The sequence below is a fragment of the Carya illinoinensis genome, chromosome 6, assembly GCF_018687715.1.
Source record: "Carya illinoinensis cultivar Pawnee chromosome 6, C.illinoinensisPawnee_v1, whole genome shotgun sequence".
NCBI classification, from domain to species: Eukaryota; Viridiplantae; Streptophyta; class Magnoliopsida; order Fagales; family Juglandaceae; genus Carya; species Carya illinoinensis.
The window spans coordinates 3,499,783-3,571,871 of record NC_056757.1 but is presented as its reverse complement, the minus strand read 5'-3'; the positions used below and the strand labels follow the sequence as shown (position 1 = coordinate 3,571,871).

Sequence of the window (72,089 nt, the reverse complement as noted above, 5' to 3'; positions counted from 1 at the left end):
TAATATATATGCTCGTGTGTTTCAAGAAGGGACACATGACTCGTGATAGAATACCTCGGAATCCTAAGGGAGATAACAATCAAGAGGATCAGAATTTCCCGATGGATGAAGAATTAGTTGAGGTAAACATAGTTAACGTTGATCTGATTGCAATTGATGGTAGTATTGCATTATTGTTATTTTGGAGTAGGTCAAGTCATTGGAGTTGGTAAATTGTACATTGTTTGAGTCAAACGAGTCATTGTTTCTATTAATTGTGGTGCTTGAGAATTCAGCTTGGAAGCTAAATTGTTACCCTAGTGGTAAGAGTAACAATTTTCATTAGAAGTATTATTGTTCATACCAATGTAGATATAGAATACCTTTTAGTAATATGAGAAAGGATATGTAGGATTGATAAATGGTATTCCACATATTTGGAGAATTGTTTTAATTCGGAGAATACGATAGAAATTGTGTTTGGAAGAGTAATTTGATTAGGAGAAACTTTAGCCTTAATAGAATTTATTTATGATAATAGTATTACCACGCCGCCAGTAAATGATTTCTGGCAAAGCATTATCTTTATGGATACATAGATCGATCTTCTTTTGAAAACTATTATATGGAGAGTAAAATCTTGGTCTTGAGGATTTATGTGAACATTAGGAACAAATCATTTAGAGTTAGAATAATTGATAACTTATGATGGATAGAAGAGTTATGACAATCATAAGAGAGAAAGTTTCAAGTTTAAGTTATTAACTGGTCAGTTATCAAAGTACCACCTAGGAAGATGACTGATTATTGCGATTATAAAGAAGTAAGTTAGTCCTAGACCAGTAGAACTCCTTAAGGTTTTTATTAACTTGAAGATTATTGAGAGTTTGGATATGCATGATTAAATGCATATTTATATGAGTCATTGGATCATGTCATATATATGAAAATCCCTAAAAGAAATAAAATGAAGTACATAAAACATATACCAGAAGATAGAAACACAAATATGAATATTTGTGAAGTATTATTTTATTATCATAAAGCAAAATTACAGAAATTTGAGGCTCTTTGCCTCAATCTTTAAACGTTCTTGCTCTTCAAAAATCTGCATGCCTCTCCTATTTAAAGGAGTAGCCACTCGAAAAGAAGAGTTAAGCAAAGATTTTAAATCTCTGTTCTCTCGCTTTACTGCTTCTATCTTCATGTTGGATTCCATAAGAAGCCTCTGAAGGATAGAAATACTCTCGTGGAGTTTGTCAACCCCACCAGTCCTGGATTGCAGTCGCTGAGAATATGCGACAATGGCTGATGAGTATCGAGTACCGAGACTCACAAGCTCGTAGATAAGTTCAGTTTCTGACTTATTAGTCAGATCATTATTTGATTGCATAATAGCACCTACGGAAGAAGCAGAAATAACTGGGGAACGAGGTGCAGAATACCTCATGTTTTGGCAATGAGAAGATTGCTGAGCCATTGCAAAGTGAGTAAGCAGAAAGAGATTGCAGAGTAAGAATGCAGACTAATTTCAGAAAAGTGAAGAAGATGAGATGAGAAAGAAGATGAACTGAGTAATCCTTTTATAGAGAAAAATTATGATGAATCATCTCTCGTGAAGCATTTCTGTACAAGAGATAAGAACAAAGTAGTGTCATAGCTATGCGGCGCCTGACAACTACAGAAAACCTATAAAAATCACGCGGATCAGAGTTGTCTGGTCTAAAACAGAGTGCCACCGATTTTTGTTTAAAAGAGAGAGAGAGGTTAACGATTTAATTTTGATGAATTCTCTACTAACTTTGGTATTTACAAGAACATTTAAAGTATATCACCTATACTTTTCTAAAGAAGAGTTTCGGAAGATTATTTACTTAAAGTTTTAAGGTTTGGAGAGTATGTCGTTACAAATTGGCCAACATTGTGCAAAAAAAGTATAATCTAATTGTTGATTTAAGTAAGAGAGTTAAGGAATGACATAATCTCAAAGGTTTTTTTTATATACGGGATAGACAATAGGTTGGTAAGCAACACCTCTTCATTAAATTGTTATTTCTTACTTACTTCGATTTCGAGGACGAAATCTTTTTTTTAGGAGGGGAGATTGTAACAACCCGCTAGAAATTTAATTTAAGGAATTTCTATTGACTTTAGGAACCCCGTGAAAACTCTATAAGTTAGTTTATTGTAATATCCGCTCCTTTCTTCTTCTTCTTTATGAGCCTCGATCTACGTATTGAAACTTATTCTACGTACTGTATCTCGTTGACGTGTTCTGAAAACTATCTTGCGGATTTCAAAATAAGATAGATATTTTAATGCTTACGAATATTTTAAATATTATGAATATATCTATAGGATATATTTTCATTATTATTAGATAAATATATTTTAATGTAGCACAATTATAATATTTTAATGAGCTCTGAAAATATTATAATTGTGGATAATATCTTATATTAAATATTTTAGTTGTTTTAAAATATTAAGAGGTTTAACTTTACGTTGAAAACTCTTATTTAAATTAAATGGTTTTATCCTCTTTGAGTGATTAATAATACATTATCAATTTAGATAATGATGAAGAAATATTATTTTATAAACTAAAAGTTTATAAAATAATATTCTATATTAATTCCTCTCAGTGTTTTGTTTAAGTGTTTTATGCACTTTGATTAATTAATGATACTTTATCATTTTATATAATGATGAAGAAAATATTATTTTATAAACCTTAGTTTATAAAATAATATTCTATCTTAATTTCTCTTAGTGTTTTATTAAAGTGTTTATTTTAAATAAAATACTTACGCATTTTCAAATCAGTGTTTTAAACTCATTGTTAGATCTTTTTGAGGATCCCGAAGTGTAAGACTGAGATTAATTACCCAGGCCCCTACCCTTTCCCTTCAGTCTTTTCTCTTTTTCTTTTCTTTTTTTTTTTCTCTCTTCTCTCTCCCTCGTGCACGTCCAGCCGTGCTCTTCACTGTGCATGGACCTCCATGTCCGATCGGTTGAAGCTCCAGCCGGCGCCACCTCCGGCCACCTTGCCTCACCTCCCACACCGGCGTGACCCCCTCTCACCGGCGACCAGAACTGCACCGGTGGTGTGTTTTTCCGGCCACCGAGTCTCTCTCTATCTCCCTTCAAAGAAATGGGTCCTCAACCTTTTTTCACCTCTTTGGACCACCATACACGGTTGAAACGGCCACCAAGCACCACCATTAGAACCACCATGTCAAGGGCTTCCTCCCCATGTCCTTCTTTTTCCCTAACTCTCACTTTTTCTCCGATGGGTCTTCACACACACACGTTCGGTTGCACCGCCGTGCACCACCGTACACGGCCACCCATGGTGTTTCACCACCACCACCTTCTTCCTCTCATCACCACGAACTTCCCCAAGAAATTTCATAGCCAACGGAGCTATGTGGAGCTCTCACTCTCCCTCACTCTCCAAGGCCGAAAATGGCTTCAAACGGCCGATCCGCCGCCGTGAGCCACCGTATGGCCACCACCTCGCCACCACAGCTCCACCACATGTTCATCTACCTTTCCCTAGCTTCCCATGAAGTTCTATGGCTTTCATCCACCTCAAGCGAACTCCTAGCTTTCGGATTTACTGTTCACGGCATGATGCCGCTGTGCTCCGCCACCTTCGACCACCACGAGGCCACCATGAGCCTTCCAAGGCCACGCCTAGCTTTTCTCAAGCTCAAACTACCACTTTACGTGGTGGACAGCCACCGTACGCGGTGTTACCGCCACGTACGTTCCTCTGACGCTTAACCGTGACGAGCAGCGAGCGACGCACGGGTTAGCCCGTCGATGTTCCTCGTGATCGCGCTTGAAGTTTTATAAGAACCGCGGAGATCGAGGTAAGTTAGCTTTTAACTTACTAGCAGTCTACTGTGTATGTGTGCTAAGTAAAGGAACTACAGTATATGTATATGTGTTATTATATATGTCATGCCATGCTAAGTTATCACGTAATTGTCTGTTATACAGAATTTATTCTGTCATCAGTTTTTATCTGTTACATAATATATTCTGTCATGTATTATTGTACGTTACAAGTACGTCATGCTAAGTATGCCATCTATTACATGTATGTCAAGTCATGTAATATTCATTGTTGCAAGTATGTCATGTTAAATATGTTGTTTATTATATGTTATGCCATGTTACGAAATGTTTCTCTCTCAAGTTGGTCATGTATTTCAAGTTATGTTCAAGTCAACTTTATGTAGAATACATGGGGCCACAACAACTGTGGAGTATGTATTTAACTGCATTGAGTTTGTGTAGAATACATGGGGCCACAACAACTGTGGAGTATGTATTTACACGTAGAATACATGGGGCCACAACAACTGTGGAGTATGTATTTTAAATGTTAAGTCAAGTTGTGTAGAATACATGGGGCCACAACAACTGTGGAGTATGTATTTAACTACCAATGTGATGCGTAAAATACATGGGGCCACAACAACTGTGGAGTATGTATTTTTCATGTTAAGTCAAGTTTATGTAGAATACATGGGGCCACAACAACTGTGGAGTATGTATTTTTAATGTTAAGTCAAGTTTGTGAAGAATACATGGGGCCACAACAACTGTGGAGTATGTATTTACACGTAGAATACATGGGGCCACAACAACTGTGGAGTATGTATTTTTCATGTTAATTCAAGTTTCAGAGCAAGTTCATGCTAAGTCAAGTTTAGTTCATGATTCAAGTTAAGCTATATCAATTATGCTATGTTGTACGCTAAGTTATGATTTAATTACTTGTGAATTTGATTATGCATTTATGCTTTTACTGTCATACATGCATCATTAGTCTGTATGGAAGTTTTTTGTTAACTTGCTGAGATTTGTAATCAAATCTCACTGTGGTAGTCCCAACTACCATTCCCCCCGAATGGTAGATCTTGTTACAGGACCTGAAGGAAGATCAGGAGCTGACCAACTAGACACAGTCGACTGAAGGACGGTGCGTCGTTAATGTTAATATAGTAGTTAAATTACTACTTGTACGATGGAGTTGCATCTCCAATACTTTGGGATATTTTCAGTTTGGTGCATAGTATTGCTAAAGAAAAAAAAAAATTATCCGCTGCGAATATTGCATAATGTTAGATGCATGTTAGGATTATTGCATCTTATATGTCATGAACGGGGGCAGGTAACCTTGTGTTGCATGTCTCGACGCTTCAAATGTCCGTCCAATCCCAAACGGAATTTGGGGGCGTCACAGGGTGGTATCAGAGCAATACGTCTCTGGGCAGTAAATCCACATGTCCTTAGGAAATGCACCAAACATTAGGCTTGAAATTTTAGTCGTCAGTAGGCTTGAATTTCTTAAGGTATGAAGGGTAGTATGTGGTTTTAATATATATGCTCGTGTGTTTCAAGAAGGGACACATGACTCGTGATAGAATACCTCGGAATCCTAAGGGAGATAACAATCAAGAGGATCAGAATTTCCCGATGGATGAAGAATTAGTTGAGGTAAACATAGTTAACGTTGATCTGATTGCAATTGATGGTAGTATTGCATTATTGTTATTTTGGAGTAGGTCAAGTCATTGGAGTTGGTAAATTGTACATTGTTTGAGTCAAACGAGTCATTGTTTCTATTAATTGTGGTGCTTGAGAATTCAGCTTGGAAGCTAAATTGTTACCCTAGTGGTAAGAGTAACAATTTTCATTAGAAGTATTATTGTTCATACCAATGTAGATATAGAATACCTTTTAGTAATATGAGAAAGGATATGTAGGATTGATAAATGGTATTCCACATATTTGGAGAATTGTTTTAATTCGGAGAATACGATAGAAATTGTGTTTGGAAGAGTAATTTGATTAGGAGAAACTTTAGCCTTAATAGAATTTATTTATGATAATAGTATTACCACGCCGCCAGTAAATGATTTCTGGCAAAGCATTATCTTTATGGATACATAGATCGATCTTCTTTTGAAAACTATTATATGGAGAGTAAAATCTTGGTCTTGAGGATTTATGTGAACATTAGGAACAAATCATTTAGAGTTAGAATAATTGATAACTTATGATGGATAGAAGAGTTATGACAATCATAAGAGAGAAAGTTTCAAGTTTAAGTTATTAACTGGTCAGTTATCAAAGTACCACCTAGGAAGATGACTGATTATTGCGATTATAAAGAAGTAAGTTAGTCCTAGACCAGTAGAACTCCTTAAGGTTTTTATTAACTTGAAGATTATTGAGAGTTTGGATATGCATGATTAAATGCATATTTATATGAGTCATTGGATCATGTCATATATATGAAAATCCCTAAAAGAAATAAAATGAAGTACATAAAACATATACCAGAAGATAGAAACACAAATATGAATATTTGTGAAGTATTATTTTATTATCATAAAGCAAAATTACAGAAATTTGAGGCTCTTTGCCTCAATCTTTAAACGTTCTTGCTCTTCAAAAATCTGCATGCCTCTCCTATTTAAAGGAGTAGCCACTCGAAAAGAAGAGTTAAGCAAAGATTTTAAATCTCTGTTCTCTCGCTTTACTGCTTCTATCTTCATGTTGGATTCCATAAGAAGCCTCTGAAGGATAGAAATACTCTCGTGGAGTTTGTCAACCCCACCAGTCCTGGATTGCAGTCGCTGAGAATATGCGACAATGGCTGATGAGTATCGAGTACCGAGACTCACAAGCTCGTAGATAAGTTCAGTTTCTGACTTATTAGTCAGATCATTATTTGATTGCATAATAGCACCTACGGAAGAAGCAGAAATAACTGGGGAACGAGGTGCAGAATACCTCATGTTTTGGCAATGAGAAGATTGCTGAGCCATTGCAAAGTGAGTAAGCAGAAAGAGATTGCAGAGTAAGAATGCAGACTAATTTCAGAAAAGTGAAGAAGATGAGATGAGAAAGAAGATGAACTGAGTAATCCTTTTATAGAGAAAAATTATGATGAATCATCTCTCGTGAAGCATTTCTGTACAAGAGATAAGAACAAAGTAGTGTCATAGCTATGCGGCGCCTGACAACTACAGAAAACCTATAAAAATCACGCGGATCAGAGTTGTCTGGTCTAAAACAGAGTGCCACCGATTTTTGTTTAAAAGAGAGAGAGAGGTTAACGATTTAATTTTGATGAATTCTCTACTAACTTTGGTATTTACAAGAACATTTAAAGTATATCACCTATACTTTTCTAAAGAAGAGTTTCGGAAGATTATTTACTTAAAGTTTTAAGGTTTGGAGAGTATGTCGTTACAAATTGGCCAACATTGTGCAAAAAAAGTATAATCTAATTGTTGATTTAAGTAAGAGAGTTAAGGAATGACATAATCTCAAAGGTTTTTTTTATATACGGGATAGACAATAGGTTGGTAAGCAACACCTCTTCATTAAATTGTTATTTCTTACTTACTTCGATTTCGAGGACGAAATCTTTTTTTTAGGAGGGGAGATTGTAACAACCCGCTAGAAATTTAATTTAAGGAATTTCTATTGACTTTAGGAACCCCGTGAAAACTCTATAAGTTAGTTTATTGTAATATCCGCTCCTTTCTTCTTCTTCTTTATGAGCCTCGATCTACGTATTGAAACTTATTCTACGTACTGTATCTCGTTGACGTGTTCTGAAAACTATCTTGCGGATTTCAAAATAAGATAGATATTTTAATGCTTACGAATATTTTAAATATTATGAATATATCTATAGGATATATTTTCATTATTATTAGATAAATATATTTTAATGTAGCACAATTATAATATTTTAATGAGCTCTGAAAATATTATAATTGTGGATAATATCTTATATTAAATATTTTAGTTGTTTTAAAATATTAAGAGGTTTAACTTTACGTTGAAAACTCTTATTTAAATTAAATGGTTTTATCCTCTTTGAGTGATTAATAATACATTATCAATTTAGATAATGATGAAGAAATATTATTTTATAAACTAAAAGTTTATAAAATAATATTCTATATTAATTCCTCTCAGTGTTTTGTTTAAGTGTTTTATGCACTTTGATTAATTAATGATACTTTATCATTTTATATAATGATGAAGAAAATATTATTTTATAAACCTTAGTTTATAAAATAATATTCTATCTTAATTTCTCTTAGTGTTTTATTAAAGTGTTTATTTTAAATAAAATACTTACGCATTTTCAAATCAGTGTTTTAAACTCATTGTTAGATCTTTTTGAGGATCCCGAAGTGTAAGACTGAGATTAATTACCCAGGCCCCTACCCTTTCCCTTCAGTCTTTTCTCTTTTTCTTTTCTTTTTTTTTTTCTCTCTTCTCTCTCCCTCGTGCACGTCCAGCCGTGCTCTTCACTGTGCATGGACCTCCATGTCCGATCGGTTGAAGCTCCAGCCGGCGCCACCTCCGGCCACCTTGCCTCACCTCCCACACCGGCGTGACCCCCTCTCACCGGCGACCAGAACTGCACCGGTGGTGTGTTTTTCCGGCCACCGAGTCTCTCTCTATCTCCCTTCAAAGAAATGGGTCCTCAACCTTTTTTCACCTCTTTGGACCACCATACACGGTTGAAACGGCCACCAAGCACCACCATTAGAACCACCATGTCAAGGGCTTCCTCCCCATGTCCTTCTTTTTCCCTAACTCTCACTTTTTCTCCGATGGGTCTTCACACACACACGTTCGGTTGCACCGCCGTGCACCACCGTACACGGCCACCCATGGTGTTTCACCACCACCACCTTGTTCCTCTCATCACCACGAACTTCCCCAAGAAATTTCATAGCCAACGGAGCTATGTGGAGCTCTCACTCTCCCTCACTCTCCAAGGCCGAAAATGGCTTCAAACGGCCGATCCGCCGCCGTGAGCCACCGTATGGCCACCACCTCGCCACCACAGCTCCACCACATGTTCATCTACCTTTCCCTAGCTTCCCATGAAGTTCTATGGCTTTCATCCACCTCAAGCGAACTCCTAGCTTTCGGATTTACTGTTCACGGCATGATGCCGCTGTGCTCCGCCACCTTCGACCACCACGAGGCCACCATGAGCCTTCCAAGGCCACGCCTAGCTTTTCTCAAGCTCAAACTACCACTTTACGTGGTGGACAGCCACCGTACGCGGTGTTACCGCCACGTACGTTCCTCTGACGCTTAACCGTGACGAGCAGCGAGCGACGCACGGGTTAGCCCGTCGATGTTCCTCGTGATCGCGCTTGAAGTTTTATAAGAACCGCGGAGATCGAGGTAAGTTAGCTTTTAACTTACTAGCAGTCTACTGTGTATGTGTGCTAAGTAAAGGAACTACAGTATATGTATATGTGTTATTATATATGTCATGCCATGCTAAGTTATCACGTAATTGTCTGTTATACAGAATTTATTCTGTCATCAGTTTTTATCTGTTACATAATATATTCTGTCATGTATTATTGTACGTTACAAGTACGTCATGCTAAGTATGCCATCTATTACATGTATGTCAAGTCATGTAATATTCATTGTTGCAAGTATGTCATGTTAAATATGTTGTTTATTATATGTTATGCCATGTTACGAAATGTTTCTCTCTCAAGTTGGTCATGTATTTCAAGTTATGTTCAAGTCAACTTTATGTAGAATACATGGGGCCACAACAACTGTGGAGTATGTATTTAACTGCATTGAGTTTGTGTAGAATACATGGGGCCACAACAACTGTGGAGTATGTATTTACACGTAGAATACATGGGGCCACAACAACTGTGGAGTATGTATTTTAAATGTTAAGTCAAGTTGTGTAGAATACATGGGGCCACAACAACTGTGGAGTATGTATTTAACTACCAATGTGATGCGTAAAATACATGGGGCCACAACAACTGTGGAGTATGTATTTTTCATGTTAAGTCAAGTTTATGTAGAATACATGGGGCCACAACAACTGTGGAGTATGTATTTTTAATGTTAAGTCAAGTTTGTGAAGAATACATGGGGCCACAACAACTGTGGAGTATGTATTTACACGTAGAATACATGGGGCCACAACAACTGTGGAGTATGTATTTTTCATGTTAATTCAAGTTTCAGAGCAAGTTCATGCTAAGTCAAGTTTAGTTCATGATTCAAGTTAAGCTATATCAATTATGCTATGTTGTACGCTAAGTTATGATTTAATTACTTGTGAATTTGATTATGCATTTATGCTTTTACTGTCATACATGCATCATTAGTCTGTATGGAAGTTTTTTGTTAACTTGCTGAGATTTGTAATCAAATCTCACTGTGGTAGTCCCAACTACCATTCCCCCCGAATGGTAGATCTTGTTACAGGACCTGAAGGAAGATCAGGAGCTGACCAACTAGACACAGTCGACTGAAGGACGGTGCGTCGTTAATGTTAATATAGTAGTTAAATTACTACTTGTACGATGGAGTTGCATCTCCAATACTTTGGGATATTTTCAGTTTGGTGCATAGTATTGCTAAAGAAAAAAAAAAATTATCCGCTGCGAATATTGCATAATGTTAGATGCATGTTAGGATTATTGCATCTTATATGTCATGAACGGGGGCAGGTAACCTTGTGTTGCATGTCTCGACGCTTCAAATGTCCGTCCAATCCCAAACGGAATTTGGGGGCGTCACAGGGTGGTATCAGAGCAATACGTCTCTGGGCAGTAAATCCACATGTCCTTAGGAAATGCACCAAACATTAGGCTTGAAATTTTAGTCGTCAGTAGGCTTGAATTTCTTAAGGTATGAAGGGTAGTATGTGGTTTTAATATATATGCTCGTGTGTTTCAAGAAGGGACACATGACTCGTGATAGAATACCTCGGAATCCTAAGGGAGATAACAATCAAGAGGATCAGAATTTCCCGATGGATGAAGAATTAGTTGAGGTAAACATAGTTAACGTTGATCTGATTGCAATTGATGGTAGTATTGCATTATTGTTATTTTGGAGTAGGTCAAGTCATTGGAGTTGGTAAATTGTACATTGTTTGAGTCAAACGAGTCATTGTTTCTATTAATTGTGGTGCTTGAGAATTCAGCTTGGAAGCTAAATTGTTACCCTAGTGGTAAGAGTAACAATTTTCATTAGAAGTATTATTGTTCATACCAATGTAGATATAGAATACCTTTTAGTAATATGAGAAAGGATATGTAGGATTGATAAATGGTATTCCACATATTTGGAGAATTGTTTTAATTCGGAGAATACGATAGAAATTGTGTTTGGAAGAGTAATTTGATTAGGAGAAACTTTAGCCTTAATAGAATTTATTTATGATAATAGTATTACCACGCCGCCAGTAAATGATTTCTGGCAAAGCATTATCTTTATGGATACATAGATCGATCTTCTTTTGAAAACTATTATATGGAGAGTAAAATCTTGGTCTTGAGGATTTATGTGAACATTAGGAACAAATCATTTAGAGTTAGAATAATTGATAACTTATGATGGATAGAAGAGTTATGACAATCATAAGAGAGAAAGTTTCAAGTTTAAGTTATTAACTGGTCAGTTATCAAAGTACCACCTAGGAAGATGACTGATTATTGCGATTATAAAGAAGTAAGTTAGTCCTAGACCAGTAGAACTCCTTAAGGTTTTTATTAACTTGAAGATTATTGAGAGTTTGGATATGCATGATTAAATGCATATTTATATGAGTCATTGGATCATGTCATATATATGAAAATCCCTAAAAGAAATAAAATGAAGTACATAAAACATATACCAGAAGATAGAAACACAAATATGAATATTTGTGAAGTATTATTTTATTATCATAAAGCAAAATTACAGAAATTTGAGGCTCTTTGCCTCAATCTTTAAACGTTCTTGCTCTTCAAAAATCTGCATGCCTCTCCTATTTAAAGGAGTAGCCACTCGAAAAGAAGAGTTAAGCAAAGATTTTAAATCTCTGTTCTCTCGCTTTACTGCTTCTATCTTCATGTTGGATTCCATAAGAAGCCTCTGAAGGATAGAAATACTCTCGTGGAGTTTGTCAACCCCACCAGTCCTGGATTGCAGTCGCTGAGAATATGCGACAATGGCTGATGAGTATCGAGTACCGAGACTCACAAGCTCGTAGATAAGTTCAGTTTCTGACTTATTAGTCAGATCATTATTTGATTGCATAATAGCACCTACGGAAGAAGCAGAAATAACTGGGGAACGAGGTGCAGAATACCTCATGTTTTGGCAATGAGAAGATTGCTGAGCCATTGCAAAGTGAGTAAGCAGAAAGAGATTGCAGAGTAAGAATGCAGACTAATTTCAGAAAAGTGAAGAAGATGAGATGAGAAAGAAGATGAACTGAGTAATCCTTTTATAGAGAAAAATTATGATGAATCATCTCTCGTGAAGCATTTCTGTACAAGAGATAAGAACAAAGTAGTGTCATAGCTATGCGGCGCCTGACAACTACAGAAAACCTATAAAAATCACGCGGATCAGAGTTGTCTGGTCTAAAACAGAGTGCCACCGATTTTTGTTTAAAAGAGAGAGAGAGGTTAACGATTTAATTTTGATGAATTCTCTACTAACTTTGGTATTTACAAGAACATTTAAAGTATATCACCTATACTTTTCTAAAGAAGAGTTTCGGAAGATTATTTACTTAAAGTTTTAAGGTTTGGAGAGTATGTCGTTACAAATTGGCCAACATTGTGCAAAAAAAGTATAATCTAATTGTTGATTTAAGTAAGAGAGTTAAGGAATGACATAATCTCAAAGGTTTTTTTTATATACGGGATAGACAATAGGTTGGTAAGCAACACCTCTTCATTAAATTGTTATTTCTTACTTACTTCGATTTCGAGGACGAAATCTTTTTTTTAGGAGGGGAGATTGTAACAACCCGCTAGAAATTTAATTTAAGGAATTTCTATTGACTTTAGGAACCCCGTGAAAACTCTATAAGTTAGTTTATTGTAATATCCGCTCCTTTCTTCTTCTTCTTTATGAGCCTCGATCTACGTATTGAAACTTATTCTACGTACTGTATCTCGTTGACGTGTTCTGAAAACTATCTTGCGGATTTCAAAATAAGATAGATATTTTAATGCTTACGAATATTTTAAATATTATGAATATATCTATAGGATATATTTTCATTATTATTAGATAAATATATTTTAATGTAGCACAATTATAATATTTTAATGAGCTCTGAAAATATTATAATTGTGGATAATATCTTATATTAAATATTTTAGTTGTTTTAAAATATTAAGAGGTTTAACTTTACGTTGAAAACTCTTATTTAAATTAAATGGTTTTATCCTCTTTGAGTGATTAATGATACATTATCAATTTAGATAATGATGAAGAAATATTATTTTATAAACTAAAAGTTTATAAAATAATATTCTATATTAATTCCTCTCAGTGTTTTGTTTAAGTGTTTTATGCACTTTGATTAATTAATGATACTTTATCATTTTATATAATGATGAAGAAAATATTATTTTATAAACCTTAGTTTATAAAATAATATTCTATCTTAATTTCTCTTAGTGTTTTATTAAAGTGTTTATTTTAAATAAAATACTTACGCATTTTCAAATCAGTGTTTTAAACTCATTGTTAGATCTTTTTGAGGATCCCGAAGTGTAAGACTGAGATTAATTACCCAGGCCCCTACCCTTTCCCTTCAGTCTTTTCTCTTTTTCTTTTCTTTTCTTTTTTCTCTCTTCTCTCTCCCTCGTGCACGTCCAGCCGTGCTCTTCACTGTGCATGGACCTCCATGTCCGATCGGTTGAAGCTCCAGCCGGCGCCACCTCCGGCCACCTTGCCTCACCTCCCACACCGGCGTGACCCCCTCTCACCGGCGACCAGAACTGCACCGGTGGTGTGTTTTTCCGGCCACCGAGTCTCTCTCTATCTCCCTTCAAAGAAATGGGTCCTCAACCTTTTTTCACCTCTTTGGACCACCATACACGGTTGAAACGGCCACCAAGCACCACCATTAGAACCACCATGTCAAGGGCTTCCTCCCCATGTCCTTCTTTTTCCCTAACTCTCACTTTTTCTCCGATGGGTCTTCACACACACACGTTCGGTTGCACCGCCGTGCACCACCGTACACGGCCACCCATGGTGTTTCACCACCACCACCTTGTTCCTCTCATCACCACGAACTTCCCCAAGAAATTTCATAGCCAACGGAGCTATGTGGAGCTCTCACTCTCCCTTACTCTCCAAGGCCGAAAATGGCTTCAAACGGCCGATCCGCCGCCGTGAGCCACCGTATGGCCACCACCTCGCCACCACAGCTCCACCACATGTTCATCTACCTTTCCCTAGCTTCCCATGAAGTTCTATGGCTTTCATCCACCTCAAGCGAACTCCTAGCTTTCGGATTTACTGTTCACGGCATGATGCCGCTGTGCTCCGCCACCTTCGACCACCACGAGGCCACCATGAGCCTTCCAAGGCCACGCCTAGCTTTTCTCAAGCTCAAACTACCACTTTACGTGGTGGACAGCCACCGTACGCGGTGTTACCGCCACGTACGTTCCTCTGACGCTTAACCGTGACGAGCAGCGAGCGACGCACGGGTTAGCCCGTCGATGTTCCTCGTGATCGCGCTTGAAGTTTTATAAGAACCGCGGAGATCGAGGTAAGTTAGCTTTTAACTTACTAGCAGTCTACTGTGTATGTGTGCTAAGTAAAGGAACTACAGTATATGTATATGTGTTATTATATATGTCATGCCATGCTAAGTTATCACGTAATTGTCTGTTATACAGAATTTATTCTGTCATCAGTTTTTATCTGTTACATAATATATTCTGTCATGTATTATTGTACGTTACAAGTACGTCATGCTAAGTATGCCATCTATTACATGTATGTCAAGTCATGTAATATTCATTGTTGCAAGTATGTCATGTTAAATATGTTGTTTATTATATGTTATGCCATGTTACGAAATGTTTCTCTCTCAAGTTGGTCATGTATTTCAAGTTATGTTCAAGTCAACTTTATGTAGAATACATGGGGCCACAACAACTGTGGAGTATGTATTTACACGTAGAATACATGGGGCCACAACAACTGTGGAGTATGTATTTTAAATGTTAAGTCAAGTTGTGTAGAATACATGGGGCCACAACAACTGTGGAGTATGTATTTAACTACCAATGTGATGCGTAAAATACATGGGGCCACAACAGCTGTGGAGTATGTATTTTTCATGTTAAGTCAAGTTTATGTAGAATACATGGGGCCACAACAACTGTGGAGTATGTATTTTTAATGTTAAGTCAAGTTTGTGAAGAATACATGGGGCCACAACAACTGTGGAGTATGTATTTACACGTAGAATACATGGGGCCACAACAACTGTGGAGTATGTATTTTTCATGTTAATTCAAGTTTCAGAGCAAGTTCATGCTAAGTCAAGTTTAGTTCATGATTCAAGTTAAGCTATATCAATTATGCTATGTTGTACGCTAAGTTATGATTTAATTACTTGTGAATTTGATTATGCATTTATGCTTTTACTGTCATACATGCATCATTAGTCTGTATGGAAGTTTTTTGTTAACTTGCTGAGATTTGTAATCAAATCTCACTGTGGTAGTCCCAACTACCATTCCCCCCGAATGGTAGATCTTGTTACAGGACCTGAAGGAAGATCAGGAGCTGACCAACTAGACACAGTCGACTGAAGGACGGTGCGTCGTTAATGTTAATATAGTAGTTAAATTACTACTTGTACGATGGAGTTGCATCTCCAATACTTTGGGATATTTTCAGTTTGGTGCATAGTATTGCTAAAGAAAAAAAAAAATTATCCGCTGCGAATATTGCATAATGTTAGATGCATGTTAGGATTATTGCATCTTATATGTCATGAACGGGGGCAGGTAACCTTGTGTTGCATGTCTCGACGCTTCAAATGTCCGTCCAATCCCAAACGGAATTTGGGGGCGTCACAGGGTGGTATCAGAGCAATACGTCTCTGGGCAGTAAATCCACATGTCCTTAGGAAATGCACCAAACATTAGGCTTGAAATTTTAGTCGTCAGTAGGCTTGAATTTCTTAAGGTATGAAGGGTAGTATGTGGTTTTAATATATATGCTCGTGTGTTTCAAGAAGGGACACATGACTCGTGATAGAATACCTCGGAATCCTAAGGGAGATAACAATCAAGAGGATCAGAATTTCCCGATGGATGAAGAATTAGTTGAGGTAAACATAGTTAACGTTGATCTGATTGCAATTGATGGTAGTATTGCATTATTGTTATTTTGGAGTAGGTCAAGTCATTGGAGTTGGTAAATTGTACATTGTTTGAGTCAAACGAGTCATTGTTTCTATTAATTGTGGTGCTTGAGAATTCAGCTTGGAAGCTAAATTGTTACCCTAGTGGTAAGAGTAACAATTTTCATTAGAAGTATTATTGTTCATACCAATGTAGATATAGAATACCTTTTAGTAATATGAGAAAGGATATGTAGGATTGATAAATGGTATTCCACATATTTGGAGAATTGTTTTAATTCGGAGAATACGATAGAAATTGTGTTTGGAAGAGTAATTTGATTAGGAGAAACTTTAGCCTTAATAGAATTTATTTATGATAATAGTATTACCACGCCGCCAGTAAATGATTTCTGGCAAAGCATTATCTTTATGGATACATAGATCGATCTTCTTTTGAAAACTATTATATGGAGAGTAAAATCTTGGTCTTGAGGATTTATGTGAACATTAGGAACAAATCATTTAGAGTTAGAATAATTGATAACTTATGATGGATAGAAGAGTTATGACAATCATAAGAGAGAAAGTTTCAAGTTTAAGTTATTAACTGGTCAGTTATCAAAGTACCACCTAGGAAGATGACTGATTATTGCGATTATAAAGAAGTAAGTTAGTCCTAGACCAGTAGAACTCCTTAAGGTTTTTATTAACTTGAAGATTATTGAGAGTTTGGATATGCATGATTAAATGCATATTTATATGAGTCATTGGATCATGTCATATATATGAAAATCCCTAAAAGAAATAAAATGAAGTACATAAAACATATACCAGAAGATAGAAACACAAATATGAATATTTGTGAAGTATTATTTTATTATCATAAAGCAAAATTACAGAAATTTGAGGCTCTTTGCCTCAATCTTTAAACGTTCTTGCTCTTCAAAAATCTGCATGCCTCTCCTATTTAAAGGAGTAGCCACTCGAAAAGAAGAGTTAAGCAAAGATTTTAAATCTCTGTTCTCTCGCTTTACTGCTTCTATCTTCATGTTGGATTCCATAAGAAGCCTCTGAAGGATAGAAATACTCTCGTGGAGTTTGTCAACCCCACCAGTCCTGGATTGCAGTCGCTGAGAATATGCGACAATGGCTGATGAGTATCGAGTACCGAGACTCACAAGCTCGTAGATAAGTTCAGTTTCTGACTTATTAGTCAGATCATTATTTGATTGCATAATAGCACCTACGGAAGAAGCAGAAATAACTGGGGAACGAGGTGCAGAATACCTCATGTTTTGGCAATGAGAAGATTGCTGAGCCATTGCAAAGTGAGTAAGCAGAAAGAGATTGCAGAGTAAGAATGCAGACTAATTTCAGAAAAGTGAAGAAGATGAGATGAGAAAGAAGATGAACTGAGTAATCCTTTTATAGAGAAAAATTATGATGAATCATCTCTCGTGAAGCATTTCTGTACAAGAGATAAGAACAAAGTAGTGTCATAGCTATGCGGCGCCTGACAACTACAGAAAACCTATAAAAATCACGCGGATCAGAGTTGTCTGGTCTAAAACAGAGTGCCACCGATTTTTGTTTAAAAGAGAGAGAGAGGTTAACGATTTAATTTTGATGAATTCTCTACTAACTTTGGTATTTACAAGAACATTTAAAGTATATCACCTATACTTTTCTAAAGAAGAGTTTCGGAAGATTATTTACTTAAAGTTTTAAGGTTTGGAGAGTATGTCGTTACAAATTGGCCAACATTGTGCAAAAAAAGTATAATCTAATTGTTGATTTAAGTAAGAGAGTTAAGGAATGACATAATCTCAAAGGTTTTTTTTATATACGGGATAGACAATAGGTTGGTAAGCAACACCTCTTCATTAAATTGTTATTTCTTACTTACTTCGATTTCGAGGACGAAATCTTTTTTTTAGGAGGGGAGATTGTAACAACCCGCTAGAAATTTAATTTAAGGAATTTCTATTGACTTTAGGAACCCCGTGAAAACTCTATAAGTTAGTTTATTGTAATATCCGCTCCTTTCTTCTTCTTCTTTATGAGCCTCGATCTACGTATTGAAACTTATTCTACGTACTGTATCTCGTTGACGTGTTCTGAAAACTATCTTGCGGATTTCAAAATAAGATAGATATTTTAATGCTTACGAATATTTTAAATATTATGAATATATCTATAGGATATATTTTCATTATTATTAGATAAATATATTTTAATGTAGCACAATTATAATATTTTAATGAGCTCTGAAAATATTATAATTGTGGATAATATCTTATATTAAATATTTTAGTTGTTTTAAAATATTAAGAGGTTTAACTTTACGTTGAAAACTCTTATTTAAATTAAATGGTTTTATCCTCTTTGAGTGATTAATGATACATTATCAATTTAGATAATGATGAAGAAATATTATTTTATAAACTAAAAGTTTATAAAATAATATTCTATATTAATTCCTCTCAGTGTTTTGTTTAAGTGTTTTATGCACTTTGATTAATTAATGATACTTTATCATTTTATATAATGATGAAGAAAATATTATTTTATAAACCTTAGTTTATAAAATAATATTCTATCTTAATTTCTCTTAGTGTTTTATTAAAGTGTTTATTTTAAATAAAATACTTACGCATTTTCAAATCAGTGTTTTAAACTCATTGTTAGATCTTTTTGAGGATCCCGAAGTGTAAGACTGAGATTAATTACCCAGGCCCCTACCCTTTCCCTTCAGTCTTTTCTCTTTTTCTTTTCTTTTTTTTTCTCTCTTCTCTCTCCCTCGTGCACGTCCAGCCGTGCTCTTCACTGTGCATGGACCTCCATGTCCGATCGGTTGAAGCTCCAGCCGGCGCCACCTCCGGCCACCTTGCCTCACCTCCCACACCGGCGTGACCCCCTCTCACCGGCGACCAGAACTGCACCGGTGGTGTGTTTTTCCGGCCACCGAGTCTCTCTCTATCTCCCTTCAAAGAAATGGGTCCTCAACCTTTTTTCACCTCTTTGGACCACCATACACGGTTGAAACGGCCACCAAGCACCACCATTAGAACCACCATGTCAAGGGCTTCCTCCCCATGTCCTTCTTTTTCCCTAACTCTCACTTTTTCTCCGATGGGTCTTCACACACACACGTTCGGTTGCACCGCCGTGCACCACCGTACACGGCCACCCATGGTGTTTCACCACCACCACCTTGTTCCTCTCATCACCACGAACTTCCCCAAGAAATTTCATAGCCAACGGAGCTATGTGGAGCTCTCACTCTCCCTCACTCTCCAAGGCCGAAAATGGCTTCAAACGGCCGATCCGCCGCCGTGAGCCACCGTATGGCCACCACCTCGCCACCACAGCTCCACCACATGTTCATCTACCTTTCCCTAGCTTCCCATGAAGTTCTATGGCTTTCATCCACCTCAAGCGAACTCCTAGCTTTCGGATTTACTGTTCACGGCATGATGCCGCTGTGCTCCGCCACCTTCGACCACCACGAGGCCACCATGAGCCTTCCAAGGCCACGCCTAGCTTTTCTCAAGCTCAAACTACCACTTTACGTGGTGGACAGCCACCGTACGCGGTGTTACCGCCACGTACGTTCCTCTGACGCTTAACCGTGACGAGCAGCGAGCGACGCACGGGTTAGCCCGTCGATGTTCCTCGTGATCGCGCTTGAAGTTTTATAAGAACCGCGGAGATCGAGGTAAGTTAGCTTTTAACTTACTAGCAGTCTACTGTGTATGTGTGCTAAGTAAAGGAACTACAGTATATGTATATGTGTTATTATATATGTCATGCCATGCTAAGTTATCACGTAATTGTCTGTTATACAGAATTTATTCTGTCATCAGTTTTTATCTGTTACATAATATATTCTGTCATGTATTATTGTACGTTACAAGTACGTCATGCTAAGTATGCCATCTATTACATGTATGTCAAGTCATGTAATATTCATTGTTGCAAGTATGTCATGTTAAATATGTTGTTTATTATATGTTATGCCATGTTACGAAATGTTTCTCTCTCAAGTTGGTCATGTATTTCAAGTTATGTTCAAGTCAACTTTATGTAGAATACATGGGGCCACAACAACTGTGGAGTATGTATTTAACTGCATTGAGTTTGTGTAGAATACATGGGGCCACAACAACTGTGGAGTATGTATTTACACGTAGAATACATGGGGCCACAACAACTGTGGAGTATGTATTTTAAATGTTAAGTCAAGTTGTGTAGAATACATGGGGCCACAACAACTGTGGAGTATGTATTTAACTACCAATGTGATGCGTAAAATACATGGGGCCACAACAACTGTGGAGTATGTATTTTTCATGTTAAGTCAAGTTTATGTAGAATACATGGGGCCACAACAACTGTGGAGTATGTATTTTTAATGTTAAGTCAAGTTTGTGAAGAATACATGGGGCCACAACAACTGTGGAGTATGTATTTACACGTAGAATACATGGGGCCACAACAACTGTGGAGTATGTATTTTTCATGTTAATTCAAGTTTCAGAGCAAGTTCATGCTAAGTCAAGTTTAGTTCATGATTCAAGTTAAGCTATATCAATTATGCTATATTGTACGCTAAGTTATGATTTAATTACTTGTGAATTTGATTATGCATTTATGCTTTTACTGTCATACATGCATCATTAGTCTGTATGGAAGTTTTTTGTTAACTTGCTGAGATTTGTAATCAAATCTCACTGTGGTAGTCCCAACTACCATTCCCCCCGAATGGTAGATCTTGTTACAGGACCTGAAGGAAGATCAGGAGCTGACCAACTAGACACAGTCGACTGAAGGACGGTGCGTCGTTAATGTTAATATAGTAGTTAAATTACTACTTGTACGATGGAGTTGCATCTCCAATACTTTGGGATATTTTCAGTTTGGTGCATAGTATTGCTAAAGAAAAAAAAAAATTATCCGCTGCGAATATTGCATAATGTTAGATGCATGTTAGGATTATTGCATCTTATATGTCATGAACGGGGGCAGGTAACCTTGTGTTGCATGTCTCGACGCTTCAAATGTCCGTCCAATCCCAAACGGAATTTGGGGGCGTCACAACAGATCTAGGAAGACGAGGAGAGAGAGAGAGAGAGAGAGAGAGAGAGAGAGAGAGAGAGAGAGAGAGAGAGAGAGAGAGAGAGAGAGTCATAATGTTAGTTGATTTCATTCAACAAAGAGTTTAGGATTGATTTCATAAATGTTGGTTGGTTTCGTTGATGTATTATTATAGCTATGACAGAAAGAAAATCATAATGTTGCGTTTGGTTCTCTAGAAGCTAAACTTAAAAAACTTGGAACTCTCGGGTTTACGGTTTGTTGGGTTTTTCTCTTAATCAATAGTTAAATTATAGTTTATTCATATTTTGGTACCTTCTTACTTTACACGTTGAATATATGAAAGATTAATCTACTATTCAAAATTTATTTTATAGGAGCATTGACCATATGTTAAAAGTTTTGTGGAGAAATTATAAAAAAAAATAAAAAAATGTAAGATTCAAGTTTATGTAGATCGAGAGCAATGGAAGGAGAAAAAATATAGGCATTTTAATGTTCTCTCTATTGAAGCAATGCAAGATGAGAAAAATGTTGGATTGTCATCGTAGAATTAAAATTATCTCAAACAGCTTTCATAAAACTATGAGCGATGTTTATTTATAAAACTATATTATAGATTCTATTAATGCTCTTCTTTTATAATATATCACAACGTGTAATTATTTATTAATTATATAAACATTACATCGCTAGTTATTTAATTAACCAAAAATATTACGTCTTTATTAATAAAAAATTAGTTCTTAACAAAAAAATTAACTATAAACTAAGCAAACGTGCATTGCACGTTGCTTTCACCTAGTATTATATATATATATATATATATATATATATTATAATAAGTGTCTATCTAATAGATTTTTTTGTTTTTTCCGTTAGTTTTCTTGTTTTTCCGTTTATTTTGTAATTAACTTCGTTACTTGTAATTAAGTCCGTTACTTACCCCTTCCAATGCACCCATTACTGAGACCAACCATGCAACGGAGATGTCCATACTCAACGAGAGTGGAGGAGTAGCACGAAGAACTGGGAGGTTGAGAAGATTACATCGGCGAGGTGGCAGCTAAATACTTAGAGACAATGATGAGAGAGAGATTACGGGAGGGAAGAAAGTACAGCGTAAGGGAGTGCATGGATTGGGGCTAAAATAGGGCAAAAGGTTGGACCAAAACAAATGAAAATGCAAGGGGATTTCACAAGCTTGAGCACGAAATAACCAAGGGAGAAATTAAGGGAGAGAAATGGCATGGAGGCTCATGACTTTGGGGGAGAAAATAGGGCACGAAAATGGGCCAAAAACAAGGCAAGGCTCACGGTTTTGAGGAAGAAATGGAGGTGGCTCATTGGAGGAGGTGGGCAGCACTGCAACTCAAAAACAGAGAGGGAGAAGTCATTGGTTGCTATAACAGGTTGCAACAGTAGCAACAGCATCACGGGTTTGAAGAAGAAGAAGACACTGAAAAGAAAAAAAAAGAAGAAGTTGCAGATCGACACAGTAGAGAAATAAAGAGGAAAATCAAAGGAAACCAGAAAAATGAAGGAGGTGGAGTGGGCGTGTGCAAGAGGAGGGAAAGAAAAAGAAAAGAGGAGAAAAGAAAAGATAGGAGCTGCGACACCAAGAATTTCAGAGGAAGAAGAAGCACAATAATGGTGAAGAAGGAGAAACATGGTCTAACATCAGAAAAATAAAGAAAAAGAACCAAAAGAGAAAAGAAAAACTTACCAAGAGAAGAAGAGATACAATAAGCACAAAAGAAGAAGAGAAGAAGAAAAGAAACAATGAAGAAGAAGAAAGAAGCAGGAGGTGTGCGGCTGGAGAAAGAAAAGGAAAGAATTCAAGCCCTAAGGGCATTGAGGCCATAACGCACCGTTCAAGTGGGAAAGAGGGCTGAAATGAAGACCAATGAGCTGGGCTTCACAAGGCACAAGGGTTGGGCTTCAATTCCAAATGGGCTAGGCCCAAAAACAAAAGAAAACCCACTAAAAACAAGACCAAACTGAAATATAAAGGTCCAATAAAATAAAAAAGGGCACAATAAAAATAGATAAAAATCAAATAAAAACACTATAACTAAATATTAATAAAATAAGATATTTAAAGCCCAACAAAAAAATAAATTAGAACAAAGAGCAATTTAAATGCAAAACAATAATCAATACTAAGAAAGCACATCAAAGTCAATTTCACAACTTAAAAATCATAAAATAAACCAACGAAAATTACGTTAAATTTAAAACAAAAGTTTGGGTAATGTACAAATTAACATCTTCTTTCATTAATTCCTACATCTATATTTTATTATTAGTATTTATATATATATATAGGAAAACGACAAGGCAAATCTCTTAATTTTAACAAATATTACACACTACAATTATTAACGAATATGCCCTGAAGGGTCCCAAATATGCCTTGCATACGAATTAACTAATTTGGACTTGCATAACAAAAATTGATGAATCATAGTACAATCATCAAGCGACACATATTTTGAACTAGCATTTTTGTTGAATTTTTATTAAACTTTTCGCGAGCATCTTTTAAAATTATGGATATTATAAACATGTAATGGATTATATGATATTTGGAACTAATGTTTTTATCTTCTCCTATATTATGCCTTAAATTATTAAGTGAAATCAATAATTTTTATAAAATATATATTATTTTTTACAAATAACTATTTCATAAAATTAGACAAACGTACTTTACACGTTACTCCCACCTAATATATATATATATATATATATAACTTTTTTCATCAAACAAGGGCTCCGAGTCACTTGAGCGTCGTTCATCAGGAACCTACGTACGTACCTTTAGTTCCATGTTACTTATAAACAAATTGAACTTAAATATATATATATATATATATATATATATATATATATATATATATATATAAAATATAGAATATAGAATTTGGGAAAACAACTCATGACAATATTAATGACCTTACTTTCTGACTTTCGGCACGAAGGATTTTTAATTGAGTGCATGGAACCGAAGATCGGTGCAAGACATACAGTTAAAGCCTAGCACAAAGCATTTTAAACGAGAAATGTCAGAAAATACTCAATTATTATTTATTATTTTATTATTATTTTACACATATTTTTTATTACTATTTATTACTTTTTACTACTATTTAATATTTTATTATTACTTTTTACATAATTTTTTATTACTATTCTCAACACTTCTCACTATCCAAACTCAACCTAAAAGAGTTTGTGGATTTACGATTGATCGTCAAAAGTGAGCGGGGGTGGAACCACCTGAGTGTGAGGCATCATGCGGAGCATCTGGCCCAGCAAGATAATTTACCAAGGTAACTTTTGCCTTCTCAAACACCTGCATTTTCCATGAAGGGCTACACAAGTACAACATAATATATTAGCTTTGCATCCACATATTTTAGTTGGTTAGTTTCCTTGTATTACGTTTCAAAGGGGTAAAGTTCTTGAGTTTCTCCCTGATCCATGCAGTTGAAGTTTTACCTCGTGTGTTAGACCTTTCTTTTTTCAAAAGGTCGGCCCCTGAAGCATGGACATTTCCTTGTATTACACAAGTGCTCTACCTTGTCTATTATTTGTCCACGTAAAAGATAGAAATGTGTATTCGATGTCAATCAATCCTTGACTTCCATTAAATTTCTCAATCCTCCTCTCCAGGTGGTTGCTAAAGGACACCCTCCAAATTTTTCTGATTGGTTAAGTAAGTCATTGAAATCACTAATGCAACACCAAGGTCCCAAAAAAGCCTTGATTATAGAATCCATGCGTTTTAAAAAATTTGCTTTAAAGTGCCATTGAGCCAAGGCATAAACAAAAGTAATTAGCCATTGATGATATGTAGGATCGAGTAGATTAAAATAGAAATAACATTCCTATTAATATTAACTGGTTCAATATCTACACCTGTCCATCCATCCGGCCCACTGCTGCCATGCGTCCCTCCTTCGATCTAACACTTGCCAATCCATCACCCTTCATTACCAAATTGTTCAACATCAAAGTGGGTTCCATCCGCCTCCACCCCGAGCAAAATCTTAGCGGTTTTGCATCTTCTTTCAAAGGGTAGTTCACTATTCTCCTCTTTGCAAAAAGCAAGAGTTGATTCTTGCTTTCTTTTCTAAAGTTACGAAGGACTAAAGTTTGGAAAGCTCCATTAAATTTATGGAACCAATAAGTTTGATGCATCATTATCTATTACAACTTTTATGAAACATGCTTTAATGAAAGTCATTTTCTCCCAAGAGAAGTGCTACTAGAATTGTCACCTGACTATAATAGTAGAAGTACGTACATTTGATGATTTTTGTTGATAAGTTGGTATTTCTTTTCAAGCTACAACCACGTACACCAAATTTTATTTTATTTCTATCGCTTCCATTGGACACTACCACAAGCATTAAACCAGTGAAGAATAGTAGGACGTCAAGCACACAATCCACTACTTATTTAGTACTTGGTAGAACACAAATTACAATAACATTACTCGATCATTCCATTCAATATGTACATTCCCCAAATTTTAAATTATCCACAGATGCCTTTTATGAAGAACAAAACAAGTAGATGTGATGATAATGAAATCTCAACGCTCATTATCTTATCATCTACTTGAAAAACTTAACAGAATGGAGAAGAAATTTAACCACTTATATTGGGTGTAGAAGATCTACTAGTCCATTTATCAGTCACATCATTTGGTGAAGGTCGCAGCTCATGTGTTTTCTTCAACAATCCAACCTCATCACAACCCGGTGAAGTTGGTGGGTGTACATTTAAAGGTCCAGCATCCTTACCACTTTGAATACCCTTTAATGCCTCCAAAACCTCTACCATGGAAGGCCTCAGTTCCTGGCCCCCTTGTGTACATTGGAAAGCCACGCTTGCGACTGAAATGGTCATCCTTTTAACTTCGTCGTCTGACTGAAAGCCAAGATGTGGGTCGATCAACTCATGGAATGCGCGCTGTTCAATCTTGTTTACGGCTAAGTTAGCCAAGTTTATTTCATGCCGATGCCTAGTTATATCAACAGCTGGGAGAGATGATATGAGCTCAATGAGGACAACCCCAAAGCTGTAGACATCGCTCTTTTTCGTAAGCTGGTAACACTGACGATATTCGGGGTCAACATAGCCTGGAGTCCCTTGAGGTCTTGTTGAGACATGGGTGACATCATTGGGGAAGAGTCGAGAAAGCCCAAAATCTGCAACTTTGACGCAAAAGTTGTTGTCAAGGAGAATATTATTGGTTTTCACATCACGATGTATGATCTCAGAAGCATGGAGGTAAGCCAATGCACTGGCTGTTTCTATGGCGATGCCCATACGAGTAGGCCATGGGAGTGACCCAGGTGTTGCTCGATCTCCATGAATGTGATCTGCAACAGTGCCATTGGGAATGTATTCATACACGAGAAGAAGTTCACGGCTGCGGCGTGAAGTACACCCATAAAGGGACACTAGATTTTTGTGGCGCATGCGCATGAGAATTTCAACTTCATTGATGAACTGTTGTACTTGTCTGCAGTTGTGCTCGTATAGGCGCTTGACTGCAACTTCCCGCCCATCATGGAGTTTCCCTAGTTGAGAAAAATAGCCATTGTAAGTTTACAAATTGCTAGAAGCATGTCCAGTCCTTTGGTTTTTTTATGCATTTGTTCTACACTTCTGCTTGGAAAGTTTATGCCGTGATTTAGTGATTGAAGCAACGGTTTATCTTACCATAATATACAGTCCCAAATCCACCATCTCCAAGTTCTTTTTCATCATCAAAGTTATTGGTTGCTTCTTGAAGTTCACTGTATGGGAAAATATGCACTCCAAAGTAGACACTCCCCCCTTCCAGGTCTGATCTTGAGGATTGAACAGCATAAGTATTCCTCGCCAAAGAGTTTGTGGAAGCATTTTTTTTCTTGTAAGAACGCCACAAGCAAATAATTATAATGACGATCGCTGGGCATCCAACACCTAAATGTGAGGAAAGGAAGAAGTTAAGTTTTAACCGACGGGCAGCAATGGAGGAAATTAACAGAGTCGATGGATAAATTTCTAGTGTAGGCCAGTCACAAGGGAAATTGTGCGCGACTGAAATTTGAACAGTTGACTCTATTATCTCTGGTGTATTTGAAAGGAGAGGTCATCTTCCAGGATTATGGCAGTGGCAATTTTCCTTTTAAGCAATGGGGAGGGTCCCGGGAGGTCGGATTTGGCTCCCGGACGGGCAGAATTAGGTGTATTGTTGGTGCCCCCAAAATTTCAGGAACTCATTTTTTACAAGGGTTTTTTTTGAAAAATAAAAAATAAATAAGAGGAACAAGAAGAAGAGAAATACTACAAAAATTAACTTGATCCCCTCAATTTGGTTTTTTTTATTTTTTATTTTTTATTATTTTTTTTATTTTTTATTTTATAGCCTCATCCCTCTCCCCTCAAATAAATAAATAAATAAATACAACAAACACAAAATGAGCTTTCTTTATGGTTGCGCCTCTGCTTCTTCGGGAGACAGGTGGGTGGGGGTCAACGCCATGTTATGATGGAATATTATGATTTCCATAAGCAATCAAATGGAACGTGTGAATATCAATTAAACAGAAAGATTAGATTGAAGAGGCAGCTTACCCAAGGCAATCGCCAACACTTTACTCTTCTTCCCTGCAACGAAGACACAACAAAATGGTGTTAGTTTGAGAAGAATTGGGCATCGATCCTTTGAAATCTTAAAAGGGTTAGTAACAAAGCACCGTCAGCCAGCTCATGTCGTTCCCATACAGATTTCTTTCATTGCGACAAAGTTGTTTCTAATATTTGATGATCTCATCATCTAAATTCAAAACTAATCCGAATATATAAAACTTAATTACTGCACATATACATAGAGGAGCACTGAACTATATATATATTTATATATATATATAATGGCATGGTACAAACTACACGAGTACTAGCACCTGTATTAGGAATAACTACAATATAAAAATTAATAAAAAATAAACTTTCTTTGTATCATGAATGGATTTGTGTATCCCATACCTTTCTTTGGACAATAAATGTTTCTGTCGATCTGGCATTGTCCTTCTTTCTCATGGCACGGGGAACAATCATCAGACACATTCACTAGAAGTTCGAACTCAACGGGATACGGTTCACTCTCACTTGGCCGCGGCTTTATTGGGAGCTGAATAGGGGAACATCCAGGAGGAAAACCATCGCTTGGATGACCATCGTAGAGATAATAACCGTCTTCGCACTTAATATCGCTCGATTGCATCCAGCCAAACTTTTTGACAGCTTTGTCGCATTTGACAAAGGTCCGATTGTGTGACTTGATTTGTAAAGAGATGAATGGAAATCGGGGGAGGATAGTTGGATTCGTTATGAATTTGCATCTACCGGAAGTCAAGTTCTCCGAAAGCTTCTGGTCCCGGATACCCAGGACATAAGCATTAGGCTGTTTAGGAATCCTTCCAATGCTTGTAAGTTCGTACTGTCTTTCACCGGTCCCCAGTTGGATCGTCTGATGAGTTTCTTCGTTACAATTTACGATGCCAACATAACATTTTGGGTCTGTGATATCGATGAATGGGAAGCCGATCTTCTCCAGATCTCCACAAAGAAGGCGACGACAGTTCTGGGTGTATGATGATTCTTCTTGTCCGGCCGACAGAAGCAACCCGAGGTATGAGACAAGAAAGAAAACAAAGAGGGAGACAGAAGCCATATCCCAATTAAACTCCCAATTCACCAGCAACAACCTAATATTCTAGGGATCGATAAAACAAACAACGTGTTCAGATAATTATTTTTGTTGCTCCTGCTGGCTTCACAATATAATATGGAGTTTCTCAGTTTAACACGGCAGTAGACTCGGGAACTGGAGAAGGGATGACTTGTAAAAGCAGGCCGAGGTCTGTGCATTTGGGAAATCCTACAGGGCCGAAGAGTCCGAGGAGGTGAGGAAGTATCCTACTCATTTTCTGCATTGACTCGGACTAGAACGACTCGACTCCTTGACTCTGTCAAAAGCTTTGAACTTTAACCATTTCTCATGGAAACCAAGGCGGCTGGCATCAAAATTTCAACGAACAAAATCAACAAAAAAAAAAAAAAAAAAAAAAAAACCCGTAAAGCAGATGTCATGAGCTACGTTCCGGCCTCTACTTTTCGTGTAAACATTGATTAATTGTGGGCCGATCTCATAAAACGACGAATGAGGAAAAACATCGTGTGGCCCACAAATGGCATCTTTGAAAAATCTTGACGTGTTGGCCAGGCCCGGGGGATAAGTTTTCTCTAAAGTTTGTAACTGGTACAAGTAAAGTTGATCAAACAATGAGCTTTTCATTTTATTAGCCGTGTTGTGAGGGAAGTAGGAGACGGGGGGGCTAACGAGAGAACGTATTGACTGGGGAAAACGATTATGGAAAAGTCATGGATGGATGAGGAGTTGCAGGTCAAGAATCAAGATTACTTCCATTAAATTCTTTTCTGGGCTCTCTCACATGCTTCGTGAGAGGGAGGAAGGGTTGCCTTTTTCTTTCCTTAAACGTATGGGTGGGGGACTGGGGAGTTTGTACATGACATTTGTACTGGAGCTGGAGTGCAGGTTGCTGTTATGAGCTGTTTCCAAACAACCAAAATTTCAACCTTCTGCCTGCGGTTATTTGCTCTAATTGATTGGGCTTTCTCAGCTAATGTTAAGTCTCTTCTAATTAAAGTTAGATAAATAATTAAAATCTTGTTATTTTTAATCATTTTAAATAATTTCACACCTCAATAAGCTTGACTGGAAGATAAGATTGTAAATGAAAAGCAGCATTCTAAAGGTAGCTATAAGAAAAAAGAATGAAATAGGAAAGTTCGCTCTATCTCTCGTATGGATAATGCAAAAAAGTTCCGCTACCATTAAGAATCTGATGCAACTCGTACCTAATATCATTGACGTGGGGAGTCCACGCTCTCAATAAAAATAAAAAATAAAAAATGTTAATGTGAACTCATCCCGGGTCAAGAGAAACACTTTCTATACGTCAAAGTTTCTCTAACCAATAATAATTTTTAGTACAAAAGGCTTTCAACCATCTCAACTTGCACTGATTCCGGATCCTTTCCAAAAAACAAAGAGAGCCCCTCTTTTCTCTCCCATTCGGTTCATTCTCTCCCATTCGGTTCATTCCTTTTTTTAATGTCACTTCTAATCAACAAAGCTGACTTTCAAAAGGATAAGATATGGACATCTTCCTTCTTCACCAAACTGCATTCTCGTATACGAATATCGATCTCTCATATGAGAAATAACTACATAGAGTAAGCAATACAAATGTTATAAACTTCATTTGTTTTTGGTTTGTCTTTTTCTTCTAAGTTGGGGTTTAAAGTTGGGATCTTCTTGATTGAAATTAGACTTTAAGGTCTCATTTATATACACAATTCAGATGATATGAAATATTTTAAATGATAGAAAAATTTTTTAGTTAGATGAAATGAGATAATTTTTTATTTTTGAGATTTAAAAAAAGTATAAATTTTGCTATTTTAATTTTTATTACTATTCACGCATTATTTACTGTCAGTTTTTACTGCTCATTAGCATTTATTTAAGTTGATGTTGTTAAAATTTAGAAATAAATTATAGGACGTTTGAATAAAGAAAATTACTGTACAGAGATGAGATGAAAAATTCCGTCCTCAATCTTTTGTACTGTGTATCTTATCTATACCGTGTATGGTACAGTCATCTTTTGTAGAGATGAGATGAAATCTATACCGTATATCCAAACCGAACCTTAGATTCCCAATGTTATGAGTCGATGAAATTTTGACGAATCCACAGAAAATACAGGGCACGTGATCAGTACAACTGCTACGTGGTGAACGGCTTGGCTAGAAAGATCAAATTATTTGATAAAATTATAGTCGCTTGTCAACGGAGTAAAGCCTCCTTGTCGTATATATTAGTCTGCAACTCCTGCAAGGATCCGTAGAAATTGCAAGCCATTTCAATAGAGACAGATAGAGATAGAGAGCAATAAATCTAGCTCTTAGAACATATATAGATGGTCAGGGAATGGAAAGAAGCAGTGCGAGGGGATGGCAGCAGCAACATTAATGGAAGCTTAAGTAGTGCAGTTTTAATGATCTTTTGGGTTCTGCTGGCCATGATGGGGAAGGCTTTTGAAGTCCTGAAATGGTTTACTTGTTCAAGCAAATATAATTTTATGAGTGCGTTTGGGATCCAACTACAACCATCACAGTTAGCGTCTTTCAATTTCAATAACGCATCCCAAACCTAGTCCAGTTGCTTCTTAAACCTTCTATTACTTTAATGCTAAAACTATCTTACAATATTTCTAGATATTACATATACATTTTATGCAAAATGTAGAAAGATTCAATCAATTGCCAGAATAAGAAAATAGAGATCTGAGTCTAAGTTCACAAGAAATTGAAATGATTAAAACATATATCCCAACCTCGTAATAGGGTGTTTCAACAAAAGTTTTATATCATAAATACTCAGAACCGGGCTGACTTTATATTTTAAATTTAACAATATGGAGTCACAGATGATTAACTAGTAGGAGAATTAACAGGGAATGTCTCACATCTAGATCCAGTATGCTATTGTAGTTGGGATTGAGGATGCAAGATCATGTAAAGCAATTTGCATCCAAAAAAGAAACGGTTCCTCTTCGGGTCGGTGTCACCTATAAACAGCAGTTATTGGAGACCAATTGGCAGCTGCCACGTAGGTGTTCTTCAGTAAACCATGTAACACGCACAGCAGGGGATCACTCTGCTTCTCCCCTTCCTACTTGAGCTCCAGACCAAAAATCCCTCTCCTTCCCTCGTCTCTCTCTCTCTCTCTCTCTCTCTCTCTCTCTCTCTCTCTCTCTCCCTCATGAACACCATAACGCAATCTCTCTATGTACTCAATTAAGAGACCCACCAACAAAGACACGTGATCAAAGACAAACCTAGTAACCAAATCATTTCAATGATCTAATCCCATGGCAAATAAATCCAATCCTTAGATTAGATAACCATTTAAAATAATATAAAATCTGATCAAAGATAGGTTGAAATTTTCTTCTTTCTGGGTCTAGAAGGAGGAGACAGAAGATAAAGTGCTAGCAAGGGAAGTGAAGGTGAAGTGAAGGTGAAGACAAGGGTTTGGTATGGCTTTGTAAGACTGATAGGCAGACCCATCTCTCTTCCCCATATTTCTAATCCCAAAACAAAACACCATCGTCATCATGTTCATAATTCCCCCAACCCATTCCCATAAAATATTTATTTTATTAGATTATGAGAGTGAGAGAGCAGAGAGAGAGGGAGGGTTTTCGCCTTTTGGGATCGACAGAGAAAGTGGGATCATGGGTGAGAGAGCAAAGAGAGAGGGAGTCTTTTGGCTTCAGAGAGGGAGGAAGGGAGAGCAGAGAGAGCGGGATTGAGAGTGAGAGAGTAGAGAGAGAGGGAATCTCAAGAGCCACAAGACTAATCATCTCTCTGATCCATGGCTGCATCATCTTCTTCTCCCTCTCCCATTCTCTCGTCCTTTTCCCATATTGTCACCACCAAACTTTCAAATGAAAATTACCTTCTATGAAAGGTACAAATCTCAACTTACTTACGCGGTCAAGACCTCTATTCCTACGTCGATGGGTCCCTTCCTTGTCCCTATACCTTTTTATCCGACTCCACAAATAGTGTTCCTAAAGCTAATCCCGCCTTTTCCTCGTGGAAACGAACTGACCAACTTGTTTTTAGCATCCTCTTCTCTTCTCTTAGTGACTCCATCCTTGGTCATGTTCTTTCGGCTACAACAACTCATCAACTTTGGGCCTCCTTGGCATCCATGTTCTCATCCCACTCTCAAGCCAAAGAGTTTCAGATTCGCTTCCAGCTCACAAATCTCTCAAAAGGTGATCAATCCATTTCTAATTATTTTGGGAAGGTAAACTCTCTCATGGACTCCTTGTCCACCATTGGTAATACTCTTCCTGATAAAGAGATAATCACCTACCTTCTAAATGGATTAGGTCCCTCTTTTGAATCTTTTACCACCTCTATTACAACTCGAGCAGAGCCGCTTTCTTCTCATGAATTATTTCAACTTTTGCTTATTCATGAGAGTCGTACGTCTCACCAAACCAGGAGTATTACCTCCTTGGTTGAGCCTTATGGCAATTTTCGCTCTGGTCGCTAGGGCCGTGGCAGGGGTTGCTACTTCAACAACAGCAGTCATGGAGGACGTAACTCCTCTAACTCCTTTTCCCAGTAGTAGTCTCCCTCAAATCGACCTACATGTCAGGTTTGCAACAAGTCCGGGCATGTTGCTCTCCAGTGCTACCATAGGTTTGATCATTCCTATCAATATGATGCACCGAAGTCATTTTCTGCTCACTATACTGCTCCTGATTATATGACTGACTATGCTTGGTATACAGACTCGACTGCTACTCACCATATTATTAATTACTTGTCTAATTTGAATGTTTCGTCTGAACAATACTCTGGTAGTGATACAATACGAGCTGGTAATGGTCCTGCTTCTCCACTAATTCTTCCACTTTTACTCTTTGTAATTTACTTCATGTTTCTGCTATAACAAAAAATCTTGTTTCAATTTTACGTTTCTGCATTGATAATTCATGTTACTTTGAGTTTCACTCTTCTCATTTCTCTATGAAGGACAACAAGACCGCAAAAGTGCTCTTCATAGGGCCAACCCATAATGGGCTTTATGTTTTTCCTTCTCATCCATTGTCTTCCTTCAGTCCATCCGTCCATCTTGGTGAACATAAAAGTCTGGCCCAATGGCACCATAGGCTCGGGCATCCTTCTTTGGAGCTGGTCTCTCATGTTTTGCACTCCAAGTGTCTTCTAGTTTCTTCAAATAATTCTGTCTTTTATTGTCCTGAATGCCCACTTGCTAAAAGTTATCAATTACCTTGTTGAAATAGTCGGAACCCTTTTACTGGGCCTTTACAATTGCTTTGTGCTGATGTTTGGGGTCCAGCTCCCTATGTTTCTAGACTTGGTTATAAATATTACCTTTCCTTTGTAGATCAATTCACATGTTATACTTGGTTTTTACCACTTAAACTCAAAGATGATGTTGCAAATATATTTACCACTTTCTTACCTTATATTGAGAGATTATTCAATACCAAATTACTTACACTTCAAACCGATGGTGGAGGAGAGTTTAAATCTCTCACTTCCATTTGTCAAAAATTTGGTATGACACACCGGTTCTCGTGTCCTCACACACATTAACAGAATGGACTTGTCGAGAGGAAACATCGACATATTGTCGAAACTGGGCTAGCCCTTTTGGCCCATTCCTCTCTACATTTCACATATTGGGCAGACGCTTTTGAAACTTTGGTCTTTTGGCCTTATCTCTCTCATAAACTCAACTACCGATTGGTTTCCTGTGTTTTCTTAGGTTATAGTCATTCTCATAAGGGCTATAAGTGCTTAGATGTGAAAAACAATCGGATTTATATTTCTCGGGATGTGATTTTTAATAAGGCTTCTTTTCCACTTTCTAAATCTAAGCCCAATACAACTACTCATTCCGAAATGGTCCCCTTACCAATTCTACCTTCATCCATACTTGGCCTAGGCCCAAGCCCAATCACTCATACTCCTTCGACCCCTATATCATCTTCAACCTCCCAATCCTCTCTACCTTATGCAATTAATTCCTCACCCATTCTAGCTCGACCAGCTTTAATACCCCCACGTTCTCCTATCATCACACATGTGCAAACCAACTCTTCCAGACCCAGAACCTTCACTGACTCATCTTGTTAATGTTTCACTACCACTGTTTCAATTCCTAATGATCCACCAAGTTATTCAGTTGCTTCAAAATTTGCTAACTGGCGAGCTGCTATGCATTAGGAATTTTCTGCACTACAACAAAACAAAACTTGGAGCCTTGTTCCTCCTTTCCCTACAGCTAATGTACTCAGATGCTGCTGGGTTTATCGTACTAAAACCAAAGCTGATGGCTCATTTGATCGAAGGAAAGCACGTTTAGTAGCTAAGGGATTTCACCAACAACATGGTCTGGATTATCACGAAACCTTCAGTCCCGTGGTCAAACCATCTACAATTGTGGATCCAGCTCATCCAAACTACATTTGTAAATTGCTCAAGGCAATCTATGGCCTCAAGTAGGCCCCAAGAGCATGGTTTGCTCAACTAAGCAGTTGGTTGCTTGATTATGGCTTCATTTCCTTCAAGGCAGATCCCTCTCTTTTTATACTCAATAACAATGGGGTTCAGATTTATTTTCTCATCTATGTCGATGACATAGTGCTCACTTCATCCCATCAGTCTGCCATCAACACTCTTATTCAAGATTTAAGTCGTGCCTTCCCAGTTAAAGATCTTGGCACTCTCTCTTATTTTCTTGGTCTTGAAGTTGACCACTTATCCACGAGTTTGCTACTGTCTCAGAGGAAGTACATTAAGTCACTTCTTGTTCAAAGCAAGATGCTTCTTGCCAAACCCATTTCTTTTCCTATGGCTGTCTCTCTAAAGCTGTCCAAGTATGATTCACTAGATTTTGATGACCCCACTTTATATCGTAGCATTGTTGTAGGGCTTTAATACTTGTCTCTCACTTGGCCAGAAATCACTTGCCATTTGGTTACAGACTGTCCTCCGTGACTTAGGTGTCTCTCTGTCCAAAGCTCCTAATCTGTGGTGCGATAACATCGGCACCACATACGTCTCGGTGAATCCAGTCTATCACGATAAGACCAAGCATATGGATATTGACTTTCACTTCATTAGAGACTGTGTTGCCTCCAAAGCCTTACAAGTTAGCTTCTGCAGTTCCAAAGATCAAATACCAGACGTGCTTACTAAACCAGTTGTTGCAAAGCAATTTAATCGTTTTCGAACGAGCCTCAATGTGGTTGACACCCCATTGGACTCGAAGGGGCATTTTAGATTAAATGAATCAGCACTTGAACCTTTCGACAAACACCAGGAGAGCATGGACTGCACATCTGCTACAACAGAGAAGTTGAGTGGTGAATTACGCCAAGTACAATAGGCACACAATAATCGTCTAGATAGTATAGTAGACAATTCTGTTATTAATTCTCTCAAGTTATTGTAACAGTAATAGTCTTTTACTCTGTCCTATTCTGTGTATAAATACCACAATTGCTTAATGAGAAATTCAAGGAAGTTTATCTGCATGTTCCTTTTTTGTTGACACGGGTAACTGCCATTTGGCTTATTATTTGGGAACTTAATAATGGAACATCCAGAAGGAATACCATTATTACCATCGCTCGGAAGAGGTTCGTAGACTCTATAATTGTCTATGCACTTAAAATCGCTTGAGCAATATTACTGACAGTGCTGTCACATCTGACAAAGGTCCGATTGGGTGAAATGATTTGAAAAGAGATTAATGGAGATTGGGGGATAGTTGAATTCATTATGAATTTGCATCTACGGGAAGACAAGTTATCCAAAAGCATCCGGTCCCGAATACTAAGGACATAAGCATTAGGACGAGGACAACTTAAGCTTAGAAGTTCGTACCATCTTTCACTGGTCACCAGTTGAATCATCGCAGGTATGATACTACAAGCTATGATGGCAACACCACAATTTGGGTGTGTGATATTGGCGAATGAGAAGCCAATCATGCTCAGATCATCTCCACAATGAAAGGGAGGACAGTTATGGCATGAGAGCTGTATGTTTTTCTTGTTCGGCCGAAAGAAGCAACACGAGGTATGAGAGAAGAAAGAAAACAACGAACTCCCAATTCACCAGCAACAACCTATTACTCTTAACACACAAATAATAAAAAAAATCTTCATATACTCTGCTTCTCATGTCTTCAAAATACAATGTGATATTTCTCAAAAAGAATGCCAAGGGTACTCATGGTTTGCATTGGGGAATTCCTTCATAATACTACTGCCCAAGTAAGAGCATCTTCATTGGCATACTACGGCCCAAGTAAAGGAATCCCTTCATAATACTTGGCCAAATGAGAATATTGGCCAAAATTTGAATTATTTGTGTAAAAATAATCCAGATTAGACTGAACAAATTTAAAATATTTTACATTTTTTCTACAGTAGTTAGCTAAATATGGAAGACTACATTCATTCACCATAGATTAAAATACTACTTTCTCATCATTATAATATAATTTATTTATTTAATTCTAATATAAAATATAATTTTTATATGATTTTGAGAATTAAATGACATTTGAAATATGATTTTTAATATTAATTTAATTATAATATAATTATTAATAATATTAAATTGATAGAATTATAATTTTTTTTAAAAAATATATTAATTTAATAATATTTTATTATTATATAGATAACGAATGATTAATCCAATTTGGAAATTGAATTTAGATGAAATTAACTAAATTTTAAAGATAAATTTGATTAAGGGTGGGTTTGGGTATTGATAAGTGTTAAAAGCATCCCCATCTGGTTCTGCATCTCTCTTTTATCCCCATAATTTAGGGAAAATATTAGGGTTTTTCAAGAAAACATCTCCCCATCCCAATCCCCATTTTGCAGTTAGGGTTTAGGATCTATACAGTGATTCCCCATTTTTGCAGATTCATTGTACGTCCCCATCGGTGCCAAACCCCATTCGGTTTCCCCTTCCCTCCCGCGTCTTCTTCTCTCTCGCTAGGAACGGTTGGCCCCTCCCTCCCTCTCATCTTCTCTATCTGGCGCTCCCTTTCGTACTATGGCCATTTCCCTGCAGGTACTTCTCTCTCTCTCTCTCTCTCTCTCTCTCTCTCTCTCTACCCTCTGACTTCAAACCCCACGGCTTTCACAATAGACCCTCTCTCTCTCTCTCTCTCCACTGCAGATTTCTTGTGGGTTTGGTGCTGCATGCATACGTGTTCGTCCTTGGAGTTCTAAAGTTGCTGAATGGTGGTAAGGCCTTCCTCCTTTTCTACTTCTCACAATCACACACACATTCCTTTTGGTTATTTTCCACTCCCATGAAGTTTCTGTGAAGTGAGTTTCAAATGTACAGTCCGGCAAATGTAAGAATTTCGCCTACATTTTATGTAATTTTTGGTCATTGCCAATATTGGGATTTGAGGCTTTCTCCTACGTTTTGTGTGATTTTGGATCACTGCCGATTTTGGGATTTGGGGATTTCTCATTCGTTTTGTGTGATTTTTGGTAACTGCCGATTTTGGAATTTGGGGATTTCTCCAACGTTTTGTGCCATTTTGTAATAGCCTGGGGGTTAGTTTAAGCTTGTGGTGCTCCTCTTGAAACTTTGCATCAGACATGTGCTGAGGTTAATTCACACCTTTTGAAGGTTGGCTGACATTGAAATACATAAGTTTCTACCTATTTGATGAAATCCTAATGCTCGAATATCGTGTTTTGCTTTTTCTGGTTCAGTTGGTTGTTTGTTATTTGGAGAGACATAAATGTTTTGATTTTTGAGGTCATGAGACATCTGTTGTGAATCTCAAATTGATTTTTTTTTTTTTTTGAGTATCTGTGCTTTGGTGTGTGCTATAGATACTTTTTTTTTTTTTTTCCAAACTTGATGGAGTTCATTGAACTTCATAATCTTAGCAAGTAATCTGAGTGTTCCAACTTGCACTATTGATAACTCCTTTTATGCCTTTTCTACCTTTGGTTGTGTTTCTCTGGTATTTTCTCTATAAGTATTTTGTGTTAACTCTAGTATCCTATTTTATGTCAACTCTAGTCCATGGTATTTCAAAATCCGGATGGGAATTTTCAATATTTATATTATTGTGATTTGTATTAATAAACCGTGTTAGAGGATACAGGGCAAGCTACAAGTTGTTTAGACCCCACCATTCCTTGTATATAAGTTGTCATATTTCATTATTCTTTGGTTTTGTTATTTACTTTACAGATGTCATTTGCTCATTTGAACTTGCAGTTAGTTAGTTAGAATATTCTGCTGTATATATACTAGCACCTTCTGTGTACGAGAGAATGCAATATAGAAAGGAATCCTTTTCTTCTTCTTCCATCCACTCATCTCTCTATTTTCCATTGTTTTTCTGCTGCACTTAGCTGCATTACAGCATTGCCTATTACCTTCTTACATGGTATCAGAGAGCCACTGAGAGATTTTTTGATGGAAACACCCACCTCCCCCAAATTCCCCAAATCCCACTCAGACCTTAACACAAACACCTTATCTCGTTACCTCAACCTTTCTAATCCAGCCAATCCTTTTCGCTTGGATCATGGAGATAACCCTGCCATTACCCTCGTATCTGAGCCTCTTACTGCAGACAACTACGCCACTTGGTCCCGTGCCATGCGCCATGCCCTTCGTGCAAAAAATAAGATTGGTTTCATTAATGGTTCCCTCTTGCAACCTACTGATTCCATGGACCCTTTACTAGACCTGTGGGAAAGGTGCAATGACATGGTTGTTTCATGGATACAAAACTCTGTAAGTCCCTCTATTAAATCCAGTGTTGTTTTTGTGGATGATGCTAAGGAAATTTGGCAAGATCTTCAGGATCGTTTCTCTCAACAAAATGGCCCATGAATTTTCCAACTCAAGAAAGCACTAGCTGGCCTTCTTCAGGAACATGATTCAGTAAGTTTATACTATGGTAAGTTGAAGACTATCTGGGATGAACTCTCCATCTATGACCCTATTCCCGTTTGTAATTGTGGCACCATGAAAACCCTTTTGGATAGATACCAGAGAGATTGTGTTCTCCAATTTCTAATGGGTTTACATGACTCCTATTCCCCTATCCGAGACCAGATCATGTTGATGGACCCCATTCCCCCTGTCACAAAAGTCTTCTCCCTCATTCAGCAACAAGAAAGGCACCACCAACTAATATCCACTGTCCCTTCCACTGAAACCATGGCATTGGCCATTAAGAAATCTTTTCCCCCTTCAAAATTTTCCAAAACAAATCCTTCTTCCAAAAAGGAAAGGCCATATTGCAACCATTGCAAGATTTCTGGCCATTTATTGGAAAACTGCTTCAAACTTGGCAATGCAGTAGCCCCCATCTGTTCACACTGCAACTTAACTAGCCATACAGTCGACAAGTGCTACAAGTTGAATGGTTACCCACCTGGTCACAAGTTTCATGCCAAGCAGTAGGCTCCTGGTTTTTTTGCTAACCAAGCCATTCATTCTAATGCTACTGACCCTGAAATTGTTAGTGATGACAGGATTGGTTTGACCAAGTTTCAATACCAGCAGCTTATGTCTTTAATTCAACCTCAGGATTCTTCAATTGCAGCCAATGTTCTTCACTCTGGCAATCAACCTCAACCCTCTCAATCTCCTGTTCCTTCTTCCAAAATGTCTGGTATATATCAATCTCTTTCTACACACACACACAGTTCCCTACACAACTCTTCTTCTAGTTGGATAATTGACACGGGTGCCACAGACCATATGGTCTGTAGCACTTCTTTTTTCACTTCCATTACCTCGGTTGTTGCTTACTCAGTCAAGCTTCCCAATGGAAGCTCAGCCTCGGTGACACATGTTGGTACCATTCATTTGACAAATACTATCATCTTGAGGGATGTTCTTTGTGTCCCTTCATTCTCATTTAATTTAATTTCAGCAACCAAGTTAACCCATTCTCTAACTTGTTGTTTACTTTTCTTCTCAAATTGTTGTTTCATTCAGGACCTGCCTTCTTGGAGAACGATTGGGAAGGGTGAGCTAAGACATGGTCTGTACCACCTGGTCTGCACAAACATCTCTCCTTCAGCCCTTGCACAATCCCTCTCAGATTATACTCATAACACTCACACAGATCTTATTTCTTCAGTTTCTGCTGTTAACTCTATTGCTCATGCTGATCTATGGCACTGTCGCCTGGGTCATTTGTCTTTTTCTAGATTAAAGTTGGTTTCTGACCCTATTGTAAGCAAGCACACAGCTTCCATTAATGAAAAACCTTGCCATATTTGTCCATTAGCAAAGTTCCATCGATTACCATTTCCTGACAGTGTTCATATTTCCTCTAGAATATTTGAACTGGTTCATTGTGATTTATGGGGACCTAGCCCCACTATTGCACATGATGGTTCTAAATATTTTTTGACAATAGTGGATGACTTTTCTCGTACCACTTGGCTTTATTTACTCTCTACCAAAGCTGAAACCAGAGCATGTATCAAATCTTTCTATACTTTGGTAGAAACCCAATTTGGACTCAAAATTATAATCCTGAGAAGTGATAATGGTGCTGAATTTTGCATGACATATTTTTTTAATGAAAAAGGCATTATTCATCACAAAAGCTGTGTGGAAACCCCTCAACAAAATGGCATTGTTGAGAGGAAACACCAGCACTTGCCTAATGTTGCTCGTGCCCTTCGTTTTCAAGCTAATTTACCTTCAGAATATTGGAGTGACTGTCTTTTGACAGCAACATATATCATCAACAGAATTCCAACCCCTCTTTTAAATGATAAGACTCCATATGAACTCTTGTTTAACAAAAAACCTGCTTATGCTCACATGAGAGTATTTGGTTCCCTATGCTTTGCAGCCACCCTTTTAAATGGTAGAAATAAATTTGATCCTAGAGGTCGAAGATGTGTTTTTCTTGGTTATCCCTTTGGAATCAAGGGATACAAACTTTTAGACCTTACCAACCATACCATTTTCATTTCAAGGGATGTAATTTTTCATGAGTCCATTTTCCCTTTCCAAAATCCCACACTTCCCTCCTCACCTTCCCCTTTAGAATCACCGTTACCAATTTTTTCATCTTCTCCACCTTCTGCCTCTAATTTTCAGTCCCTCTCCACTGCACCTCCCATCCCCTCAACCATTTCCCCTTCTGCCCCTTCTACCCCCCCTACAGTCAACATGTCACCTCCTTCACTCACCACTGAATCCCCATCTCATTCTGCTCCTGACCACCCTCTCATTCCCACTCTTCGAAGGTCCAAGAGGATTAGAACTGCTCCTCAATACTTAAAAGATTTTCACTATCATCAGACCTTGTTGGCTCCTCCTGAACAATCATTTTCCAAGGATGCTCCTGCTTCAAATGGTAAGTCATTTCCCCTAAGTAAATGTTTATCTTATCATAAATTCAGTCCATCCTTTCAAGCTTTTACCTCCTCTCTTTCTCTCCAATCCGAGCCTAATTCTTATAAACAAGCTTTGAAGGATCCTGGTTGGTGCAAAGCTATGGAAGCTGAGCTTGAGGCTTTGGAAAATAATCATACCTGGACACTCACTGACTTACCTAAAGGGAAAGAAGCCATCGACTGTAAGTATGTTTATAAGATTAAGTTTAAGTCTGATGGTACTATAGAAAGACTTAAAGCAAGGTTAGTAGCCAAAGGCTACACACAACAAGAGGGCATCGATTTTCATGAAACTTTCTCTCTAGTTGCTAAGCTGGTCACTGTGAGATGCCTCCTCACTGTTGCTGCCATTAAAGGATGGCATTTACATCAATTTGATGTAAACAATGCCTTCCTTAATGGTGATTTACAAGAGGAAATTTATATGAAGAGATCACCTGGGTACACCAAGGGTAAGCCACATCAAGTTTGCAAATTGCTCAAGAGTCTCTATGGTCTTAAACAAGCATCAAGACAATGGAATTTTAAACTTACCTCTCATCTACTTGCATTTGGTTTTATCCAATCAAAAGCTGATTATAGCTTATTCACAAAGCAAGATGGAGATTCTTACATTGCCTTGTTAGTTTATGTGGATGATATCTTAGTTGCTAGCAATTCTCAAACCTCTATTGATTCCATTCGCACTTTTCTTCATTGTAAGTTCAAAATTAAGGATCTTGGCTGTCTATGATATTTCTTGGGCCTTGAGATTGCTAGATCATCCAAAGGCATTCACATTTCCCAAAGAAAATATGCTTTAGATATATTGGCTGATTCTGGTATGCTTGGTTGCAAACCCCTTAAGCTGCCCCTTGATCAAAACCTTAAAATCAGCAAAGATGAGGGTACTTCTCTTTCTGAGCCAAGCACTTATAGAAGGCTTATTGGTAGACTTTTATACCTTACCATCTCTCGGCCAGACTTATGTTTTGCAGTACAATTGTTGAGTCAATTCATGGATAAACCATCTTCAACTCACTTGGCAGCAGCATATAAGGTTCTAAGGTATATCAAAGCAGCTCCTGGACAAGGAATTTTTCTTTCCTCTTCATCTCAGTTTCAGCGACAAGCTTATTGTGATTCGGATTGGGCCTCTTGCCCAGATTCTCGTCGATCAACTACAAGATACTGTGTATTCTTAGGCAGCTCCTTAATTTCTTGGAAATCCAAGAAACAAAATGTGGTTTCTCGGTCCTCAGCTGAAGCTGAGTATAGATCCATGGCTGCCACTTGTTCTGAATTAACTTGGCTTCGATATTTGCTTCAAGACCTTGGCATCTCTCATCCACAAGCTGCTCTCCTCTTTTGTGACAATCAAGCAGCCCTCCATATTGCTGCAAATCTGGTATTTCATGAGAGAACAAAACACATTGAGCTCGATTGCCACTTGATTCGAGATCAAATTCAAGCTGGAACTATTACAACAACTCATGTTTCTTCTCAAACCCAGTTGGCTGACATTTTCACTAAAGCATTACCCTCTTACCTTCTACAATTACACCTCTCCAAGATGGGAATAGTTAATCTCTATTCTCCATCTTGCGGGGGGATGTTAGAGGATCCAGGGCAAGCTACAAGTCGTTTAGACCCCACCATTCCTTGTATATAAGCTGTCATATTTCATTATTCTTTGGTTTTGTTATTTACTTTACAGATGTCATTTGCTCATTTGAACTTGCAGTTAGTTAGTTAGAATATTCTGCTGTATATATACTAGCACCTTCTGTGTACGAGAGAATGCAATATAGAAAGGAATCCTTTTCTTCTTCTTCCATCCACTCATCTCTCTATTTTCCATTGTTTTTCTGCTGCACTTAGCTGCATTGCAGCATTGCCTATTACCTTCTTACAAACTGAAAGGCCTTGGGTTATATATATATATATATATATATATATATATATATATACACATGTTTTCATTAGACCACTAATTTGGGAATCCCTTTAACAATCAAGGGATCTGGCGGAAATAGCCAATCCATAAATTAACTAGAGAATGTTTGCCAAAGTTGTTGTCTAAATTTACAGCCCCTGCTTTAAGTTCCTTGTTCTATTTCAATGTATAAATTGCAGTTGTAGCATACTATAACTCATCAGTCATTTGATGTATTTTTTATGGAATCTATTTTGTGGAATAACTAAAATCACAGTGTCGAAATCTTAGTGTTTATATTAAGGATAACCAAGCTAATGGACTTGATTATTAAAAAGGATATATCTCATTTCTTTTCTCCATTAAAGAGGAAAAATGAATTGAGTGAAATTATTGAGTTGACCATGATTATGTGTTACCTGCCACTTGCCATTTGGCCTTGTTGTGTACAAATTTGATAGCTTTTTCTAACTATCTATGGATGCATGAGGCCCATTGTAGTCAGCTGAGGATTGGCCAAATACGTGTGGACCCCAAAATTTATTGAAAGGAGAATATGTAGTTGGTTTCTTGCAAGCTACCATAGTCTAAAAATACCCCATCTCAAAGTGGGTTATATATTCGACTGAGCATGGTTTCCTTATTCTGGTTTTTAGTTTACAATATATTTAAATGTTTGGTTTTTAGAAGTTTACAAATTATATCCAATCATATAGCCTAAATGGTTTTATGAGCAGTAATTTATTTAACATATATGTGCCTAAATGGCTCAAGGAACAATCACTGATAATGTAACTTGAGAAATGAAATTTCATCTCAAAGAAATGATCGTTCATATATGCTTATCAAACATGGAAGTGGTTAAACTTATAAACTGGACTTGGAATGAATTGACTCGTGCATGTATTGCCCCTCTCTTGCTTATCATTAGTCAACCCCCCCCCCCCCTTTTTTTTTTAATATAAGTATCATTAGTCAGCTGCATTTTTATTTTATTTTAGCTATGTGCACTTTCATTGCTCTTTCCAAAGGGTAATTAGACATCTGTTGTTGGGTCATTTGCAGTGTTTCGTGTCTCTCGGGAGAGGGGGCTGTTATTAGGCTGTGATGATGGTGTTATTGTGCGGGTTAATTCATAAGTGTTAATGGAGCTCCATCGATATGACAGGGTAATCCTCACCCAAATGGCCATATTACAGTTTGTGGTACTTTCCACAAAAGGCAATCGAGGTTCGAGTGAGGTTTTGCAACCATTCGATGTTGGGCTCCTTTCTTACACATGCTGTCAATATTTACACAATTCTAAGCCCCATTTATATTTATATTTGATATAAATTGACCGGATGAGGATTCTCTTATTTAGCATCATTAAATTTTGCATGCTGTTTGGTTGTTGTTTTGTGTTATATTGTGATATAGAAGTAATGTGAAAACTAATGGAACTCGGCTATGATGATGACAAAGCCTGGTGGGCATACAGGAAATGTATGGTCATTTTCTCAATGGCTAGGTAACCTTGACGGCCAACAAGTACTGGTAACTGGTTGTTGCAGCCATGAGTGGGTGGCCAAATTTCCAAAATGTCACCATTCGGTTCCTGAGCCGGCGACCCCGACTAAACCCCAAACTTCAAAGTTTCTTATTCTAATATTTCATTAATATTTTAGAGATGGATTCACAAGACCCTGGACATATGTACTTCACCAACCTCTTTAGTCATGATCCTCAACTCGACCCTACTTACGGTGGGCAAAGTGAAACCTCTCCTATAACCCTTGATGACTCTCCACCCCTACCCCCTAACGAGCCTATCAGCGTTAAGAAATCAGTTAGAGGTGCAAACTTTACCCCCGAAGAAGATAAGTTACTTGTCTCCGTATGGCTAAATTATAGCCTTGATGCCTTCCAAGGAACAAATAAAAAACACTCCCAACTATGAAAAAAATTTTTTGAATACTTCCAACAATTTAAAGAAACCACAACTGACCGGACCATAAAATCTTTAATACATCGGTGGTCGGTTATTCAAAAAGTGACGAACAAATTTTGTGCGAAACTAGCCTAGGTTGAAGGATTGAATCAAAGTGGCATGACTGAGTAAGACAATGTAGAATTTACATACTCTTACTTGTTTTACAAATAATTATAGATTTTTGTATATGTTTAACATGGAATTTTTTGTTTACATGCAAGTTTTATAAGGCCAAGGTTATGTACCAATCGTTAGAGAAATGCTCATTCCAGTTCGAGCATTATTGGCACCTATTGAAGGACCAACCTAAGTGGATTTGACGTTCCACAAAAGAGGACCCAAAGCGAAGGAAGACGATGTCCCCGTTCCCGACCTCGACTCGATGTTCGGGTGCTGCAGTAGATTCAGTCTTTGATCTCGAGACGGATAATGTGATGGAGAATGAGGTGATCGAATTGAACCGATCAATGGGAAGGAAAGCTAAGAAAGGAAAATGAAAGGCCTAAGGCAGGCAAGCAGAGGAAAATTTTGAACTTAGAAAGATGAAGTATACGCTTTTGGAGGAGTCACACGCTCAACAGAAAGAGTTTTATCGTCTTAAGGCCGAGAAGATGGAGTATGATAAGGAAAAAGAGGAAAAAAAATTATGTCTCAATGATAAAAGACTGAGGTTGGAAGCCGAGAAGATGGTAATTGATTGGGAAAAAGAGCTAAATAAAATCTATTAAGAGGACGAAAGACTCAGGTTGGAGGTGCAGAAAGTAGAGCTCGTGTTGGAGGAAGCAGATCAGTGCATTATGATGATGGCGTGAGTGTCATGCTAGAAATGCAATGGTTATATTTCCAGCAATTGCAAAGGGAAATCATGGCAAGACGCAATACTGCAGCAGATTAGGATTGATTGACTATATTTTTGTAAAAAGTTGTATTTCATTAATATTATGTTTTGGACAATGATAGATGAGTAAAAAGTTGAATGGTTTTTTTTTTTTTGTATTTTTGTTGTGGTGTAAATTGATATTTTTGTGCAAGTAAATTGGCCATTATAATTTCAGAAACAATTACAAATTATCTCAAATATAGTCACTATTATACTGAAGAAAATACAAATAGAAATTTGATTACCATTAATATAGTCACTACTAACATGAAAGAAATACAAATGCAAAGCAGATTAACTCAAACATAGTAAAAAATAACATGAAGGAAATACCATACTATAATGCGACATGCCTAATGTTGGGAATATAAGAGCCATTAATGTTCAATTAGATCTTCTTGGAGCTGATGATGTACCGAGCTGTCTCTAATATGATGATGACGCTGGATGAAGTCCGTAAGTTCAGTTGTATGATTGCGCGACAGTTCCGGGAGATCATCATCAAGTTGATCATACTCAATGTTTGGACCCTTATTATCATCACGCTCGTCTTCAATGTCATATTAAGTAGAATAACACATGCTTTCATTATATTTATTAGTTCCTTCACTTTGAACATTCGGGAAAGTTCACGAATGATCGCAAATCATTATTGAAGTACCCCGAATGCATGCTCGACATCTTTTCTTGCGGATTCTTATGCTTTCATTAAATTTTTCTTCTTATTCCCTCGTGGTGATGGAATCGTCTTCACAAAAGTTCACCACTTGGGATAAATACAGTCTGCAAGGTAATACCCCATAGTGTAGTCGTTGCCATTGATTGTATAATTGACTGGAGAAGCATGCCCTTGGGCAATTCCATGAACATAAAATATTTTTCTAGCACATTAATGTCGTTATGTGAACCGGACATACAAAAAATGTATGCCATATCCAGAGATCATATGAAACAACTGCTTTTAAAATAATAGTTGATTCACGGATGTGGCCGGAGTATATACTTTTCCAGGCTGCGGGACAATTTTTCTACTTCCAATGCATGCAATCAATGCTTCCTAGCATTCTTGGGAATCCCCGTTGTTTAGCAACAGCAAGCAATTGGGCAATATCATTGGTATTTAGAGACCGCAGATATTCATTAGAAAAAAATACTTATTATTATCTCAGAGGATTTTTTGAGACTCTTCATTACAGTGCTTTCACCAATACGTATGTATTCATCCATAAAATCTCCAATAACCCCATACGCCAGCATTCTAAGTGCTGCGGTTATCTTTTGCATAGAAGATAAACCGAGTCTTCTGACATTATCTCTTCTCTGAATGAAGTACGGCTCGTAAGACTATACCTCATTTAGAATACGGAGAAATAGGGGACGTCTCATCCAAAATCTCATTCGAAATAGATTTGAGGAATATACTGGATTTTTTGCGAAATAATCGCGAAATAGGCGCTCGTGCCCCTGAATATGATCACGCCGAATAAACTTATGACGTGGGCGATTGCCACGATGCCTCAATAACTGTCCATCGACCTCATCATTAAGAACAATATCGCTATCATCTTTAGAGAATACGTATGTCAGTAATTTGCGAAAGAATGTACGAGCCATTTGATGAAGGGAGTGAGAGATCAGGGGAGACTGTTGAACTTTGGTTCTATAGATCAAATGAGACTTGAGTTTGTGAGAATATGAATGCTAGTAATATGCATATTTATAGAGAAAAAAGTTACCGTTACATATATGACAAAAAATGTTACCGTTTGAGAGAAGACAAAAAAAGTTACCGTTGGAAGAAAGACAAAAATGTTACCGCTGGAGAAATGACAAAAAATATTACCGTTACAGAAATGACAAAAATTTTTATCATCAATACGTGACTAGGTATTACCATTAGAGAAACTGATAAAGAATACTAAATAAAAAAAATTGGTCATCACGTTAGAAAATGCACATATTAAAAAAATTACTATTTTTATAATACGAATTTCAGTTAGAAAAATAATACTGTATTGGATAGTCAAAATCGTATAAATATTTAGTAGAAAATGATATTTGAAAAGAAGATAATAAGATAAAAAAGTTAGTAGTTACTATTGTAAATGGAATAGAGAGAAAAAAAAAAGTAATAAAAAAGAATAAAGAAATATTATTTAATAGAATAGAGATAGGGATGGATAATGAGATGTAGGAGGTTTTTAGAAGATAAATAAAATTTAGGGATAAATTTGAGGGAATGTGATTTTGAGTTAAATTATAAGAAATTTGATGGCGATCCAGATGAGGATGCTCTAAGAAGAATTATGAATAGTAGTAAAAGTAGGTAAAAAGTAATAATAAAATAATGAATAGTAATAAAAAGTAGATAAAAATAATAAATAATAATAAAAATAGGTGAAAAATAATAATAAAATAATAAATAATAATAAAAAGTGTTGAGAATACGAGGTACACTTAGTACCCAAACGCAGCCTAAGCGAACAAGCATACACTGTATGTTTTCTACGCATCTTCCGCATTTACCTCCACTAGGAACTAGGAAAGACTCTCGACTCTCGACTCTGACTCTTCAAAGGAAAAGTCTAAACATCCCCGGGCTGCGTCCCCGTTGCGGCCTCGGTGCCTACGTGGCATAAAAAGAAAACGACGTCGTTTTCTTTCGGCTAAAATCCCTCCCAATTCTCTCGTGAACTCATTCCTTGCATTCAATTTTTATTTCCCCCGCATCCCTCTGTTTTCTCTCATCTCTCTCTTTCTATTTTCTCTTCATCTTTTACATCCCCACGAAGCCCCATCGTCTTCTCCACGAAGTCACCACCCCACGAAGCCATAGCCCGCCACAGCCCAATCTTCGTCTTCCCCACAGTCCGTCTTCGTGGTCTCCATCAACCTGCGAAGACCCACCAACCCACGAACACCCATAGTCACTGTCGTCGTCTTCTCCACGAAGCCACAGAGTTACAGCCCACTTCGTCTTCTCCATGAACCCATTGAATGGCTAGTTTCGTCTTTTCCACGAAGCCCCTTCTTTCTTCTTCTCCACCCAGATATGAAATCTATGAACCCACAAACCCAGATCTGAAATCCCCTTCCCACAAAGCCACATAGGATTCAGAAACCATACGTGTTGAAAAGTGGAGTCGTTGAAGTTGCTCCAAATACTCGCTGGGCCACTTTGGTTCCTTCTTTTCTGGATTTTTGCTTTTCTTTCAAATGGTTTTGGTTTGTTTTATCGTTTGTCTATTTATTTATTTATTTTTATCATTGGGTTTGATTGGATTGAGTTTTGGGTATTATTGGCAGACCGGGATCTTATAAGCTGCTGTAGCTCTGTTTGGTTGCTGAGAGAATGTGGGAAAGAGGAAAACAATTAGACTTATGTCTTTTGAATATTGTCGAATGCGCTACTTTGATTTCTTCCATTCTAATGTTTGTGTTTTTATGGTTTGTTCATAGTAATTTTATTGAATATTATCTCGTTTATTTGTTCAATTTGAGATGTGTGGTTTTACTGCATATGGCTGCTGGGAAAATTTGGGGAAAATGACGTTACATTACTCAACAAAAATAAAAAGTGAACGAAATGTAGGGTAGGAATGAAATTAGAGAGGTCTGGATTACAGTTATGGACTTCGCCCCGGGGGGGGGGGGGGAAGGGGCGCTTAAGCTTTTAATTGTATATGATAATTATAATTTATCCATTTCGACTTGCATAACTTCTTATTCTGAATATTTTGACCCATAGCTTCTGAATATCCGAGGGATAGGATGGTGCCAGTCTTTAGATGAGATTATCCAACTGTCCTGCTGCTCATTTTCAGCCTATTTCTTTGATTTCTATCTAAACTCTAAGTGATAAGTAGCATAGAAGATGTTACCTTTATCTTGTGAAGGGTGTGATAGTATTGGGTTTGTCACAGGTATATGAAGAATGTACTCACTGACAACGTTTGAGACATGTTGTCGAGAAATGACCATCCATACACTATTTTTGAAGCTGAAAGAACTCAAGAAGAAACTGGACAATGTCAAGAAGAGGGAGATTGAGCTAGAAGGGAGAGCGGTTGAGATCGAAAGAGAGAAGCTGAAATAAGGCGTTCAAGCACATGACTTTAGGTTTTTGGGCTTTTGCATTTTTTGTTGCATGTTACCATGTAGTCTCGAACTTTGTTGGAGCTTGGAGTTGTAAATATGTGTAGCTCAAGTTTTGGCTTCATGACAAGTTGTAAATATGTGTAGCTCTGTTTTCTAGAACAATAGAATGCATGAATTTGCAAAGTTGTAAGTATGTGTAGCTCTGTTTTTTAGAACAATAGAATGCATGAATTTGCAAAGTTGTAAATATCGACTTTTGCATTTGTATTTGTGCGTATATGAATGGCTACCATTTGGAAGTAAGCTGAAAAATTATGCACCAAGGTTACCAGCCTTAGCTCTAGGCCTTTGGCTTTGTGGTTGCCATTTAGGCTGTATAGCTTATTAACTTGCACAGGTTGTGAATGTGTGAAGGTGTTATAACTTGAGAGCAGAAACGTTTTGCCTTCACCTAGCACCGAGAGGCTTTATTTTTATTTTTTTATAAATGTTATGGCCCTTCGTTGCATACCCTGATTGCAAATTGGTTCTTTAACAATAGAGTTCATGAAAATAAATTTACATTCAAGCCACAACCTCTGTTACTTTGTTTCAACTTTCATTCTCTTTTAAGTGTAGAATCTACAAAATAAGAGCAGTAATTGAAGTGTTTTGATGTCCCTCAAATGAGATGGTGCCAAAAGGCCAATACAATTTTTGGGGACAAAAGCAAGAAAATTGCCAAAAAGAAACAAAAGAGTATCTACCAGATCCAATTCTCAATTCCAGATTCAAGTGCCAAATACTCTAAATTCATAAAAAAATTCTCCGGATTAAATTCAAGCCACAAAAATAAATTAAATCCACATAAATACTCTAAATTTACAAAAAAAAATCCCTAAATTATATTCAATCCACAAAAATCTATTACGTCCACAAAAAAAAAAAAAAAAAAAAAAAAAAAAAAAAAAATCTCTGGATTACATTCAAGCCACAAAAATGCATTAAATCCACAAAAATACTCTAAATTCACAAAAAAATCCCTGAACTATATTCAATCTACACAAAATACATTAAAATCCACAAAAATCATTACAGCGGTTGTTATCTATTCATCCCAAAAGCTAGGATCCAGTAATTGCATCATAAAATGGTGACCAGTTTTCTACTGGAAGTCAAAGTTGTCATATATATGGTTAGCTATGCTGTAAGTATCCCATCAATAATCAGCCATCTAGGGCCACATCCAAGTTGGTGACTCAAGACTTTAATGTAATGAAATTCTTGGATGAGACTTTCAATAGAGTATCTCAGATCTTGTTTGACTGCATTCTTTCAACACAACTGCAAAGGATATTAGGTTCAATACTATTAAGTGTATGCATGAAAAGCAAAGAGATTTGACATTGTGTGCATGAAAAATTAAGAGAATTCATAGAAGGTGCAAAAGATTTTTCTTCCCATGAGATGCAGAGGAGATTTTTGAATTTTGAGTCTTGATTGCCCCAGTTTTATATCAAAACATAATGCAATTAACCTTCTCTGTTTTATATCAAAGAGTCAAAGACTTACGAGCACTTCTGCGCACCTAATGGAGTGACATATATTGTACTTAGACATTTTCTCAAATTGGAACGAGCCATTTCTACACACCTAAAAAAGACCTGACATTTGTTATCCTAAGACAAACCAGAACTCCAAACTACCCACTGTTAGCACAGGAAAATAGTCTCCCAGTATAGCTATAAGCAGTTAATGGAATTCATAATTATTAATTGTAAATAATTAACCAATATGAACAAATTCTTCTACAATAAAAAATTCTAAAATACCTCAACTCTCAATAAACACAATATCCCAAGATGAGGTGAGAATATGCTAATGGAGTTGGCAAAAACAACACTAGGACAGAAGCAACAACCTTAAAATTCACAATTTCCCCAAACTAAAAGAACTCTGTGTGCAAATCCTCATAAAATTCTTCATAACAACGTTCAATCCCTCCTGATTGACCTTACTGATAATGTAAAGCTAGGCATACATCATAAACTTTTAGCAGGATTGCCCCAAGAGTTCTGGTTTTGAAGAAAAACAAAAACGAGAGGAAAAATAGTGACCGAAATATAAATAATCAGATTCTTTTTTCTTTCCAGAATTCGGAGGTCAAGTAGTTGGTTATTAAGAGGAAAAATCTCATGGTTCAAAAGGTTCAACAGAGAAATATTGGGGGTTTAAATTTACATGTAACTGAGAGAACGCACCGTTAATGTGTGTTTCCTTTGAAAGAGTTGTGCGACGATGAAGAAGACGAACTGAGAATCGTCGGTTTTTTTTTTTTTTTTTTTTTTGTCTTTTGAGCGAAACGTACCAAAGACGTATATTAGAAACAACTCATGGGGAAGATGAAATTAGGACATGAAATTAGGGAAGATGAAAATGGCAGAATGTGATGACAAAATACAAGAAAGGAAAACAAACAAAGAACGACAAAGGCAGAGCAAAAACCCAGATCAAACCGTTCTAATGTTTACCCACAAATGCAGATGAAAGAAAATGCAGATGAAAGAATAAGCTGGCTACCCAGTTAAAGCTCGTCGGTCTCGGTCTCTGGTTCCGATTTGGGCTCTTGCGCAGGTTTCGTCGCTCGGGTTAATCAACCATTCTCTTTCCCACGCTCAAGGCAGATCAAAGCAGTGGAAAAATGTTCAGTTGAAGCTCATCGGCGAGGTGGGAGGACTGGAAGACGGGAATGGCGCTCTCTGTTTCATATGAAAATAGTTCAAATCACGTGAAATGCTTCCCCCCTGCAAATCCCACGTTACCTTTTTTTTTAATTAATTAATTACCGGCTGATGCGTCAGTGAGTTGTTCTACGGAACAACAACTGTACAGCTGCACACTTGCACACCAGACGTGGCGTCCCATTTGTCTTTTTTTTTTTTTTTTTAAATCATGCGAACCGCACCGTTTTCATTAGCGATTGAAATTTTATTCTTCCCAATTCAAATTCAAGCCCCCCCCCCCCCCCCCCACGCTGAATTCGAGCCCCCATCGTCTCCTCCCTGCCCCCGTCGAACCTCATCTGCCCACTGCCACCGGCGACGCCGTCTCTTTCAAGCGACACCGAACCCATCTGCACATCCCCATCAAAGGGTGAGTGGTTTCTTGCCCCAGAGATTTGGGATTACTATCCTTGCCCAAAAACAAAAACTCTCATCTTTGATTCAGACTTGGGATTACTATCCTCGCTCCCTCATTTCCTTGTCATCGGACTCGTTTTTCTCTGTGTTTAGATATTTAGAAAATGCTGGAAAAAAAAGGGAGAGCGTGAAGTGCATATCGAAGCCTTTACAGATTCTTTTATTTTTGCTTTCAGATTTCTCTTTAACTGCTTTTCGGCTTCTTATATATATATATATATATCTATATTTATTTCACTTGTAGATTCTGGGTACAATGAATCTTCTTCAACATTTTCGTAATGTTCTTTGTTAGGAATTGGGCTCTTGATTGCAGGTTTTATGTATGTATATATGGATGTGGTATTCATGTTGATACAGTCCTCAATTTTTGTTCTTTCATGAAATGGGATATTTATTCAATTTAGATTTTATTTTATATTTTTATTGAAAATGATACACATTCCACCATTCTTTACAATCTTTTATATAACCATATTTTGAAGATGTATATTTTTACAAAATAACTCATAAAAATAAAATTATTTTACATAAACATTCTCATTTTAAAACATAAATTTATAAAAATTATAAAAAAAAAAAAATCATTATTTTTTTAATGGCCCATCATGAATTATCATTTCAAATTGTTATAGATATTAGCAAGAATCAAGGGACACCATAAGGGACACGAGCTATATGGGATGAGATATGGAGATGTGAGAGGCTTCCATGATCTCTCTGTTTGTGGAGCAAAAGGGAAAAAAAAAAGAAAAAAAGAATGCAACCATGTCAAAGGGTTGTGGCTAGTGGAGAGAGACACAGCCAGTCAATTGAGTCATGTAGTGTGGGAGCAACATGGGTGAGTCTGAGTGTGTGATGTGGGTGCATGTGCCATGTATAGAGTTTGATTGTGAGAAGAGAGTGTGTTATGCCTGTGGAAGTGGAGTGGATTATAAACCATGTAGGTTGAGTCTATAAAAGCCAGGTTTATTGGTGTAGTTTGCTTTGTCCGTGGTCAGTAAACTACATCTTGTATTGGGTTTTCTCCCACCCAAAATGGAGCTAATTTGTATAAGTGTTACTGTTTGAATTTCTTTAACTTCTCTTTCCTGGTTTCCATCACATTCTGATTTTGAACTTTGGTAAACATTCCCCTCCTTTTTCTGGTTTGTTAGTTGAAGCCCTTTTTCTGGTTTTACAGTAATTATGATTATAGTTCTGAACTTCCTGTTTTCACATTCTATTATAGTTCGCTGTTCATGCTCCATAACACGTGTATGGCATAATCAACAAATTTCTAGGTTTAATCAGGTTACTTTATTGAATATAAGGCACTTTGCTGGCACAAATTCTGCCCCAGAATAAAAGCAAACGGGGTCAGCAAATGGTGCTTTTTTCCATTACTATCTAGTTTTGGGAGAATTAAACTAGCAGCTTTTCTTGTAAGTTCAAAAAAACTAGTTTTTGATTCTTTTTACATACATGCATGGTTGTGGTAACATCCTCCTTATATACTAACATCTTCCTTATTTTCTTGCAGAAAAGTCACTAACAAATTCTGGATGGCATTCCCATTTCACATGTTAGAGTTGAGAGAGGATAGATGGTCTCCTTATTTTTTGATTAGTTGTAAAAAAAATAGACAGTTGTTGTGAGACCTCAATTACTTGTAATACTAACATCCTCTTTATTTATTAGTTGATGAATGCAACTTTGGGTCGTTTCAGGGTCGCTGTGTTATTTGTGGAGGAGTGGGAATTTCTTGTGGTTGCCATTGTAAGGAAACATAGAGACTATATATTTGAAAAACTCATATATTTAGTTATCATATAACTGGAATTTGGTATGTGGTTGCTAAGCATGCACTCATATTTGTATATATTGAGATAAATATTGTAAGTTAATTCCACGGAAAATCTAGACATGTTTCTGGTGCTTCACCTTCATGGCCAGATTTTTGTGATACTAATTAATCTACAACAGAGATGAAAAGGTTCAATTTGCTTTGCATCCGTGCTTCAATTAATCTACACCATGTTATAGTCAGAACATGCGTAAGAAAAAAGTACAAGTTATCACAAGGAGCAAAGTAGGTGTGGACGATAATGCATAATTATACATCAATTCAACTTGCATAAATGATCAGGAACTTTTGTATTTCATTTACATATTAACTCTTACAAGTCCACCATAAATTTGTATTCTTTAAGACCGACCATTCGGCTCTAGTAACTCAAAACAAAAATAGTTTTCATATCCCATTCAACCATTTTACATGCACACATTTACCCATAAACAAAACTAAACCCATTCAACCATTTACAGCCACACATTAAACCATTATCAAAACAGCTACAGTGACACTCATCAACTATCAAATTCCTCAAATTGATCGACTCCAAATTTCTCAGCTGCAGTGTCATTTGCATGTTGAACCTTCAATGTATATACCTGTAGCAACAAAGGAAAAAAAACTCATAACATGTAGGCATAACACTATTAGATTTAAATTCACAAAGGCTGAAATTACCCATCTCCCTTTCCACAATTAGTAGGCCAAGGCTCAAATCAAACACGGGGACTGATTTGCACTAAGTTCCATGGGGACAAGCATGGCATATCTTGAAGACACTCAAAATGAAAAATTAAAACAAAGTCATTAAAAATAGAATGTTTCAAGAAGATATATAATGTGAGAAAATTATGTGAGAAAGGTAATTTTCTCACATTAGAGGACAAGATTTGTGATCTCTATGACCTTTTTGTTGACATAAACATTCATGTTTTCTCTGCTCTTTCCTAAAAAATTGTTCATTTGCGGAGAAAACTTTTCTTATTTTTTTTAACCACTAAATAAGTCTAGGAGTAGGATGAATAGGGGTAGAGAAAACATGAACCCCATCATTATATGCAAGAAGGAAAGAAAAAAACTCGTGTCATAGATCAGTTTAGTGGTAAAAAAATCATACTAAGCTTAATTTATTTTCAATATAGTAGAGAAAGCTTCTAAAGCTTTATTTTGAAGATCCGAAAGCTTCAAATCTAGATGAAGTTGCAGTGGAATCCGTAGATATTTTTTGTTGTTGAATGTTTCCTTTAATGCAGACTAATGCATTCGCAAACAAAGCTACAACTACTAAGTTTATGCCATTCTCAGATGAGAAAAAACCCAAAGTCAGCAACCATTAAAATACTAAAAATACAGATCTAACTTACACAAAACCAAGCATCCAAGAAACACAAACACATATGGGATGCTGGGAAATGGAAGTATTCAGATTAAATGCGGAGTAATGCCTTCGTAAACAAAGCAACTAAATTTATGCCATTCTCGGATGAGAAAATACCCAAAGTCAGAAACTATTAAAAGACAAAAAACATAGATCTAACAAATATAAAACCAAGCATCCAAGAAACAGAAAAACATATGGAGGGTACCAACAATGAGCTCATGAAAAAAGACCACTCTGATTTGAAAAAGAAAATGCAAATGTTAACCTCTCGATACCTTATAATTCCCGATAGGGTGCGCTTAGTCTTTAAGCATATACAGGCAAGAAACCGGTAGAAAGGGTTTAGAGTTGTCGAGAGAGAGGGTTGCGCAAAGCCATGGGAGGCAACATCTACAGGAGGGTACCATTAGTTTCTAGCAAATATAGAGAGAAAAAAAAAAAGTTGGAGTAAACAGAAAAAAAATGTATGCCAAAACCCTAGAATCACAGATTATTTACCTTCCTGTAGATCTGAGGGCTTCGTGTCGGTGGACTCAGGGCGGCTTCGCGTTGAGTGGACTGAGGGCTTTGCTTTGGTAGAATTAGGAACTGAGAGCTGAGGTCGTGGTGGAGAGGGCTTAGATTGTGGAAGACGAAGGCTAAGGAGGTTCAGGAGGGATTTTGAGAAATCAATGAGAAATCAAAGAGGGAACGTCCGTTACGTTGCTTTTGTTGTAGGGTGTTTTTGGTAATTTTCTTTAAGACACGTAAGGTGTGCAGCAGCTGCTCCTAAACAGGGGCTGCTCCGCAGATTTATTCTATAAGCAGAACTGCTCTTCAAAACCCTTGAAAATTCCAAAAGCTTTTCGAAGGGATTATTTCCTGGAGGTTTCGCTCTTCCACCCTTGATATATAGCTGATATTGATGGAAACCAATCAAAAATGAATGTGAAAAGGAAATTAATTAAAATAGACAGATAAAGATGTCTATTTTCCTTTAAACGTATTATTGGGGGTGGAAGAAAGATTAGAGGTTGATGATAATCAAAGTAGCATCACGCGTCGGTTCACTGGTGGCTGACGTTGTGGTGGCCCAAGCACTAGAGACAAGGCCTGCTCAATAATTGTAGTCCCTTAGGTGAAAATTCTGAGCGAAGCATTTTTTTATATTTAAAAATTAATTAAATAAATTTTATCTTTACATTATGTTTTTATTTAAAAATAATGATCTCTATTGTAATAATTTTGTCTATTGGGACAATATTGTCGATCTAAGGCAGGATTTTATCAAATATAGTTTTACAGATTGTTTTTTAGAAGCAATTATAACTTCAAGCGTCAATAAAATTCTGAAATTATTTTGCTATTTATATTTTTTTATATTGTGTTTTAAGCTAATAATGATAGAAAAAAGATGTACCCTCATAATGATAGAATGATAGTACTTAAAATAATTATTATGTGGAGAAACGATGAAGTTGAAATCATACTTCATGTCTCAATACCAAAAATAGAAATGAAAAAAATGATGAACAAGAGAAAAAATTTCGTTGTCGTCAAGAAAATCCAAACATAATATAATTATGTAAAATAATTCTAACAATAAAGACATATTTATTTGGAAACATCATCATATAAGCTATTCAAGGGGAAAAAAAAAAAAATACACCTCAGCATCCAAATGCAGCCTAAGTTACCTAGTGGAAGGGCCAACAAGATTCCAATAAACCGGTTAGCTTTTCATTTTATATCCTCTAGTGGGGAAGGTTTTTGAAGTCCTGAAATGAATTACTTGTTCAAGCAAATATAACTTTATCAGTGCGTTCGGCATCCAACTACAAGCATCACATTTATCGTCTTTCAATTTCAAAATGCATTGCAAACCCAATCCAGTTGCCTCTTAAACCTTCTATTACTTTAATGCTAAAACCATCTTACATTATTTCTGGATATATATTACATATACATTTTATTCAAAACGTAGAAAGAATCAATCAATTGCCAGACTAAGAAAATAGAGATCTGATTCTAAGTTCACAAGAAACTGAAGTGATTAAAACATATACCTCAGCCTCGTAACAGGATGTTTCAACAAAAGTTCTATGTCATAAATACTCTGAACTAGGCTGACTTTATATTTTAAATTTAACAATAAGGAGTCACAGATGATTAACCAGTAGGAGAATTAACAGGGAATGGATTTTAGGTCTCCAACATCTAGATCCGGTATGCTATTGCAGTTGGGATTGAGGATGCAAGATCATGTAAAGCAATTTGCATCCAAAAAAGGAAACATGTTCCTGTTGTTGGTAGGGATCAAATGAAACAGGCCAGACCTAAAAATATCCTATACAGAATCATGGCCCCATGGTCCAAGGACCAGGGTAGCATTTCCTTTATAAACCTACTTCATTTGAGAAACAGAATATGCTATGAGCAGTTTCCAATTCTATTCAAGTGTGCTCCTATAATTGCTAGCCTACCAAATACGGGCAGATTTTTAAAATTTTGAAGCGTCTCCTAAAAGGATTCTTCACCATGGGCATGCCCCCAAATAGTTATAGAGGATTGTATCAATGCAAACCAGTTAATCATGTGCTGACTTGAACCTCATGGAAAAGGTCTTCCCCAGGAGAAGAGGGACAGGGGGAAGGGAAGGGTGCATCCCATTCTCAGTGAAGGTGGGAAACCAATTTCACGATTTTGGTTCCTTATAATATGCTAGCTTGCAATTTTAAATTTTCATACCCGACTGAATGTGCCAAATACAATTTGGAGTAGCAAAAGAAAGCACAAAATCACAAGCTATAATTGATCTATAAAATCGAGTTAAAATTTTAGAAAAAGGTCTGGAAGCAAAAATGCAGCAATGACCGCCAGTCATGAAACTATTCGATCAAAAACTTCAATATGGCATACCGCATTAAGGCATCTTATTACAAATTTAATTTGAATTGTATTTTGTTTTGCAGCCTGTGGAGTGGGAACAAGCCACAATGATGGATGCGGAGAAGCGCCTATTAGCTAATGCCCTACTTGATTTCTCCAATGAAAGATTTGTGTTGCTCTCTGAAACATGCATTCCTCTATTCAACTGCACAATAATTTACAACTACCTCATCAACTCTAACCATAGTTTTGTTGGCTCATTTGATGATCCACGACCCATGGGTCGAGGACGGTATAATATGCGCATGTGGCCGACGATATCATTGTCTGATTGGCATAAAGGCAACCAATGGTTCGAAGTTCACTGGAAGCTAGCCGTACAAATAGTATTAGATGTCGCATACTACCCCATTTTTGAGAATCATGGCAAGCCTCCATGTTACATGGATGAGAAATACTTGGCAACCCTCGAGACCAAAACTCACCTAGACATTAACTCAAATAGGAGCATCACTTGGGTTGATTGGTCCAAAGGTGGTCACACCCAACAAGTTTGCGAGGAAGGATGTGTAGAAAGCATTTTGAATCAGGGGAGAAATGGATTTAATTGTACTTATAATGGTAGCATGACCGCGGTTTGCATTCTTTTTGTGAGGAAGTTTTAACCAAACACCCTAAAGCCTTTGCTAAAACTAGCTCCAACATTGCTTGGGTTTAATCCATAAGATAAATTTCAGTATTGTAAAAATTGTTTGGCCAATTTACTTAATAGTAGTATCTATTTTCCAAGTAATATCACACATATGCAAACAGATCAACTCAAATCAATGGATTTGCCCCTCGTTGTGAAAATACATAAATAGACTAAAGTCAGTGAAAGCTTTCAATAAAGTGTAAGGAAAATAATTCTAGTGATAATTCTAGCCAGGGATTATGAGACATATCTCTTCTGTTCTTAATCAACCCTTAGATAGATTTGATAACTCAGTTAAGGGATGAAGTCAGATAATGCCAAAGAATATGATGTGATCGAGCCATCAAGCTAGATAATACTGCATATTTTAGGCAGTTAAAGTTGGGCAAGTCTTCAACTGAAGGTGCATCAACAAGCTAATATTTGATCAAACTGAAAAATATACCCAATTGCTTTCGAGAATTAAGATTTCCTATTCAAGAAAAATATTTTTTTAGAGAACCTTAGAACCAGAATGAGATAGAACCATTATAGTCGAAGAATCAGCTTCTAGTCTTGACGGGGAAGACAAGAAAGGTTTAGGAGGAATTTGCAAGGCATTGAGGCTCATTTCCAACATTTCGACAACTCTACTCATTGCTGGCCGGTTTGATGGGTCAGTCTGTATGCACCACAAGCTCACTATTGTCATCTTCTTTGCATTTTGTCGATCCTCTTCAGTCTTGAGACCATGCAATGTTAGTTCTTCATTGAGTTCAAGGCGCCTGTAAATCCAATGTGGAAAGAAAATTTCACTAGTATGATCAACCTCAGCATCTATATTCTTTCTACCTCCAACCATTTCCAAAACCATCATTCCATAGCTGTAAACATCTGATTTGTGAGAGACCCCTCCGAAGTTTCTACAAAATACTTCTGGAGCTATATATCCTGCAGTTCCTCTTGCACCCAACATTGATATGATACTTTGTTCTCTAGGGCATACTTTTGCAAGGCCAAAATCTGAGATCTTTGGACAAAAGTTCTCATCTAAAAGAATATTGTGAGGCTTTATGTCAAAATGCAAGATTCGATTGTTACAACCTCTATGCAAGTACTCTAATCCTCGAGCTATGCCAATTGCAATCTTATACAATGTTTCCCACTGCAATTGATGATTAGATGGTGAATCTTTTTTAAATATGAACTTCTCTAGAGATCCATTAGGCATAAATTCATAAACAAGAGCTCTTTTGGAACCCTCAAAACAAAAGCCCCTAAGAGTAACAATGTTGACATGTGAGGTCCTACTAATGCTGGCAACCTCGTTTATGAATTCCTCTCCATTTCCTATTGATCCTTTCAAAACTTTTACTGCCACCATAGACCCATCTTGTAACTTCCCCTTGTAGACGCTACCATAACCTCCTTGGCCTAATTTATCTTTGAGGAAGTTGGTCATTTTCTTTATATCCGAGTAACTGTATCTTCTTATACCAAAAGGTCCATTATTCCTTAGAAAGGCCTCGACATTCTGATGTGTTAGACTTTCCTTCTTCAAAATGGATCTAAACTTTCGCCTAAAGCTGAGGCCAATGACTATTAGAACTCCAATGGCAACAGATAAAGTGGCTGTAATAAAAGAAAAAGTATTATGAACTAGCGCATAAACCAGAGTAACTCAAACAATGTATTTAGGGAGTCATGGAACTAAGCAAAATTGGCTTTCTTTAGGTAATTCTAGAGTAAAAATGAAGCAGCAAAAATTATATAGATACCCTGATTTTACTATCTTTACCGGTGAATGAGTTAACTTTTGATTAATAGGTAGACAAGAAGCCTCTACAGAATATAATGGAACTGAAATAAGTTATGTATGTAAGTAGGAAGTCTCTCACTAGATTCCTTATATAATAAATGCCCTAGAATTATAGAAATGGAGAAAATTGAGCGATGACCAAAGTTCATGATAAAATTAGGAGTTGCAATTAATTTATATGCCACGAAGACACAATAGACCAAGCATTTCTGTATTAATCTCAAGAAATGGGAAGGTGTGACCGGATTTGGGTCTCGGACAGGGGCAGAATTGTTTGTATTGTTGGTGCCCCCAAATGATCTCAGATGGCACGTGTGAATATCAATTTAACAGAAACAAAAATTAGATTGAAGAGGCAGCTTACCCAAGGCTATCGCCAACACTTTACTCTTCTTCCCTGCAAAGAAGATACAACAAAATGGTGTCAGTTTGAGAAGAATTGGGCATCGATCCTTTGAAATCTTAAAAGGGTTAGTAACAAAGCACCGTCAGCCAGCTCATGTCGTTCGCATACAGATTTCTTTCATTGCGACAAAGTTGTTTCTAATATTTGATGATCTCATCATCTAAATTCAAAACCAATCCGAATATATAAAACTTAATTACTGCACATATACATAGAGGAGCACTGAACTATATATATATATATATATATAATGGCATGGTACAAACTACACGAGTACTAGCACCTGTACTAGGAATAACTACAATATAAAAATTAATAAAAAATAAACTTTCTTTGTATCATGAATGGATTTGTGTATCCCATACCTTTCTTTGGACAATAAATGTTTCTGTCGATCTGGCATTGTCCTTCTTTCTCATGGCACGGGGAACAATCATCAGACACATTCACTAGAAGTTCGAACTCAACGGGATACGGTTCACTCTCACTTGGCCGCGGCTTTATTGGGAGCTGAATAGGGGAACATCCAGGAGGAAAACCATCGCTTGGATGACCATCGTAGAGATAATAACCGTCTTCGCACTTAATATCGCTCGATTGCATCCAGCCAAACTTTTTGACAGCTTTGTCGCATTTGACAAAGGTCCGATTGTGTGACTTGATTTGTAAAGAGATGAATGGAAATCGGGGGAGGATAGTTGGATTCGTTATGAATTTGCATCTACCGGAAGTCAAGTTCTCCGAAAGCTTCTGGTCCCGGATACCCAGGACATAAGCATTAGGCTGTTCAGGAATCCTTCCAATGCTTGTAAGTTCGTACTGTCTTTCACCGGTCCCCAGTTGGATCGTCTGATGAGTTTCTTCGTTACAATTTACGATGCCAACATAACATTTTGGGTCTGTGATATCGATGAATGGGAAGCCGATCTTCTCCAGATCTCCACAAAGAAGGCGACGACAGTTCTGGGTGTATGATGATTCTTCTTGTCCGGCCGACAGAAGCAACCCGAGGTATGAGACAAGAAAGAAAACAAAGAGGGAGACAGAAGCCATATCCCAATTAAACTCCCAATTCACCAGCAACAACCTAATATTCTAGGGATCGATAAAACAAACAACGTGTTCAGATAATTATTTTTGTTGCTCCTGCTGGCTTCACAATATAATATGGAGTTTCTCAGTTTAACACGGCAGTAGACTCGGGAACTGGAGAAGGGATGACTTGTAAAAGCAGGCCGAGGTCTGTGCATTTGGGAAATCCTACAGGGCCGAAGAGTCCGAGGAGGTGAGGAAGTATCCTACTCATTTTCTGCATTGACTCGGACTAGAACGACTCGACTCCTTGACTCTGTCAAAAGCTTTGAACTTTAAACCATTTCTCATGGAAACCAAGGCGGCTGGCATCAAAATTTCCACTCTCGAAACGAACAAAATCAACAAAAAAAAAAAAAAACCCGTAAAGCAGATGTCATGAGCTACGTTCCGGCCTTTACTTTTCGTGTAAACATTGATTAATTGTGGGCCGATCTCATAAAACGACGAATGAGGAAAAACATCGTGTGGCCCACAAATGGCATCTTTGAAAAATCTTGACGTGTTGGCCAGGCCCGGGGAATAAGTTTTCTCTAAAGTTTGTAACTGGTACAAGTAAAGTTGATCAAACAATGAGCTTTTCATTTTATTAGCCGTGTTGTGAGGGAAGTAGGAGACCGGGGGGGGGGGGGGGGGGGGGGGGGGGGGTTAACGAGAGAACGTGTTGACTGGGGAAAACGATTATGGAAAAGTCATGGATGGATGAGGAGTTGCAGGTCAAGAATCAAGATTACTTCCATAAAATTCTTTTCTGGGCTCTCTCTCACATGCTTCGTGAGAGGGAGGAAGGGTTGCCTTTTTCTTTCCTTAAACGTATGGGTGGGGGACTGGGGAGTTTGTACATGACATTTGTACTGGAGCTGGAGTGCAGGTTGCTGTTATGAGCTGTTTCCAAACAATCAAAATTTCAACCTTCTGCCTGCGGTTATTTGCTCTAATTGATTGGGCTTTCTCAGCTAATGTTAAGTCTCTACTAATTAAAGTTAGATAAATAATTAAAATCTTGTTATTTTTAATCATTTTAAATAATTTCACACCTCAATAAGCTTGACTGGAGGATAAGATTGTAAATGAAAAGCAGCATTCTAAAGCTAGCTATAAGAAAAAAGAATGAAATAGGAAAGTTCGCTCTATCTCTCGTATGGATAATGCAAAAAAGTTCCGCTACCATTAAGAATCTGATGCAACTCGTACCTAATATCGTTGACGTGGGGAGTCCACGCTCAATTAAAAAAAAAAAAAAATGTTAATGTGAACTCATCCCGGGTCAAGAGAAACACTTTTTATACGTCAAAGTTTCTCTAACCAATAATAATTTTTAGTACTCAAATGGATCACTAATAGGCCTTGTTGCTAACAGGCCACCCAACATTTATCACTACTGGCCTTGTTGCTAGTTATAAATTTTTTACTCTTTTTTTATAATTTTTTAAGTATTTCTTTAACATTTTTAATTATTAAAAAAATTAAAAAAATACATAATTTATTTTTATTAATAGTCACTTCCTTAACTATTAAATAAAAAAAATTTAAAAAAAATTTCAATACATAAGTAGTAAGTTTGAAGGACTCCTCTAGTATTTTTCGTGAATAATATGAATCACATATCATTTCATTATTATTTCTAAAATTTACATGTGCAGTTAATAGTTAATAGCTATAAAATTATTATTTATAACATCCCTACAGAGTAAACTTCGGTTCCATGCACTGCACTCTCAAAAGTTTCTCTTCACAGAATTGTTTAAATCGTTAACTTTTTACTAGAAAATGTGGCGCGCTCCAGTGGATTGTTTGTATCTATGTGGTATTGAACTTTGAATTTTGAAAAGAGTAATACTCCAAAACCAAGCCTTAGCCTCTTAAGCCAACCCTTGGAGTTTCATTTTTGGATTTATTTAAGATCAGGATCACAGTTTTCAAATTTTGTTCTAGCAATTAGAGATCTTAGTTTTTAACTTTTTAACAATTGATAACTAAAAATTAACACGATTGACACGTGGCATATTGATGCAGCGCTTCAATCTTTCATTGGCTAACGTCGATATTGATATTGCGTATTGCATCACGTTAAATTAAAATTTAACAAAGATACGTAATTGAAAGCTTTTTTAAAATTCATGTATCAATTTTGCAAAAATGGAAAACTCATGTCTTTGAATTGCAAAAATTTGATAACTTAGCTACCGACTTCGCAATTCATCCTTTAATTTTTTTTTTTAATAATTTTTTCTGTATAGTTTTATGCATGAAAATTCCAGTTTTCGTTTTGAAATTTTCTATTAAAACAATGCTTTCGTTTTCTAAAATATAAATGGGAATTTATAAGATAATAATTGGATTTACTCCATTTTTTTTTCTTTAACTAGCCAATGTGTTGACATATAATTCAGAGTACGTAAAGACCTACTAGATACTTACTGAAATTGCTTTTCATAAGAAATTGTGTGACAATATGTACATCTCACAAACATGAAAAACTATTTGGGAGAAAATTTTTGCAAGTTAACTGATTTTGAAGAAAGGAAAAGGCTTTCAAAGCTTCTTGACGTTTTTCTACAAATTCTGTAAATCATAAATCTACCTCTTTCCTATTGCTTGTTGTATTCATTCCTACACAAACCTACCTCGTCTATAATTTATCTCATGACCCCTCTCCCACCTGGGAGTACTTTTGCTAAGCTCACTTCCATTTTTGTTGAACTCTTTCCTCAAGAAAATGTCATCCCCCAATACTTCCCGTATCATTACCCAACTCGTACCTGCGTGATTTATAATGATTGTACTCATCCCTTGGCGATTCCCATTTATACCATCTATTTGGAATGAACACTCACTTTTCAATCTCATCTTTTGCGCCTCTCCATGACCCAAAATCCACTCTCTCTGCTTCTCCTATCCTAGTCTTCCCTGGCACTTTCTCACCAAAATAATAAATATTGATGAAAAATAAGTGTAGGATTGGTTTTATGAGTTTCTTGCGAGGGAATTTGGACTCATGGTTTGGTGCAAAACGGAGGGATAAAGAGGGTTTGAAGCAAGTGCACAATGGTCCTATTTATAGAGGCAAACTCACCAGTTTATACTAGAAATGTTTTTAGGCTTTCACCCGAACGGAGGAGCCTAGGAGGTGTCACTTTGTTCCTGTCAAAACAGCACCCCTAAGGGAAACCATCACCATGGGAGAGTTGCAAATGGAACGGGGTGACTGTTGTTGTGTGGTCACCCCATGCATCCATAAATATAGCTATGATTTACCTTTTGACTTTAACTTCTTATATGTGATATATCAGTTAATAAAATTGTATTACAAGTCTGAATCTAATGTCACTCCTAGTATATACACGTAAAGTTATCACATTAAAATTATAAGCCCCTAGTCTGACTTTCTCTGTTCTTTACCAATTTGTAAATAGAAATGAAAACTGGTATCCGGTTATTGACTTTGAAAGCCTACTCTCCACGCATCAATATACTTAGAATTAAGCCTTTCAATATGCTCTCCACTTCATACGGTGAGAAAATATGTATATACAAGCAAAAAAAGGGATGATCATGAAGTGGTATAAGTTTTTCTTAGGTTTCAAATCTTAAGATAATGTTAACTGCATAATTTCTGTATATATCTCTTAAGCACGCCTCAAGTTTATGCCTCTTTTTATCACTCTATATTATAATAATTTCCTCGCTTGTTACAAAATTGAGTCAGTGTTAATTAATATTAGCCCAAGTGCTTGTGCTCCTTCATTATATATCCACTGTAGTACTGTGGTAATGAAACATTAGATAAGGAGGATATTTTGTTCATTCAAGTCATCATCTACTGTGAATTAACTTTGAGTCGGATACTGGGATCTACCTAAATTAATGCAAGGTTAATAATGAAACGCAGAGAAAGCATCTACTATGGGCGCTAGAGTATCCTCATACTACTTCGCAGACAAGTGGAAAATGCTTATCCTAGCATGCATCCAATGCATTATCAAGCTTCATTATACTTTTCTAAATATGTGGAAGAGAAGAGAAAAGAAGAATTCTTTGGGGGGGGGGGGGGGGGGGAGAGAGAGAGAGAGAGAGAGAGAGAGAGAGAGAGAGAGTGTGTGACTTGTTGGACAACAGTGTGAGGCATAAGGCCTATCCGGGCAGAAGCACTTGAAAAGGTACATCGTTCTATCAAATCCACACCATCCTCCACTTTCCTTGCAAATGTTGCATTCGCTCGCCTTTCATTTCACCAAGAACCCACTTCTGAGTGACTCTCTAATGTCACCCCCATGAGCTTCAACGGGTGCTACCACCCTAGTCATGCATCCCTCTGATACGTAACTCAGCTTAGGGTTCCGTTCATGCAGAGCCAGAACTGAAACATTTTTGTTTCCGCCATCACAACCAAGATAAAAATCTAAAGCACTCCTCCCAAGCTGCAACGGAGAGTTGCAAGCATAAAGTAGATGTACATGAGATTGATTTAGAGCTAGCTCGAAACGGATACCATGAAGGGATATATTTTCTGCTAAAGGAATACACTCGTTGGTGGAATTGAAAAATATGGCATTTGAGACGCGAAGGATATGACTTTCATAGGAAATATTGTGGATGATATAGTTGTTGTTAGATATGTTGATGGTGGGTTGGCCATTGTTGTTGCAAGAGAGCTGGAATCCAGGGTAGCCGCATAAGAATTTTGTGTTGTCTCGGATGTAGAATGTAAAACTAATGTTTTGCCTGTCACCACAGGTTCTCTGCACACCACATGAGTGAAAGTATGGGTTGTCCATGCCAAAGGATTTTCTTGGTAGGAGAGAAAAGAAGAGGATGCACAGGTTTATTAGTAGAGAAATGGGTGATCGCAAGGTGGGTAGGAGGTTTGTTCGTTTCATTTAGGGATCTGAAAGTAGTCGTTTGTGGTAACTAGAGATCTACAGAAATGGATGATCATCATAATTAATCTGGTGAGAAAGAGAGGAGAGTGTTGAGGTGGAAAATTGGGGTGTGGAATTGAAATGATGGAGTTATGGCGATGCATTAACTTGCTTAAGTGGTCTCAATTGAGTCCTTTTCGACCTTTGGCCACTACAAGTTGGTATAGAAGAAGCTAAGGGATTCTCAGCACCTTGCCCCCCAACAAAACTTTCCCATCGTTCTGGTTACAATAAATTTAGATCGACCCTATATTTTTTTGACAACAAACCATAATTTTCATTAATCAGAAAACATGCCCTCCGGCCATTAAAATTGTCTTAATACATTAAGCTATACAGTCAACATCGATTAGTGCAAGATCCATAGTCACAACCTATTGTGCTAATTGGTGAGCAACACCATTACAGTCCTTCTTGACATGTAGAATTTGCCAGGCAATGGTAGCCATCAGTTGCTGCATATCAAAAATAAAACATTGCCACTTCCCTGCAGTGTGACCTTGAGTCAGTCATTGCCTGTACTACTTGACTAGAGTCCCCTTCAAAAAGCACAAAATTCAAACCCAGTTCTTTATAAAAAGTAGCAGCAATGAGTAATCCCTTAGCCTCTGCAAGAGCTGGTTCAATACAAAAGAACTTAGGTTGCATTAAACTAGCAAGAACAAAGCCCATATCATCTCTAATAATGACACCAATACCAATCTTTTGGGATTCACTTCGAATTGCTACATCCCAATTAATTTTAATCCAATGTGGTGGAGGTGTTTCCTGATGACATGCAATCTGTACAGGAGGCAAGCTGTTCATTGATTGCCGTTGCATTGTAGTTTGGAAATTCTCAAAGGTTATGACAGCTTGCCTGTAAACCATAGCTGGTGCTTGCAAGGATGAGGGTATGAGAGTGTTTCTTCTGAACCAAATAAACCTAGCGAAGATAGCAAAAAACACCAAATCATGTCTTAACAGTTGAGCAGACATGTGCTTAAAAATACTGAAGAAATCAGTTGTTGTAATTGAGACCTTTTGGAGTACTCTGGAACCTAACGACCAAACATCCTGCGGAAGGGCATGTCTATAAGATGTGGCTTAGTGTCTCATTCTCAAGTAAACAAACTGGGCACACAGATTCAATAGTCACTAATCTCTTCTGTAAGTTCACTCTAATAGGCAAAGCATTAGTACATGCATGCCATATGAACATCTTCACACCATTTGATATTTGTAGAGACCATAGCCTTTTCCATAGCTTCTCATGTTCCCCTTGAGTAGAAGATGCACCAATAGACAATGTTAAGAGTTGCCTACGCAAATGGTAAGCACTCTTAATAGAAAAAAATCCAGTTGTGGTACCCCTCCAGATCAGTCTATCAGCAACAGGCATGATGCCAATAGGAATCTTCATAATTTCCTTGATATCACTCTCATTAAAAACAATATGAACCAAGTCCAAGTTCCACCACCCTGTGTTAGAATTTATTAATTCAACAACCATAGCATCCTCATTGAGTATAGAAATAGGAGACTAAACTTTGCAAGAAAAATCCCTGTTAATCCATTTGTCCTTCTAGATTCGAATCTGTGAGCCATCCCCCACTTTCCACATTAAGCCTTCATTCAACAAAGGAATAAATTGGAAGATACTTCTTCATATATAGGAAGGTATGTGGCCTAATTCAGCCTAAAACAAAGACTGGTGTGGGAAATACTTGGCTTTAAATATTTTGCTGGATAAGGAATCAGAATTCATAATGAATCTCCATGCTTGCTTGGCCAGAAGAGCAAGATTAAAACTGTGTAAATCATGAAAACCTAGTCCTCCATTCTTTTTACTGACACTCATAGACTCCCAGTTCCTCCAATGTATTCTAGATTGATTATCTTGATGTCGCCACCAAAATTTAGCAAGAAGGGATTGGAGTTGCTTACAAAGGGATTTTGGCCAACATAAAGACACTCATACTATATGTTGGCATTGCTCGTAAAATAGCTTTGATAAGAATCTCTTTCCCACCTTCAGAGAGGAATTTATTCACCCAATTGCCAATCCTTTTACTCACTTTGTCCTTGATCCCTCTAAAAGCATATACTCTAGGCTTCCCAATAAGTGATGGAAGGCCTAGGTATTTATCCAGATTAGATGAAACTTGTAGATCTACCACTTCCAAAAGATACTTCTTAGATGCTAATCTTGTATTTCAACTAAAAAACAAAGATGTCTTGTCTCTGTTAAGTTGCTATCCAGAAGCAGCTTCATAAGTGCCAAGGATCTAATTCAAAGTAGCTCATTCCAGCATGTTTGCTTTACAAAAAAGAAGACTATCATCAGCAGAAAAAAGATGGTTCATTGTGAATCTTCCCCTAGCAATTGGTACCCCAGTCAGGATTTTCCTTTGTTCTGCTGCAATTAATTGAGAAGTTAATACTTCAGCACAAATAATAAAGAGATATGGTGACAAAGGGCAGCCTTGCCTCAAACCTCTTTGTGGTCTAAACATTTGTTGAGGAGATCCATTAACTATAACAAAAAAGGAACTGGTAGGTATACAGTTCATAATCAACCTAACCTATTGTGCTGCTAACCCCATTTTCATCATCACAGCCCTTGTAAATGCCCATTCCAG

General features: G+C 37.1%; 2 protein-coding genes, 2 long non-coding RNA genes and 1 pseudogene across 5 annotated transcripts; 2 read left to right on the top strand and 3 right to left on the bottom strand.

Moving 5' to 3' along the window:
- Positions 1 to 25,732: 25,732 nt before the first annotated feature.
- Positions 25,733 to 29,355, bottom strand: LOC122312407 (LEAF RUST 10 DISEASE-RESISTANCE LOCUS RECEPTOR-LIKE PROTEIN KINASE-like 1.1). Of its 2 annotated transcripts, none has more exons than XM_043127007.1 (4): positions 28,339 to 29,355; positions 27,929 to 27,957; positions 27,029 to 27,274; positions 25,733 to 26,886 (listed from the first exon to the last, which is right to left on the bottom strand). In XM_043127007.1, the coding sequence occupies exons 1-4, from the start codon at positions 29,025 to 29,027 to the stop codon at positions 25,949 to 25,951; spliced, it is 1,902 nt and encodes a 633-aa protein (XP_042982941.1). In that variant the 5' UTR covers positions 29,028 to 29,355; the 3' UTR covers positions 25,733 to 25,948. The 2 variants fall into 2 exon arrangements, with proteins under 2 accessions (XP_042982941.1, XP_042982940.1); XM_043127006.1 differs by having other exon boundaries at positions 27,929 to 27,961; positions 28,340 to 29,355.
- Positions 29,356 to 54,270: 24,915 nt separating this feature from the next.
- On the top strand, positions 54,271 to 56,313 carry LOC122312410. Its single transcript, XR_006243180.1, has 2 exons — positions 54,271 to 54,426; positions 55,996 to 56,313. It is a non-coding gene; the product is annotated as an uncharacterized LOC122312410 (long non-coding RNA).
- Positions 56,314 to 56,594: 281 nt separating this feature from the next.
- On the bottom strand, positions 56,595 to 57,957 carry LOC122312409. Its single transcript, XR_006243179.1, has 2 exons — positions 56,986 to 57,957; positions 56,595 to 56,906 (listed from the first exon to the last, which is right to left on the bottom strand). It is a non-coding gene; the product is annotated as an uncharacterized LOC122312409 (long non-coding RNA).
- A 1,905-nt stretch (positions 57,958 to 59,862) lies between these two features.
- Positions 59,863 to 61,281, top strand: LOC122312551 (annotated as a pseudogene).
- Positions 61,282 to 61,582: 301 nt separating this feature from the next.
- Positions 61,583 to 64,905, bottom strand: LOC122312408 (rust resistance kinase Lr10-like). The gene is made up of 3 exons (XM_043127008.1): positions 63,820 to 64,905; positions 63,413 to 63,445; positions 61,583 to 62,861 (listed from the first exon to the last, which is right to left on the bottom strand). Exons 1-3 carry the CDS (start codon positions 64,505 to 64,507, stop codon positions 61,744 to 61,746), a joined length of 1,839 nt encoding a protein of 612 aa, XP_042982942.1. The 5' UTR covers positions 64,508 to 64,905; the 3' UTR covers positions 61,583 to 61,743.
- Positions 64,906 to 72,089: the final 7,184 nt, after the last annotated feature.

Coding starts and splice junctions, on each gene's coding strand:
- LOC122312407 (XM_043127006.1), bottom strand. CDS start 29,027: ATGGCTTCTGTCTCCCTCTTTGTTTTCTTTCTTGTCTCATACCTCGGG. Junction 27,275..27,928: donor AGTGTTGGCGATTGCCTTGG/GTAAGCTGCCTC, acceptor CCTCACATTTAG/GTGTTGGATGCCCAGCGATC. Junction 26,887..27,028: donor ATTTGGGACTGTATATTATG/GTAAGATAAACC, acceptor TTTCTCAACTAG/GGAAACTCCATGATGGGCGG.
- LOC122312408 (XM_043127008.1), bottom strand. CDS start 64,507: ATGGCTTCTGTCTCCCTCTTTGTTTTCTTTCTTGTCTCATACCTCGGG. Junction 63,446..63,819: donor CATTTATTGTCCAAAGAAAG/GTATGGGATACA, acceptor TCTTCTTTGCAG/GGAAGAAGAGTAAAGTGTTG. Junction 62,862..63,412: donor AGTGTTGGCGATAGCCTTGG/GTAAGCTGCCTC, acceptor CTTTTATTACAG/CCACTTTATCTGTTGCCATT.